Source organism: Equus asinus, chromosome 14 (assembly GCF_041296235.1).
Source record: "Equus asinus isolate D_3611 breed Donkey chromosome 14, EquAss-T2T_v2, whole genome shotgun sequence".
Taxonomy (NCBI): Eukaryota; Metazoa; Chordata; class Mammalia; order Perissodactyla; family Equidae; genus Equus; species Equus asinus.
Genome location: NC_091803.1, coordinates 12,721,679 through 12,789,245, shown reverse-complemented (window position 1 = coordinate 12,789,245; position 67,567 = coordinate 12,721,679). Strand labels below are relative to the sequence as shown.

Below are 67,567 nucleotides of genomic sequence, written 5' to 3'. Positions count from 1 at the left end.
CTAACTGTAATTCAAGCTCTCAATAGCCTAATGCTTCTGGAGGCCATCATACTGGACAAAGAGCACTTGCATCATCACAGGAAGGTCAATTGTACAGCTCTGGCCTAGAGTAACGGATGAAAGCATATCAAACAAGGCACATCATCATGGAATTTCAGAACACCAGGGACAAAAAGAAGATCCTAAATACTTCCAGAAAAGGGGAGGGAGGGAAGATATCGGAAGGGAATTAAACTTCTCAACAGCCATATTAGAAGTAAGACTCTGTGTCTGCAAATTCAGAGGGAAAAATTGAGACTGCCTAGAATCCTGTGCCTAAACCATCAAAGTATGAGGGAAGAAAACAGAATTATTACAACATGTAACTTCTTAACAAACAAATTACTCCTTTACACCATTCCTCCGAAAGCTACAAGAAGATGCCTCCACAAAAACAAGGGAGAAAACCAAGGAAAAGAAAGCCATGGTCTCCAGGAACAGGCAATTCAGCACTAAAAGAAAAGCGAGGGGAATGTCCAGCACAAATACCCTGCAAAAGCCACCGGACCCATCAGCCTGGAAGAAACAAAGGAGAGAGCCTCAGGATGGCTTGAATTTGCAGACAGCAGAGTCGTGCTTCTGGTGAAAAACAGATGATGGGGCATAAAAAACTCATCAAATTGCGAGAAAGAATTTTTGATTCCAAAGAAAATGAAAAGATTTCATGAATAAAAATGGAATCAAAGATCTATGTGTGACTCACTGTGAATAATAATTACTTAAGTTATATTGATGCAGATACTGAATAGGAATCAAATTCCTATCCTTGTTTTGGGAAGGTGGGAAGTGGGTATGAGGCAAGGAGGATATCAGAAACCTAAACTCTCCTCTTCCACAGTAATCAAGAAACAGTAATATGAGCTGGTAATTTAATGACACAACAATAAACATCAGAAGAAACTACTAAACAGGTTGAAAGTGGATTCTGGAGGGAAAAATCAGAGTGGGGATCAGGTAGGGCAAGGTGCGTCTAGTTGGCTATACCCCTGTAGGACTGTTACATTATAAAGCACTTCCATCTATAAATACTATTTCTTTACAGATATTTTTAAAAGACTCAAGGAGGCATCACCTCCTCCCCACTCTCTTTGGAAGCAAGTACTCCTTCTCTGTCCTCCCAAAGGACCTAGGCTGACCTCCCGCCATCTCTGGGCCTTTCAGGTAACACCTTCTCCCTGCCCTGGTTCTACAGGGGGTCCTCGAGTATTCGGTGCTGTATTTGTGGTTCTATCATCCCTGAGAGTCACCTCTGCTGGCCTGGGCCCTTCTCACTGGCACCCAGATCCCAGCCCCACCCTCTGCCCAGCGTTAATGAGAGTGCACTTTCACTACTTCTGGTCCTCTTAGTGATATTGAACCTGAAGTGAGTTCGCTCACCCATTGTGCAGCAAACCAATCTCTGAAACTAGGTGTAGTGGAAGAAAGTAGGAATTTTATTATTGCACAGCACTGAGCAAGGAGAAAGTGCAGCTAATGCTGAAATTCCAAATTCCCCAAAAACCTAAGAGGAAGGTTTTTGCTGGGGTTTTAGGTAGGGGAGGGGAAGGATATGGACTTGCTGGTTGGAGCTTTTCCACCAGCCTGTATTTGGCCTTGAGACCACTTGCAGAGAGGAGGGAGCCCGTGACCTTGCTGTTCAGTGCTTTCCTGCAAGCCTGTAGCTTCTTTGCAGGGAGGAGGTGGAGGAGATAACGAATCCAGGTGGTTGTCCTTGGCTGTGTCTGTCTCCATAAAGGATAGTGGATTTTGGAGCCAGGAAGCCATGAAGTAAGCAGAGAATGAGTGTTTTGGTTTTAACCCCATACATGCTGGGTTTAATGTAGGGTAACTGATATCAGGGCCAGTATCATTAGCCCTCCTGTGACAGCTACCTGGAGGCCCATGGGCTCTCTCTTCAAATCCTATTATAGGCTAAATTGTGTCCCCTCCAAATTTATATGTTGAGGTCCTAACCTCCAGCACATCAGAATGTGACTGTAGCTGGAAATAGGATCTCTAAAGAGATAATTAAGATTAAATGAGGTCATATGGGTGGGCCCTAATCCAATTTGACTAGTGTTCTTATAAGGAGAGGAGACTGGGCACAGACATGCACAGAGGGAAGACCATGTGAAGATCAGGGAGAAAATGGCTATATGCAAGCCAAGTAGAGAGGTTTCAGGAGGAATCAACCATGCTGACACCCTGATCTTGAAATCCCAGCCTCCAGAACTGTAAGAGGATAAATTTCTGTTGTTTAATCCACCCAATCTGTCACACTTTACTGTGGCAGCCCTAGTAAATTAACACAGATCCTTTCTCTTTCCCTCATGTGTGAGAGCAAAGGGTGTCTGGAAGCACACTAAATTACAATAATTATGTTTCTGTCTCTCCAGGTAAATTATGAGATCCTCCTTGGTAGGAAATTCAATTTATTCATTTGTATATTCCTGGAGCCTAACAGTGCTATAGCTGATGGTTCATTTTGAATGAATGCATGAATGAAGGAATTATCTCATTTTGCACAACTACCCCCAAATTTTAGTAAGATGGAGATTGCAGAGGTCACATCAATCTGTAAATAGACTAATTAATCAGTAGTACCAGCTCTCATGGCACAACACGAGAGTCATGGTGTGCAATGATGTAAGACACTTGAAAGTTGCTGGTATAGGGAGGGTCAAGCTTTGGGCAAATGTGGCTAGGACCATGGGACCACTGACATCTAAAGAAGCTGGTTTTAAGGCCAATGCCTGCTTCTGGCACTTCACCTGAAGTCCTATCAAGGTAAGTCAATTCACCATATTTGTAAGACTTTAAGAGCTAGGATATTCCATCAGTGCCACTTCTCTGCCAGAGACAGAGACGTAAGTCCACAAAAATATAGAATATTTGATTAAGCACATTTGTGTAGTGATGTATTGCAATTAGTCCTTGGGTGGTAAACATCATGTAATCTACACAGAAATCGAAATATATAGATGTAACCCTTAAATTTATATAATGTTATAAACCAATATTACCACAAAAAAATAAATAAATAAAGTCAGTACCCTTTTTTTCTTTTTCACCTGAGTCATATGACTGTCAACCAAAATGAGCAGCTCTATGAGGCAAAGATGAAGTTTTATTTAAAGAAAGGTAGGCTTCATTAAAAAGGTTTACCAACCATGGATGTACACCTCAACTCACAAGTTGATAGGTGAGCACATCTCAGTATAGGATGACTGGGTTTTTAAGGGAAAATTTGCAGGGTGTGCAAGGCTAAGTCTGATTCATCGCCCTTTCCAGTTACACTTTATCTTGTGCCCAGGGCTTTCCAAATGTTCTAACTGCAGGGAAAAATCACTGCATTGTTATCTGGCCACCTGGAAACAGGCAAGGTTAAAAGGCAATTCTCTATGTCTGCCCAATGTTCAGCCTTGAAGTGGTCATGGTAGACATTACGTCTACTCTGGCTTCATTCTTATCTATTTTATCATGATTCTTAGTGTCATCGTGCTTATACCCCAGCACTCCTTCCTCTGAGCTGACCCACTACCCCTCTATTGCTTCCTGTGATTCACAGTAACTTAAAGGTTTATTCCTTTCTCCAGTTTCCCTCAGCTCTCATCTCCCTTCTGGGTCTTGTATATCTTATTCTAACTGAAATGAAGAAGGGTTGTTCCATTTATTTAATGTGATGTAATAGACCACCCTAAAAGAGTAAACAGCAAAGATATTTTATTATCCATGTAAATGTGAGGTTGAGTGGGTGCAGCTGGGCAGTTTTTGCTTGGAGGTTCCCACGAGATCATAGACAGGCTAGAGTAAGGGTATCTTGAATGCTTTCTTCTCGTGTCTGAGTTGGAAAGACTCAAACAACAGGAGTTGGAATACCTGGGTGTCTTAGGACATTTCTATCTTTCTTGATAGATACACAGATGATAAAATATAGATAAATAGACAGAAATAGATAGATATAAATGATAGAGAAATGGGTAAATATAGATAGATGACTGATATAGACAGATATATACATAGATGATGTGTAGAATGATATACACATTCATATAGATTTACACTGTTACTCTCACAAGAACTTTTGGTATCCTCAAATTAGATTTCATTTTGAGAGGAAAATTCTTGGCCTAAAGAAGTGAATATGGAATTTCAGATAACCAACTGTTGGTCTTCCAATCCAATGGATAGCAGACATCACCTCCTCCCAACTCTCTTTGGAGACAAGTGCTCCTTCTCTGTGCTCGCAAAGGACCTAGGCTGACCTCCCGCCATCTCGAATTGGTCTATTCACGAGTGTGACTTTTCCCCAACAAACTAAGGTGTCATGTGTCTGACGCAGAGTGGTGGTCAGAAAATGTCTGTAGATCTAAAAGATGCCTGGAGAGCAATGTTCCTGGTGACCCCAACAGATGATTAAGGTGCAGATGAACCTCCTGTTAGCAGATCCTGTGAAATCCTCAAATGACATAAAGATGAATGATGCTGGGGTGAGTCCTCCAGTGTTTCCAATACATGTTTCACAAACAGCCATTAGATGTTTTTACTGAAGGCCTACAATGTGTGCAGCAGCATGCTCTTTTGGACATCAACTACCTGGCATTTCTTCCCTGGCCCTCAGTGAGCCAAGCACATGCCCATGGGCACAGAGCATCCTCAGTCCCTGAAGCATAGGAAGCACTCAGCATGGAAAAGTTCTGCAGGGATATATGAGGGCACCAAAGCTTCTACTCCAATAGATGCTTTAAATGAATGTTAATTTTCTTTCTCTTTTCCCTTTTGGCCTAGAGAAGATACCCCAAAATTCTCAGGAGAATGAAATTCATAGATAATGGGTTGAAACTCTTCAGAGAAGTAAAATTTCTTTATTTCTCCACCACCAGTCACCTTGCCTGACAAGAGAGCTTAGCAAGACTTGCTTATCTAAGTGGATGACAGTAAGGGTCTTTCTATGATCAGCTTCCCTCCTTGCCTGCCAACTGCTAATTCTTCCTTCACCTCATATTCCAGACCCATCTCCAAGCCACTCCCAAGGCCCCCAATTCTCACAATGGAGTCCAACACAGTCCTGGAAGTCAAAGTCCATGAGGGAGACAACACACAAAATTGCTAGGTTGGAACGGAGGACATGTCTAGAGTGATGAAAGATGGAGCAGGAAGGAAGAGGGAAGTAACTTGAGTGAGCACTCCAAGTTCAGCCAGACAGTCAAGTCTGACTTTCTGGATCAGCTCTTTTCAAGCAATAGCCATCAATGGAGGGGAAAAACAGATGTCAGAAGAGGTCAATGCCAATTGGACAAGCCTACGTCTCTTATTGGCCACACCCAGAACAGCTTTGTAAATTAAGGTTAAGCATTTCTTCTCTGAATGTGGTCAATGGCCACAGAGGGTCTCTGACTCACAAAGTGACCTATGGAAAGGGGCACTGGAAAAGGCAGGGACTGGAAAGCATGAAACAGTCAGGTCAGAGCAGATGTGAGATTATGAGGACCTGAAGAGACAATTGGAACAGTCCTGTTGGGATACGTCACTGAGGGAGTCGAGACCCCAGAGTACCACTCCAACCTGCCATTCTCTCACTTGACTATAGGCAACACCCTTCCACTCTCAACTCCCCATCTGTCACATAAGGAAGTTGTACTCCATTTTCTCCACACCCAGCTATTGGATTCCATGAGTTAAGTTCAAATTTCCAAGGCTGCAAATCTGGAAGACAGAGGCAAAGGTAGGAGTGGTGGCTGAGATCAGTAGCCAGTTGGACTATGTTGCAACACAAATCACTCACCAATGATGACACACATCTGATGTTTTCCTATGGCACTGCCTTGCTGGCATAATCCTCGTTGAATATTAAACAATGGCCTCAACTTTGCACTTGAACCTCAGGAAGTTCAGTTATAATCAGAATAGTTCACACAGGTTCAGAATATGAATTCAGCTCACCTCAGGAACATAATATTATGGGACAACTCTAGTGCCTGCTACTAAAAGACAAGATTTCGTTGATAGTTTCAGCACCGGAAGAATATAGTCATTGAAATAGAAACTAAAAGGCAGTTATCTGCATGCCCAGACATTATAATTACCAAAGAAAAAGCCCTATGGAAGTTGGCTGAAACATGATAGGTTCTTACCCATTAAATTATCTGGGCAACTTTCATCAATAAAACCCAACAAAGAAGAAGTTGCTGTAGCAATGACAGAAGCCAGGATTTTTCCAATACCTCTCAGAAAGAAGGCAGGGACTGTGTACCATCCCCATAAGACTGGTAGGCTGAGAGAAATGGTTTATCTTTTTATTTTGTTTTTTTTTCCACACAGTAATTCAAAAATATTAAAAAATGCACAGTTCTCCAGTAAAGATGAATATATTGACAAATATAAAAATCTATATTATAGTAATTTTGGTTTCTAACTCAGTTTTTATGATGTTATAGCATTTAAAATACAAAAGGATAAAGAATAACTATAAAATATATTAATAGGTACAAACTATATCAAGACAATTTATGAAATCAATAACAATATGGGGGTGCAAAGCTGTAAAAGAGTACTTTTATGGGATTGAAGCTGGTTTAAAGTAGATTGTTATCAATTTACGATGTCTTATATAATCCTCATGTAACCACAAAGAGATTCTATAAAATATAAACAATAAGAAATGAGAAGGGAATCAAAAAATGCCACTGCAAAACATCCAACAAACTCAAAGGAAGGCAGTAAGGGGGGAAACGAGAGGCAAACAACTGTGAGACATATAGAAGACATAAAAATGGTAAGAACAAGTTCTTCCCTATCAGTAATTACTTTATTAAATATAAATTTAAATGGATTAAACTACCCATTCAAAACATATAGATTTTGAGATTGGATAAAACAAATAAAATCTAACTATGTTGTGTCTGCAAGAGATTCCCTTTAGATCTAACAACATGTGTAGGTTGAAACTGAAAGGATGGTAAAATATATGCCATACAAATGAAAATAAAAAGGAGCAAGAGTGGCTATGCTAATCCCAGACAAAATAGACTTTAGTTCACTACCCGCTCCCCCTGCCCTAGTCAGACTCTCATCATCTCTGACCTAGACATTAACTACAGCCTCCTGGCTTATCTCCTTTCAGAGAGGACCTTTGCACTTCTACTCAGCTTGCTCACACGTTAGACCCCTCCCACAGTCAGGCATTGCCTGTGCTTTGTCCAGGGAGAGATGACCACCCAGCTGGTTCCCAGCCCCCTTCCTCAACCTCAAGCTGCCTCAGACTGGAGTGTGTGCAGCTTCCGGCACACCCTGTGCTGCCTCACACCTCTACACCTTTGCTCAGGGTGCACTGTCTGCCTTATTCTCTCCCAAATGAATGCCTCCTTAACTTTAAGATTCCTCTCAGAAAATTAAACATGGTTAGTTGAACAGATACGTTTACTTCTAAAGCATGCTGAAGCCCCAGTAAAGTGCACTAAAGAGCTTTCTTAAAAGTATAAATTCAACAGGACAAAGATAACCAGAGAGGAGACAAGAGCAACCAAAAGTTTCACCCAGTAAGTAGACATAGCCAAAAGTCATCACAAGTTCTTCATGACAGACACCTTTCTAAGCACTCTCCTTAGTCCTCACAAGAAGCATGTGTAGTAAGTAGGTACTCTTATTATCACTTCCTTTTCACAGGCATAGAGAGGTTAAGCACTTAGGCAAGGTCACACAGCCGCAGAGCCAGGATATAAACCCAGGTGGTTTGGGCCCGACATCTATACCTGTGACTACCATGTGTCTTCCATGAAAGACCACTCACTTGGCAGAGCAGAGAAAGCTGAAGGCTGCACACTGCAGAGACCAGAATCAATCACAACCACACTGCTGAAGCTCTGAAAGACTCAGAAACTGAATACACGAGGGATCTGTAAAATCAGAAAGTGTAAGTGAGGCTGAAAACAGAACTTTGTTTAAAGTCTATACACTAAAGAGGTAAACTTCCAGATTCCTCCCTATACTGGGTTGAATAGGGCTCCCCTCCAAACTTCATGTGCACCAGCAACCTCAGAATATGACCCTGTTTGGAAATAGGGTCTTTGCAGATGATGTAAGTTGTTATTATGTGGTCATACAGATGTGTGTGAGTTCTAAGTCAATTACTGGTGTTCTCAGAAGAAAAGACACAAAGATACACACAGAGGGAAGGCAGCTGTGTGAAGATAGAGGCAGAGATTGGAGAGACTCTACCACAAACCAAGGAACACCATGGTTTGCTGGTAACCACCAGAAGCTTAGAAGAGGCATGGAGCAGATTCTCCTTCACAGCCTAAAGTAGGAACCCACCCTGTGGACATCTTCATCTCAAACTTTTGGCCAGATAAATGTCTGTTGTTTCGGCCACCCAGTGTGTGTGGTACTTTGTTATGGACAATTCTTTAAACCTGCAGAAGACTGAGGTATTATTCTATACACAAGTTAAACTGAACAGACTTGGCCTTGGGCACCCTTGGCAGACAGGGAGATGAGACACTTGACTGAAAGTGGAGAAACCCTGAGACTTCCATCACTTTTTTCCTCCTGGCCATCAGGTCAAACTTCCATCTCCTGGGCAGAAAACCAGAGAATTCTTCCTTGGGAAGCTGAGAAGCCTAAATGATCTATGACCCTGAATTTAGGGAGTCTCTGGCCAAGATGTCTCTACACTGAAGCTCACCATCGACAAATCATGCACAGCCTCAAATATGAGTAGACAGGCAAGGACCAGCCACCATTCAAGGGAAATGTCAAAAAAGCAGAAGAAGGAGCTCAAAGGAGGAAAAGAAATGTCAGAGGAGTAAAGGAGCTTCAAAAACAGTCACAGTAGCCTGAGAGTTGTGCTTACATGACTTCAGAAGAGAGATCAAAAAGGAACTCTTGGAAGTAAAAAATACAATAGAAGATGTAACATTCCTTGGGATGGTAGGATGTTGAAGATTAATTCACTGCAAAAGAAAAATAATGAGATGACAATGGGAGAGAAAAAATAACAAAATTAGAGAACCATTTAGCAGTTCCCTCATCTGACAAGTAGGGGTTGCAGAACAGAGAACAAAAAAAATGAAATAAATAATTCAAGAAAGTTTCCCCAAACTGAACACCAATACACCGCATTGTCCCATACAGTAGCACCTAGACACATGTGGCTAGTTCAATTTAAGTGCAAGTTTATTAAAATCACATAAAATACGAAATTCAATTTCTTGGTCACACTAGCAACTATTCAAGTGCTCAACAGCCTCATGTGGTGGAGGCCACCATACTGCACAACACAGACATAGAGCATTTGCATCATCAAAGAAAGTTTGATTGGACAAGCCTGGCATAAAATGATGGAGGAACACAGATCCACCAAGGCACACGGTCATGAAATTTCAGAGCACCAGGGATAAAAAGAAGATCCCAAATTCTTCCAAAGTGTGGAGAGCAAGAAACAGCTTACATACAAAGGACCTGAAATCAGAAGGATGTTAAACTTCTCCAAAACAATACTAAAAACTACACTCTAGTCTTAAAATTCTGAGAGAAAATTCTATCCCAACTAGAATTCTATGCACTATTATTTGAGTCTGAGGGTGTAAAAGAGAATTATTCAGACATGCAAGTTCTTAAAAAAAAATTTAATCCTGCACATCATTCCTTAGAAAGCTACAAGAAAATGTCCTTTATCAAAACAGTAGAGAAAACCAAGAAAGAGACAGCTACAGAATCCAGGAACAGTCAGTTCTTTGCAGCAGAGATATGAGGGGAATACCCAAAACCTTGGCTGTTCAGAAGTCACCAGGAGCAAGCAGCCTGCACTGAAGCAAGGAGAGAGCCTCTCAAGCATTTGAACTTGCAGATCAGACTTACACTTTTTGCATAAAAGCCATGGCAGGAACCGAGAAAACTCATCAAATTACAAAAAGGAACTGTTGATTCCAAGGAAAATGAAAAGTTGTCAAGAACGGAAATGGAAACATAGAAGTGTGCCTGGCTCTCCTGTGAATAATAAGTACTTAAGTCATATTGATGCAGATACCAAATAGGAATCCAATGCCTCTCCTGTTTGGGGAAGGCAGGAAGTGAGTGTGAGGCAAGAAGGATATCAGGAAACTAAAGTCTCCTTTTCTGGAACAATCAAGAAGCAGTAGTATAAGCATGTTATTTACTGACATAGCAATAAAAACCAGAAGAAACTACTAAACAGGTTGAAAGTGATTCTTGAGGGAAAAAATCAGAGTGGAGGTCAGGTAGAGCAAGGCATGGCTGTTTTCTCTATAAACCTTGCAGGACTGTGTGATGTTATACAACATGTACATCTATAAATTTCTGTTTTAAAAATAAATTTTTAAAAGCCCCAGATCAGGTTTAACCTCCTCCCAACCCCCTCTCGGGCCAAGTGCTCCTTCTCTGTGCTCCCAAATCGCCAGGGCTGACCTCCTACCATACTGAATCAGTCTGTTCTTGGGTCTAATATTTCCCTAACAAGCTGGGAAGATATAATACTTGACCCAGAGTGGGGCTGAGAAAATGTCTGTGGATCTAAGAAGAAGATAGGAAAAGGACCTTCCTGCTGTCCTCCCAGGAGTGTCTTACATGGAGATAAACTACATGACAGCAGGTGTCGAGAAATCCCCAAGTGCCATAAGGATGAGTGGTTCCACTGGGGTCCACCTGGGGTTCCAATACGTTTCACAAACAGCCATGAGATATTTTTACTAAAGGCCTACTATGTGCTCGGCAGCATTTTAGGCCCTAAGAGGACACCAATGTGGCAGAGATTCTCAAAGAATATTTAGCCTTTTCACATTTTGTAATTGAGACCATCATCCAAATGAGATCCTACCTCAGGTGGGCTTGGGGAGGGAGAATTTCTTGTTACCAGGAAACAACTTCTTGGTCTCATTTGGGTAACAAGTTGTTGGAGTTTGGTCGTTTTCTGGTTTTCCTGCATTTCCTTTGTTTCTCATCGTGGGTGCTTTGGTCTACCCATTGATTTCTGCAATTTCTTATACTGTGTTTCTTGGTTTTTTCCTTATTTATTTCTGTGTCTCTGTTCTGCTCTTTAGTTTAGTGGCTACCCTAAAGTTTGTATTCAGAATATCGTGCATAACACAGTCCATTTTTTGATGGCGTCTTATTTCCTTACTCTAAACTTGTTCAGCCTCTTTCCCCTTCCCCTCCTGTTATTTTTCTCATATCTTATTCCAACTTGTGTTGTGAGTTTGTGGTTAAAGTGACAAGATTGTCTTTGTTTTTGGTATTCTCCTTCTGTTTATCCTAATGCTATAGTTGAATATTTGCTATCCTATTCTGATTCTATCTCTCTCCTTACTCTGTGTTTTGTGACTCCTTTCTCTCTTTTTTCTTTTTTCAGGTATGAGGACCTTCTTGGGGATTTCTTGGAGGGAGGGGTCTCATGGCTACAAAGCCCCTTAGCTTTTGTCTGGGGGAGATCTAATTTCTCCCTCATATCTGAAGGGTATTTTTGCTGGAAAAAGTAATCTTGCCTGAATATTTTTATCTTTAAAAGTTTTGAATATCTCATTTCATTCTCTCCTAGTCTGTAAGGTTTCTGCAGAGAAATCTGCTGAAAGTCTGATAGGGGTTCCTTTGTAGGTAATTTTCTTCTGCCTTGCTTCCCTGAGTATTATTTCTTTGTCATTCATTTTTGCCAGTTTTATTACTATGTGCCTTGCAGTACGTCTTTTTACATTGACAAACATAGATCTGAAAGCTTCCTCCACATGCATTTCTCTCTCATTCCCTAGATTTTGGAAGTTCCCTGCTATTATTTCTTTGAGCAGGCTTTCTGCTCCATTCTCCTTCTCTTCACCTTCTTGGATACCTATAATTCTTATATTGCATTTCCTCATTGAGTCAGATATTTCTCAGAGAATTTCTTTAATACTTTTTAGTCTCAGTTCTCGCTCCTCCTCTGTCTGGAGCAATTCACCATGTGTGTCTTCGATTATGCGGATTCAGTCCTCTGTATTGTCCACATGAGCATTCAGGGAATCTGTATTTTGTTTTGTCTCTTCCATTGTGTCTTTCATCTCTCCTTTTGTGAACTAGCTCCTGAACTTATTGAATTGTTTCTCTATGTTCTTTTTTACCTCATTGAGTTTTTTGATGATAGCTATTCTGAATTCATTTGTCATTTAGTTTACTTATTTCCGCATCCCCAGGACTGAATTCTGGGTGCTTGTCATTTTCTCCCTGGTCTGGAGATTTGATGAATTGTCTGATGCTGGAATTATGGGTTTTTCCCATTGTGATATTATTTGGTTGCAGTTACAGCCTATTGCCACTGGATGAGGGTCTACAGCCACGTATTCTGAGCCCTCTGCCTTCAGCTGAGATGGTGTGACACAGTGCAGGTGGTGGTGGGGGGGCATTTTCTCTTGCACACAGTCCCCAGTTTCCTGATCAGCTCTCCTTATCTGGTCTTCTGGGTTCTTGGCTTGATGAGGTCACCCCACGTGAAAGCTTTTTCCCCATTAGAGGGCTTCCCTCTAGGCTACAATGGCTCTAGGGAGACCTGTGTGATCCCACAGACACGCATCCCCTCCCCCACTCCTTCCCTCATGAGGCCTCCCATGGCAGTGATCCCAGTCTTTAGGGGAGGGAGCAAAGTTCTCTTTTACCCTATTCCAGCTCTTCCGTGGGAATCTCCAGCCTCTCCATCCTCCGTCCTTTGGCTGCCATGACTCACTGAGTATTAATGTGCTATTAGGATATTTTCTGTTGGAATATTGTTGCTCCTTTTTGTTGTATGCTGGAGGGGAGAGAGTCCTAGGCAAGCTCACTCAGCCAGGACACTCTATTAAGTCTGCTTTGCTGGAACTTTTATATGGAATCTTAGATTGAATGTTAAAACTCTCTTGAGGCCAGGAAAGCCAAGCCAAGGACTTTTCATCAGATCCCACCTGCAATACCTACAGATTTAGGTGAATTCCTCTGTTTTTGAGGACCCCAACATATCCTGAGGTTCTTGTCCCTGCCAGGTGATTGACCTTCTTTACTAACCTGGTAAGGTTGCAGAGAATCCTGTAGCAGTGTACCAGGCCAATATTTTTAAATGGCATTGTTTGCTTTACAAAGTCAATCCTTGATCCTCAAAGCTGTTTGGTCATATCTGACTTTATGCATGTCCTTCTCACATAAGACATACCAGTCAAAGCCTTGGTAATATAACCAGTGTTTCCAATTGTCTCATCTTATGTGGAGAACAGATTCTTATTGATCTTGTGCCAACAACTGTATTTCCATGAAAAAAAAAGAGTACTCAGTTATGAATAATTTCCAAATTTTGGAGGGATGAGGTAGGGAGGAAAAGATAAATGCTTCAATTCTGCTTACAAATTGCTGTAAATCATAGTTAGCTTGAAAGAAATGATTTCTTTAAATCTGGAGAAACTAAACAGCAGAGTATCTTCAGCAGCTCGTGTAGTCCCATGTAATTTAATATTTCTTCTACTTGGATCTTGTTTTTCCATTGGTTTTCTTTAGCATTGCCTGATGATTGAAGATTACAGGCCACAGAAGTTTAAAAGTCCAGAAGTTTAAAAGGATTTTTTTAAGGTTTGAATGATTTGCCCAGTGATGTAAGTGCCTCAGTCACTGGAGACTGTGGAAGGTATAATTCCAGCAGGAAATACATTGTCTAACAGTTTCTTTGCCATTGTGAGGTTATCAATGTGTGGTAAGAGAGGTTTCAACCCACCAGGAAAACATGTATACAATAACAGGAACATAATGATAACCCATACAAAGTAGCATTTGAATGAGATGAAGCTGCAGGTGCTCCAAGGACCCAGAGGGAGCAGTCCCAAGTGCTCTGGGTACAGAAATAGTTTTTATTAAAGCTCTATGTTAGGTGAAAGAATGAAAAAATGAGATTTACCTGGGAGCCTGGAAAAACCAAGAAGCCATCTTGAGTTTCCCAAAGTCCTGACTATTTAACTTCCCATAGCCCCAATTATTTGTTTAATTTGCAGACTTTGTTCACACACCTTAATTTATCTGATTCAGGAGCAGAATGTTGCTGTGTTACAAGGACATCAGGGTGGCAAAGTCTGGCAATGAGGGGTCAAGTTTTTTTTTTTTTTTTTTTTGCAAGAGAAACAAAATAGGCTTTCTCCACATGTGTCATAATCTCTATAGATTCTGTTCTTGCTGCCTTTGCATGAAAGTCCAATAAGGGTGCTTGGATGATAGTGTGAGCCTCAATTTTGATGACAGAAACATTTTATGCCAGGACATATTAGATTTCTATGACTTTCGCATAATTTATGGAACTTTTATAGCATATACATACAAAGATATAACATAAAGAAGGCTTACTGTTATTTTTTTATTTGAAAATGCTTTCCACGTAATTTAACATACCAAATAAGTCTAATTGATTTAATAACTCCTTATTTATAGACAGAAAGAACGAGTTCTTTGAGAAGTCCCAGGGCCCACTGGAAATTCTCAAATTTATTTTTAAGTCAAAAGAAAGTCTTTACTAGGATTCAAACCCTGGGAGAAGTTTGTCAAAAATATCAAAAGGCTTTAAAACACTTTGTCAAAAAGTAAACCATGCTTAATTATCCATTCAGTCAAGGTGACAACAAATGCTGTCCAAAGGCAAACGGAGAGTTAAACAGTTAATAAAAACTAATAGAGAGACCTTAATCTTTTTGATTATAGGAAATTCTTTTAACACAATAATAGATTTTCTTTCTTTTAGGTAGACTCACTCAAAAATAAAGAAAAATATTTTATAATCTCTTAATCAAGAGCAGACTAAAAGTTTTAAAAAACTAACCATTTGAGAGAGAGGAAGCTAAATTCTAATTTTGCACCAGCATACACTTTTCATTAAAACATTTAATTTATTGATTTCTTTTTAATCTTAACCAACTTTACCATGCATAGAACTATTTCCTCAGGGTTTTACTTCCACAAACATTTGTCACTTGCTTTTTACATTCATAATTAGTCCTATGCCTATTTTCCTTTTTTCTTTCCTAGTGCTTAAGGAAAATTTTATCTTTCTTAATAAAACAAACAAAAATATTTCCACTCTTTATACCTTCTTACTGAAAACATATATCTTGTCTACTTTTCACATACAATCATTTTCCCAGTTTCAAAACTTACAAAGTTTATCTAGAAAAGAAATAATGCAAGGCAGTTGTTACAGAATAATTACAGATTTTACTCTTAGAGGATAGCATAATCGCCTGTGCATTACAGTAAAAGAATATAAACTCCTTCTATATAATACAGTTAAAGTAAATCTTACACTTTTTGGAAATTACACCCTGATATTCACTTGTGTCTGTGGGTTCATCTTGACATGCTCTGCTAAACTGAAAATGATAGAAGAGGCAGAGGCAAGAAGATCCTCATATTACTGCTGAAGAGTGTTTCTCTAAGTGGAGTATGCAGAATACAGATTTGAAAGATGGAACACCAACTTCTAAACTGATGGCAGAGCTGTAAATATCTTGGAAGCCACCACCAGAATTACAAGTCTTGCAAGTAGTTATAAGTAATGGGAGGAAGATCTTTTAAATAAATGCTGTTGCTTGGCTGTAGATCTGAAAAGACAGTACAACAAAATGTAAGCCTATCAGAGAATGATTGCAGTCTGACAGTGAGAATATATCACTGCATGTGTAGATGACAGAAAGGGTAATTGTCTTTGTATTGGCTTCTCCACCTCATAACATAGACCCTTCTGTTGCTTAATATACTGTGGTATAAGAGCAGTGGCTTTCAGATTATCCCACAGCATTAAATATAATGTATATTATGATCTAGCATACACTCACATATATAAAACCATATATGTAACTGAAAAAAATTAATATAATGACATGTATTTCTTATTTTGAGTATGTTCCATGCATGCATCATGTTTTGCATTTTAAGAAATCATTTTATTTTATTTGTACCTAATAAATTTACCTATATATTACAGTTAAAATGGAAGATATATATTGTCCATTTATCTATTTTGATAAATGTAAATACCATGCATATTTTCTATTTAAGTAAATGTTACTCATAATTTTTAATAGCTTTCAGATGTACATCATAATATATTTTGAATTCTGTGTAGATTACATCATATTCACCATGCGAAAGCTAATTATAGTCCATCCCCTCACATGTGAGCCTAATCACCCCTTTTGCCCTCCCCTGTTCCCCTATGGTAACCACCAATCCAATCTCCAATGTTATGTGTTTGTTTGTTGTTGTTTTATCTTCTACTTATGAATGAGATTATGTGATATTTGACTTTCTCCCTCTGACTTATTTCACTCCATAATACCCTCAAGGTCCATCCATGTTGTCTCAAATGGCCAAATTTCATCATTTCTTATTGCTGAGTAGTATTCCATCATGTATAAATATCACATCTTCTTTATCCATTCGTTCCTTGATTGGCATCTAGGTTGCTTGCAAGTCTTGGTTATTGTGTATAATGCTGCAGTGAACATAGGGGTGCAAGTCTCTTTATGCCTTTGCGTTTTCAAGTTTTTTGGATAAATACCCAGCAGTGGGATAGCTGGATCATATGGTAGATCTATTCTTAATTTTCTCGGAGTACTGCATACTGCTTTCCATAGTGGCTGCACCAATTTGCACTCTGAACAGTGGACAACGGTTCCTTTCTCTCCACATCCTCTCCAACATTTGTTGTTTCCTGTCTTGTTAACTATATCCATTCTGACCTGAGTGAGGTGATAACTCATTGTAGTTTTGATTTGCATTTCCCTGATAGCTAACGACGTTGAGCATCTTTTCATATGCCTGTTGGCCATCCGTGTATCTTCTTTGCAGAAATCTCTGTTAAGATCTTTTGCCCATTTTTTAATTGGATTGTTGGGTTTTTTGTTGTTGAGCTGTATCAATTCTTTGTATATTATGGATATTAACCCCTTATCTACTATATGGTTTGCAAATATCTTCTCTCAATTGTTAGATTGTCTTTTCGTTTTATTGATGGTTTCCTTTGCTGTGCAGAAATTTTTAGTTTGCTGTAGTCCCATTTGTTCATTTTTTCTTTGGTTTCCCTTGCCCGGTCAGACATACGACTTGAAAATATGCTGCTAAGTCTGATGTCAAAGAACTTACTGCTGATGTTTTCTTCTGGAAGTTTCATAGTTTCGAGTCTTACATTCAAGTCTTTAATCCATTTTTAGTTGATTTTTGTGCATGGTGTAAGGTAGTGGTCTACTTTCATTCATTTGCATGTGGCTGTCCAGTTTTCCCAACATCGTTTATTACAGAGACTCTTCTTTCTCCATCATATACTCTTGGCTCCTCTATCAAATATTAGCTGTCCATAAATGTGTGGGTTTACTTCTGGACTCTTGATTCTGTTCCATTGATCTGTGTGCCTGTTTTTGTGCCAGTACCATGCTGTTTTGGTTACTATGGCTTTGTAGTATATTTTGAAATAAGGGAGTGTGATACCTCGAGTTTTGTTCTTTTTTCTCAGGAATCCTTTGGCTATTCAGGGTCTTTTGTTGTTCCATATAAATTTTGAGATTCTTTGTTCTATTTCTGTGAAAAATAGTGTGAGAACTTTGATAGGGATTGCGTTGAATATATAGATTGCTTTAGGAAGTATGGACATTTTAACGATGTGAATTCTTCCGATCCAAGAGCACGGAATATGTTTCCATTTCTTTGTGTCTTCTTCAATTTCTTTCAACAATGTTTATAGGTTTTCATGTACAGATCTTTCACCTCTTTGGTTAAGTTTTTTCCTATGTATTTTATTCTTTTGTTGCAATTTTCATTGGCATTATATTCTTAATTTCTCTTTCTGCTACTACGTTGCTAGTGTATAGAAATGCAACTAATTTTTGTACATTGATTCTGTATCCTACAACTTGACTGCATTCCTTTATTGTTTCTAAAAGTGTTTTAGTGGATTCTTTAGGGTTTTCTATATATAAAATTATATCATCTACAAAGAGTGACAGTTTCACTTCTTCTTTTCCAATGTGGATCCCTTTTATTTATTTTTCTGGCCTGATTGCTCTGACTAGGACTTCCAATACAATGTTAAGTAAGAGTGGTGACAGTGGAGATCCTTGTCTGGTTCCTGTTCTTAGAGAGAAAGCTTTCAGTTTTTCTCCATTGAGAATGATATTTGCTGTGGGTTTGTCATATATGGCCTTTATTATGTTGAGATATTTTCCTTCTATGCCCATTGTATTTAGAGTTTTTATCATAAATGGATGCTGTATCTGTTAAATGCTTCCTCTGTATCTATTGAGATGATCAAGTGATTTTTAGTCTTCATTTTGTTAACGTGGTGTATCACGTTGATAGATTTGCTGATGTTGAACCATCCCTGCATCCTTGGAATGAAACCCACTTGATCATGATGTGTGATATTTTTAATGTATTGTTGTATTCGATTTGCTAGAATTTTGTTGAGGATTTTTGCAACAATGTTCATGAGTGATATTGGCCTGTAATTTTCTTTTTTTGTGTTGTCCTTGTGTGGTTTTGGTATCAAGATAATGTTGGCTTCATATAATGAGTTAAGAAGCCTTCCCTCCTCTTCAATTTTTTGGAAGAGTTTGAGAAGGATAGGCATTAAGTCTTCTTTGAATATTTGGTAGAATTCACCAGGGAAGCCATCTGGCCCTGGACTTTTGCTTTTTGGGAGGTTTTTGACTGCTGTTTCAATCTCCTTACAGGTGATCAGTCCATTCAAATTTTCTACTTCTTCTTGGTCCAGTTTCGGAAGGTTGTATGTTTCTAAGAATTCATCGATTTCTTCTAGATTATCCAATTTGTTGACGTATAGATTGTCATAGTAGTCTCATTATCTTTTGTATTTCTGAGGTGTCTGTTGTAATCTCTCCTCGTTCATTTCTGATTTTATTTATTTGAGCCTTCTCTATTTTTTTCTTGGTGAGCCTAGCTAAGGGTTTGTCAATTTTGTTTAACTTTTCACAGAACCAGCTCTTGGTTTCATTAATTTTTTCTGTTTTTTTTTTTAGTCTCTATTTAGTTTATTTCTGCTCTGATTTTTATTATTTCCTTCCTTCTGCTGATTTTGGGCTTTGTTTTTTGTTCTCTTTTGAGTACATTTAGATGTGCTTTTAGGTTGTCTATTTGGGATGTTTCTTGTTTGTTGAGGTAGTCCTGAATTGCTATAAACTTCCCTCGTAGAATCACTTTTACTGTATCTCACAAATTTTGGCATATCGTATTTTTATTTCACTTGTCTCCAGGAATTTTTTGACCTCTCCTTTGATTTCTTCACTGACCCAATCCTTGTTCAGTAGCATTTTGCTTAATCTCCACATTTTTGTGGCTTTTCTGGTTTTCTTCCCATAGTTGATTTCTAGTTTCAGACCTTGGTGGTCAGGATATATGCATGGTATTATTTTGATCTTCTTAAATTTATTGAGACTTGTTTTGTGGCCTAATATGTGATAAATCCTAGACAATGTTCCATGTGCATTTGAAAAGAATCTGTATTCTGTGGTTTTGGGGTGGAATGTTCTATGTATATCTACTAAGTCCATCTGGTCTAATGTGTCCTTTAAAGCCAGTGTTTCCTTATTGATCTTCTGTTTGGAGGATCTACCCATTGGTGTAAGTGGAGTGTTAAAGTCTCCTACTATTATTGTGTTACTATTTCTCCTCTTATGTCTGTTAATAATTGCTTTATATATTTAGGTGCTCCTATACTGGGTGCATGATATTTACAAGTGTTACATTTTCTTGTGTGATTGTTCCCTTTATCATTATGTAGTGCCCGTCTTTGTCTCTTGTTACAGTTTTTGTTTTAAAGTCTATTTTATCTAAGTATTGCTACCCCCACTTTCTTTTCTTTGCTATTTGCATGGAATATGTTTTTCCATCCTTTCACTTTCAGTTTGTGAGTGTCTTTAGGTTTGAAGCGTGTCTCTTGTATGCAGCATATACATAGGTCTCGTTTAATTTATGCAATTGGCCACCCTATGACATTTGATTGGAGCATTTAGTCCATTGACGTTTAAAGTAGCTATTGGTAAATATATATTTTTTGGCATTTTGTTACTTTTTTTTCTGGGTGTTTTAGTAGTTCTTCTCTGTTCCTTTCTTTTTCTCTTGCTCTCTTCCCTTGTGGTTTGATGGAGATCTTTAGTAATATGTTTGATTTGTTTTGTCTTACTTTTTTTTCTTGCTTATTATAGGTTCCTGATTTGTGATTACCATGAGGATCCTATTTAATCTGCAATGCATATAACAGTCTATATTGAGTAGATAGACTTTTTAGCTTGACCTCTTTCTAAAAGCTCTACATTTTCACTCCCCTCCTCACACATTTTATGTTTTTGAAATCATATCTAATCTCTTGTTTAGTGTATGTCTGTCAGTTACTCTATTATCATTGAAGTAGGTGATTTTAGTACATTTGTCTTTTAACCTTCATATTATCTTCACAGGTAGTTGATCTGCTACCTTTACTATAGATTTACCTTTACAAGTGATTTTATTGCCTGGTTTTTTGTTGTTGCTGTTTTTATTTTTTGATATTTTTTTTTTCATCTCTATTTGTGGTCATTGCTTTCCTACTTAAATAAGTCCCTTCAACATTTCTAGTAGCGCTTGTTTCTTGGTGATAAACTCCTTTAATTTTTGCTCGTCTGGGAAACTCTTTATCTCTCCTTCCATTCTGAATGACAACCTTGATGGATAGAGTATTCTTGGCTATAGGTTTTTTTCCTTTTAGCACTTTAAATACGTCGTGCCATTCTCTTCTTGCCTGTAGAGTCTCGGCTAAGTAATCCGCTGATAGCCTGATGGGCTTCCCTTTGTAAGTCACTTGTGGCCTTTCTCTTGCTGCTTTTAGGATTCTCTCTTTACCTTTAATTTTGGACATTTTAATTATAACATGTCTTGGTGTGGGCCTCTTTGGGCTTATCTTGTTTGGAGCTCTCTGTGCTTCCTGAACTTGGATGCCTGTTTCCTTCTTCAGGTTAGGAAAATTTTCAGCTATTATTTCTTCAAATAGATTTTCTGCCCCTTTGTCTCTCTCTTCTTCTTGGACACCTATAATATGAATGTTAGTGTGCTTGATATTGTCCCAGAGTTCCCTTAGACTGTTCTCATTCTGTCTAATTCTTTTTCTTTTTTCTGTTCTGCATGAGTGATTTCTTCTAGTCTTTCATCTAGCTCACTGATCTGTTCTTCTGCATCCTCTACTCTGCTATTGAGTCCCTCTAGTGAATTTTTCATTTCCAGTATTGTATTCCTCATTTCTGATTGGTTTAAAAAAAAAAAAAAGATTGGCACCTGGGCTAACAACTGTTGCCAATCTTTTTTTTTTTTTTCTGCTTTACCTCCCCAACCCTCCCCCCACCCCCGTACACAGTTGTATATCTTAGTTGCAGGTCCTTCTAGTTGTGGGATGTCTAATTGTTTTTTTTTTAATATCTTCCAGTTCTTTGCTCATGAGCTCACTGTGTTCATCCAGTCTTCTCCTAATATCTGTGAACATCCTTATGATACTTTGCTTGAGCTCTTTGTCAAGTAGGTCACTTGTTTCTGTCTCTTTTAGTTCTTTTTCTGGGGTGTTGTCCTGATCCCTTGCTTGGAAAGTATTCCTTTGTCTCCTCATTATGCTTCTTTCTCTGTGCTTATTTCTATGGATTGAGTCAGCCATGTCTCCTGATCTTGGAGAAGTGGCCTTATGTACGAGACTCCTTATGAGGCCCAGCAGAGTGCTTCCCTCTCATCACCAGTCCAGAAGAACCGTGAGTGACCCCTTTGTGGGCTACCTGCGTCCTTCTGCTGTGGGAGGGTTGCTCCCACTTCAGGTACCCAGAGAGTCTAGTCTTTCCTTCCCTGGCCAGCTGTTTGTAAATCCGGTTTGGGGAGCCTCAGCACCGTTGGCTACAGAGTCTCTCAGCACACTCCTATTGCAGTTTTCCTCTTAATTGGGTTGGTACCCAGTGTAGCTGGTTGCTAGGCTCAGGGGCTTACAGTTGCTATAGGTCTCAGGCCTACAAGGCTGTTGTCAGTTCTCTTAGGAGTGCAGCTGAGTGGAGCTGGCTCTAGGCAGGGGAGCACCCAATTGTTTCAGGCTTTGGAAGGTGGGGCTGATCCTTTTTATGGCTAGTTCTTTATATATTTTGGATATTGACCCTTTATCAGATATATGATTTGCAGATATCTTCTCTCAATTGTTAGGTTATATTTTCATTTTGTTGATGAATTCCCTTGTTGTGCATAAGCATTTTAGGTTGATATAGTCCCATTTGTTTACTTTTTCTGTTGTTTCCCTTGCCTGGTCAGATATGGTATTTGTAAATATGCTGCTAAGATTGATGTCAAAGAGCTTCCTACCTATATTTTCTTCTAGATGTTTTATGGTTTCAGGGCTTACATTCAAGTAGTTAATCCATTTTGATTTGATTTCTGTGCATTGCATAAGGTAATAGTCTACTTTCATTCTTTGGCATGTGAGTGGCAGGTTTTCCCAACACCATTTATTGAAGAGATTTTTTTTCTCCGTCGTATGTTCTTGGCTTCCTTGTAGAAAAATTAGCTGTCCATAGATGTGTGGGTTTATTTCTGGGCTCTCAATTCTTTTCCATTGATCTCTGAGTCTGTTTTCATACCAGTATCATGCTGTTTGGTTACTATAGATGTGTGGTATATTTTGAAATCAGGGAATGTGACACCTCCACATTTTATCTTTTTCCTCAGGATTGCTTTGACTATTTGGGGTCTTTTGTAGTTCAATAAAATTTTAGGATTCTTGGTTCTATTTCTGTGAAAAATGTCATTGAAACATTGAAATGGATTGTATTGAATCTGTAGACAGCTTTAGGAAGTATGGACATTTTAAGTGTCCAATTCTTCCAATCCAAGAGCATGGAATATCTTTCCATTTATTTGCGTCTTCTTCCATGATTTCAATAATGCATGATAGTTTTTAGTGTATAGGTCTTTCACCTCTTTATGTAAAGTTATTCCTGGATATTTTACTCTTTTGTTGGAATGGTAGATGGGATTGTATTCTTAATTTTTCTTTCTGCTACTTCACTGTTAGTGTATAGAAGTGGAACTGATTTTTGTATATTGGCTTATACACAACAACTTGACTGTATTCATCTATTATTTGTAACAGTTTTGGGGTGGATTCTTTAGGGTTTTCTATATATAAAATCATGTCAAATGCAAATAGTGATCCTTTCACTTCTTTTCCAGTTTGGATTCCTTTTATTTCTTTTTCTTGCCTGGTTTCTCTGGCAAGGACTTCCAATACTATGTTAAATAAGAGTGGTGAAAGTGGACAATCTTCTCTGGTTCCTGTTCTTAAAGGGATAGCTTTCAGTTTTTCTCTGTTGAGTGTGATGATATTAGCTGTGGATTTGTCATACATGGCCCTTATTATGTTGAGGCACTTTCATTGTATTCATTTTATTCAGAGTTTCTATCATAAGTGTATGCTGTTTCTTGTCAAATGCCTTCTCTGCATCTATTGAGATGATCATGTGATTTTTATTGTCCATTTCGTTAATGTGGTATATCACATGATTGATCTTCAGATATTGGACCATCCCTGCACCCCTGGAATAAATCGCACTTGATCATGGTGTATTATCTTTTTAATGTATTATTGTGCTCAATTTGTTAGTGTTTTGTTGAGGATTTTTGCATTGATGTTCTTCAATGATATTGGCCTGTAATTTTCTCTTTTGTTGTTGTTGTCCTTGTCTGGTTTTGGTATCAGGGTAATGTCGGCCTCAGAGAATGAGTTAGGAAGCTTCCTTTCCTCTTCAATTTTTTTGGAAGAATTTGGGAAGCATGGGTATTAAGTCTTCTTTAAATGTTTGGTAGAATTCTTTAGGAAAGCCATCTGGTCATGGACCTTTATTTTGGTGGGGGGAGGTTGATAAATGTTTTGATCTCCTTCCTGGTGATTTGACTATCCAACTTCTCTATTTCTTCTTGATTCAGTTTTTGAAGGTTGTATGATTCTAAGAATTTATCCATTTCTTCTAGATTATCCAATTTGTTAGCATATAGCTTTTTGTTGTATTCTCTTACACTCTTTTATATTTCTGAAGTGTCCATTATAATTTATCCTCTTTCGTTTCTGATTCTATTTATTTGAGCCTTATCTCTTTTTTTCTTGGTGAGTTTGGCCAAAGCTTTGTCAATTTAGTGTGTCTTTTCAAAGAACCACCTCTTAGAATGATTGATTTTTACTATTTTTTTTAGTCTCTATTTCACTTATTTCTGCTCTGATTTTTATTATTTCCTTTGTTCTACCAATTTTGAGCCCATTTTTTTCTTCTTTTTCTCGTTCTCTTAGATGCACTGTTAGATTGTTTATTTGAGATTTTTCTTGTTTGTTGAGATAGGTCTGTGTTGCTATACAATTCCCACTTAGAACTGCTTTTGCTGTGTCCCATAAAGTTTGGTGTGTTGAATATCAATTTTCATTTGTCTTCAAGTATTTTTAATTTCTCCTTTGATTTCCTCATTGACCCAATCGTTGTCCAGTAGCATTTTGTTTAATGTCTACATATTTGTGGATTTTCCACTTTGATTCTTGTACTTGATTTCTAGTTTCGTACCTTTGCCATCACAAAAGATGCTTGGTATTATTTCAATCTGCTTAGATTTACTGAGACTTGTTTTGTGACCTAAAATGCCACAAAATTCTCCTGGAGAATGTTCCATGTGAATTCATAAAGAATGTGTACTCTGTGGATTGAGGATGGAATGTTCTGTATCTATCTGCCAAGGCCATCTTGTCAAGTGTGTCATTTGAGGCCAATGTTTCCCTATTGATCTTTTGTTTGGATGATCTATCCATTGGTGTAAGTGGAGTGTTAAAATCCCTACCAGTATTGTGTAAGTGTCTAATTTCTCCTTTTATGTCTGTTAATAATTGCTTTGTATATTTAGGTGTTCCTATGTTGGGTGCATAGATGTTTACAAGTGTTATATCCTCTTGTTGGATTTTTCCCTTCATTATTATGTAGTGCCCTTCTTTGTCTCTTGTTATTGTTTTTATTTTAAAGTCTATTTTGTCTGATATATGTATTGCTATCTCAGTTTTCTTTTCATTGTCATTTGCGTGGAGTATCTTTTTCCATCCTTTCGCTTTCAGTTTGTGAGTAACTGTAGGTCTGAAGTGTGTCTCTTGCATGCAGCATATATACGGGTCTTTTTTTTTTATCCAGGCAGCCACCCTATGCCTTTTGATTGGAACATTTAGCCCATGGACATTTAAAGTAGCTATTGATAAGTATGTGCTTCTTGCCATTTATTCTTATTTTTCTTCTGGGTGTTTTAGTAGTTCTTCTCTGTTCCTTTCTTCTTCTCTTGCTCTCATCCCTTGTGGTTTGATGTCTTTCTTTAGTGTTCTGTTTGGGTTCCTTTCTCTTAATTTTTGTATATTTATTATAGATTTCTGGTTTGTGATTAGCATGATGCTCATCTGTAATAACCTACATATAGAGCAATCTATATTAAGTTGATGGTCTCTTTAGTTTGACCTCTTGTTAAAAGCCCTACTTTTTTTACTCTCCTCCATCTACATTTTGTGTATTTGATATCATATTCAATCTCTTTTTTTGAGTATCTGTTACCCTCTTATCATGGAAATAGACACTTTTAGTACTTTTGTTTTTTGACCTTCATAGGAGGTTGATCTGCTACCTTTACTGTATATTTGTCTTTACCATTTATTTTATTTTATTTTATTTATTTTTGGTAATTTTCTTATTCATATTTGTGGCCTTTTCCTTTCTCCTTAAATAAGTCCGTTTAACATTCCTTGTCAGCCTGGTTTATTAGTGATAAACTCTTTAGTTTTTGCTTGTCTGGAAAACTCTTTATCTCTCCTTGCATGCTGAATGATAACCTTGCCAGGTAGAGTATTCCTGACTGTAGATTTTCCATTTCAGCACTTTAAATATATCATGCCACTCCCTTCTAGCCTATAACGTTTCTGCTCAGAAGTCACCTGATAGCCTTTGGGGTTTCCTCTGCATGTAACTTGTTGCCTTTCTCTTGCAGCTTTTAGGTTTCTATCTTTATCTTTAATTCTTGACATCTTAATTATAATGTGTCTTGGTGTGAGCCTCTTTGGGTTCATCTTGTTTGGTACTTTCTGTGCTTCCTGTACCTGAATGTCTGTTTCCTTCTTTAGGTTGGGAAAATTTTCAGCTACTATTTCTTAAAATAGATTCTCTGACTCTTTGTCTCCCTCTTCTCCTTCAGGGACACCTGTAATAGGGGAAAAACTATGCTTGACATTGTCCCAGAGCCCCTTAGACTGTCCTTGTCCTTCTTAATCATTTTTTATTTCATCTGTTCAGCTTGGGTGATTTCCTCCAGTCTTTCATACAGTTCACTGATCTGTTCCTCTGTGTCATCTACTCTGCTATTGACGATTCCTTCTGGTGAATTTTCCTCTTCAATTATTGTCTTCTTCAGTTCTGATTCATTATTTTTTATATCTTCCAATTCTTTGCTGAAGTTCTCACTGTGTTCCTGTGTTTTTCTCCGAAGATTGGTAAGCATCTTTATGATTATTAGTTTGTGGTCCTTATTAAGTGGGTTGTTTATTGTTTTATTCAGTTCTTTTTCTGAGGATTTTTCCTAGTCCTTTATTCACAACATATTCCTTTGTCTCCTCATTTTGCCTACTTCTCTGTGCTCATATATATGTATTAGGTAAATCAGCTACATCTCCTGATCTTGGAGAAGTGGCCTTATATAAGAGATGCCTTGTGAGGTCCAGTAGTGTGCTTCCATTTCATCACCAGTTTCAAATATTCCAGGAGTGTCTTCTGAGTTGGCTGTGTGTGTCCTTCTGTTGTGCCAGGTTTGCTCTTACTGCAGGTGCACAGGAAGGCTAAGCTTTCCCTCTGCCTGGCTAGTGGTAAGGCTCAAGTGCATGTTGCTATTACAGTCTCTTTACTTACTTTATTCAGTGGGGAGAGCCCCAGAACAGTTGGTTGCAATGGCTATAGCACCTATCTGCTGCTCTTTTGCTCTTAAGTGAGTAGGCCCCCACGGAAACTGGTTGCTAGGCTCAGGGACTCACAACTGCTGTAGGACTCTAGCCTGGGAGTCTACTGTCAGCTCTTTCAGGAGTTTTTGGTGGACTCAGCCCCAGATGTGGCAGCACACAATTGTTTCAGGCTTTGGACATGGGACAGATCCTCTATGTGGCTGCTTGAGAAGCACAAGTCTGATGCAGCTGACAAGCCCCACTGCCCACAGATCCACACACCCCACCGACACAGTCCTGTCCTGTGTGCATGCCCTGCCCTGCTGCAGCAGACCTGCTAGCCCTGCTGCAGAGGTCCCACACACCCCACGTATGTGGGCCAACAAATTGCCTGAGGGCTTGCTGGTGGGTAGGGCCAGTCCCCAGGGCTACTGCCTGTCTTAGCTAAACTGGGTTAAATCCATACTCTAGTGGTTGAGGCAAGCCCCTGTGCTAACAGTCCAAGGGAAAAACTTCAATGGCATTTGCCAGCATCTATGTAACCATGCCTGTAGAGGTCACAATGGCTGCTGCCAAGGTCTCAGATCCCTGGAGGGTGGTCAGAGCAGACTCCTGCCTCTCTGAGATGCACCCAGAGCTTATCAGGTGATTCTCTTTCACCAAAGGACTGTGCACCTCTCTTGTGATTTTGTTTTGCCTTCTGGAATGGGTGAATTTGCGTGTAGGCCCTTTAAGAGCAGGCTTTTCTTTCTCTTATGTTCAATACCCCTTTTGAAGGATATTCCCCATTGTTGTTAATAGCCAGCAAAGCCAGGTAATATGACACTCATCTCAGTTATGCTGAGTTCAAAAGCTGCTTATTATAGCAAAGTTCTCCTGCTCAGATTCCCAATTACTTCAGGAAAAACTTTGTACCCTAAGATTGCCCTCAGCCATGACTAGAATGTGTTTGTTTCCTCTCCGTAAAGATATTTCTACCTCTTCCACCTCACTCAGAGTTCTCCCTTGTTGTGAGGGTCCTTTAAAACCAGTTTCCAGTACTCTTTCAGGCGTCATTATTCCAAGGGTAGTTGTAAATTTGTTGTGTCCATGGGAGGAGGTGAGTTCAGAGTCCTCCTACACTGCAGTCTTCCCAAAAAACCATGTAGAGCTCCTTTAGAAATGATATCATCTGGAGGGATAAAGTAAGACTTACATACATAGGCATACATAGACACAACAGACACGTTTAAAAAATTTAGCCATGTCTCAGGCACAAAATTCAAAAGAATAATTGAATCTAAATTGCTTCTTGGAAGATGGACTTACCCAGATGGCTAAAGATTTTTACTAAAGATTCTTTTCTTTTTGCCATAAGGATCCTCTTTAGAGCCATTTTTGAAGTCCTTTTTCCGTTTTAGAAGCTTGTGCATGTTAATCAAAGAATACATTCCATTGTCTCTGAGAGGTTTTGAATCCTCCCTCTTGAGGGTGAGCCTTAAGGTGGAGATATCTGAAACAAAATCTCCCCAGAATAGCCATTATAATTTCAAATTATCTCAAAAGTTTATCCATTTACACCTGCTTAGTTTTAGATAAGGAATTTGGGGTACTTGAAATATGGGAGCTCAGTGAGAGAGGAGAGATGAGCAGCAGATTTGGTTTCATTTTGCTCCAGTGGTTGCTGGTGCAGCTGATATCATCCAATCTGGCTTGTTTCTTACTTAATTATTTCCTTTTAAAGAGGTAATGATGGTTTCCGATTATGTTTAGAAGCCTTAAAAAATTAAGACAGGCTTCCCAGTGCCTTTGAGATGTGCAATATCCTCTCTTTTCCAACTGAGTGCACAAATAAACCAACGTGGGGATATCAAGTGAGCCCCATTGTGACCAAAGCAATTTTAGATCATCTCTAGTAATCTGGAGGCATGTGACAAGGAACTTGCAAGTGTTCAGTCCATAATTTTTGTACAGAAAGGTCATAGGAGTGGTGACAGGCAGTTGGCCACCTGCTGCCTCTTTAGAACAAGCTTTAGAACAAAAGGCACCCTCCCTGAATGGAGAAACATCCCTGAATGGAGAAACCTCCTTTTAAGCCAGCTGAACCTTAAAGAAACCCAAAATTGAAAAATTCTCCTCCTTAAAGAAACCAGAAATTGAAGGATTCCCCTCCTGAGGGATTCCTCTCCTTAAAGACACCTCTAGGCCTCTATCAAAGCATGAGAGGTTGAGGATGTGACAGGGCCTTGCCTTGATCACACCTGAGTCCATCTGAGATGTACAGGAGCAGACAAGTGGCTGTAGACAGGAAGATATGCAGTGTCTAGCCATCCCCAGAAAGCAATCAGGTGGAAGCTTCACATTCCATCCTCATCACCAGCAATGTCAACTCAAATGAGCAGTTTTATGAGACAAAGATAAAGTTTTAAAGAAAAGAGACACTTTATTGAAGAGGTTTGCAAACTAGGAAGTACACGTCAACCAGCAAGCTGATGGGTGAACCCCCTCAGTCTAGGGTGGCTGGATTTTTACAGAAAAAAGAAATTGCAGGGTATGCAGGGCTAAGTCTGAGTCCAATTCTCATTGTTCACCCTGTCGGGACAGTTTTCTTGTGCCCAGGGCTTTCCAAATGTTTTAACTGCAGGAGAAAACTACCACATTGTTCTCTGGCCATCTGGAGACAGTCAAGGTTAAAATGAAATGTTCTATTTCTGCACATAGTTCAGCCTTGAGGTGGTCATGGTAATGATCACATTGACTCTGGCTTTGTACATATCTATTTCTTATATCATGACTCCAAGTGTCACTCCAGCTTGTACCCTGGCACTCAGTTGTCCCATTAACCCACTGCTGCTTCCAGTGGTTCACAGTAACTTAAAGGTTTATTACTTTCTTCAGTTTCCCTCAGTTATTTTCTTTCTTCTGGTTCCTGTACATTTATCCTATCTGAAATAAAGGAGGGATGTTCCATTTATCTATTATGGCATAATAGACCGCCCCAAAAGAGGAAACAACAATGATCTTTTATTTTCCTCATGAATATGGAGTTGACTAGGCTCAGCTGGGCAGTTCTTGCTTGGGGTCTCCGATGTGATGATAGGCTGGAGCTGGGGTCATCCTGAAAGCCTTCTTAACATGTCTGGGTTGGAAAGAGTCAAACAGCTGAGTGCTGGATTCCTGGGTCTTTTAAGACATTTCTCTCTTTCTTGATAGATACACAGATGATAATAGACAGATAGACAGATAGATATAGAGGATAGATATAGATGGATAAATGTAGATATATGGTAGGTAAATAATTAGATATAGATGCATACAGATGTAGATAAATGGATGATAGAGAGATGGATAGAGGTATAGATAGATAAATGGGTAAATATAGATAGATGATTGACTGATATAGACAGATGGATAGATAGGTGATATATAGAATGATATATACATTCATAGAGACTTACATTGTTACACTCATAAGGACTTTTGTCATCTCAACCTAGATCCCATAGCAAGGACAATTCTTGGCCTAAAGAAGTGAATATGGAAGTTCAGATAACCAGCTGATGGCCTTCCAACCCAATATCGATAATCAAACACTCTGCAGAAGTTCTCATCCAGTCTGTGCAGGAGAGGAAGTGAATTGCTAAATTAACCAACATTGACTTGACAATTCCCCAGTCTTGCCTATCCTTGACCCCAAAGGGATAAACATGCTTCACCCTAGATTTTCGTGAATCCTGGACACTGCACAACCTGGATATGATCAGAGAGACTTGTCAGAACTCTGGGACAAGAAAAACAATTCTAAGGGAAGGCAGGAGAGGGCTCACATGAACACAGTGGGAGAGTTTCCCTAGAGTCACTGCAGCAGATCTTCCTCAACGTTGCCCACACTTAGCTGTGATGACAAAGGCACTCCTAGAATGTGGATATTTATATTGTTCTTTGGAAATTATTGAACAGCATCAGCTGTGACACCAAAGATCTCATACTTAAACCCCCATGGGAGATGTATGCAATTATTTTCTAAAGAGGTAGATGAAGCTTGAGTTGATAATGCTGGATTGCAAATTTCAAAAGAAAATTTGGCCTCCTGATGACTGAGGATAATATGTTGATGGAAATAATAGCTGACGTTTATTAAGTGCTCACCGTGTCCTCAGGGAACTGTGTCCTAAATACTTCATACACATCATCTGATTCCAGTGTAACTTGAGAAAGCTGCTGGCATTATCCCCCTATTTTGCAGATGGGGACTCTGAGGCACCAAGAATTAAGGTATGAAGGTGTTAAGTAACTTGCTCAAGGTCTCACTTATACGTGTCTATAGTGGAGGAAGGCACCAGATCCCTTTCACTGGGCTGCGCACCTATCCCCAAGTGCTGGGAGTGTTGGCTCTTTCTAGCTCACAGCTGCCCCATTCTCCAGAGTCTCTGGAGAATCACCCAGGGCCAAACTAAAGCCAATTCACTTGGGAGTTTAAGCATTTTCCCAAAAGCACTGATTGATCCAGACTCAGCCCTGGAAAGAGCCAGGATTCAACCCAGGAGCTCCTGCTTCAGATCCCCCATCTCTCAATCACTTTGTGGTACTGCCTTCTTATGTTAAAACAAAACAAGTAAAATGAAGGTGAGAGAAGAGGACAGCTGTATAAGCCAAATGTGTTTCTCTGGCTCTTGCCCCTGCAAACAATCACAACTTGCTAAGGTCTTTTCACAGGACTATTTTCCTGAATCATCTCAGAGTAAATTGCAGACCTGGTATTTCATAAACCCCTGTATTTCCTGAAAACAAGGTTACTCTCCTACATTACCGCAATATGACTACTAAAGTTAGGAAGTTAACGCTGCCGCATTACTGTCATCAAACCCTCAGACTCCATTGAAACCCCACAGTTGTCCCAACAATGTGCTTTATAGCAGAAGGGCCCTGCCCATCTCTTCTGCTTAGATGTCACCTCTCTTTGGTTTCCTCTGGTCTGGAACATTCCTTAGTCTTTGGCTTTCATGACCTTTAGTCTTTGAAGATTACACCCCAGTTACAAACTAGAAGTAGAATATTCCTCAGTTTGGGTTTGTCTGATTTCTTTCAGGATTTCTTTCTGGTTTAGCTACTTGGCAAGACTATCACAGAGGTGATGCTGAGTTCTTCTCACTACGTTCCATCAGGTGACAATCAATTCACCCTGTTCCTGCTGATTCTTTCTCTCATCACTTGATTAAGGGGGTATCTGCCATGTTTCTCCACTGTGAATGTACACTTTCTCCCTGTAATTAATGAGAATTTTGAACAGCAGCACTTCGAAACTGTGTAAATATCCTCATCACATTGCAATGTATCCATTTATTTATATATATGTGTGTGTGTATAAGTTGTGTTTTCCTATTTTATTCAATGGGTAATAATCTCTTACTTTCCTTCTTTATTATGATGGTCAACTTGTCCCTGATTTCGCCAGTGGAAGCCCCTCAGGCTGGCTTCCATGTCCTGTTGACATGTCCTCACCACTGCTCAGCATTCTCTTGTATTCTAGCAGAAAAAGGTGTTCCAGGCTCATCTTGTACTTTCCCAAGTCCCGGCCCTGGAATAAGCCAATTTTCTAAGGAGCCCTGGTTCCTTTTAGCAGAAAATGGTATTTATAACCCAGGATAATGGCACCAGGTGTGCTCATTGCACTTAGGGCATCAGTCTAAGCCCAAACAGCAGAGAGAAGTAGGGAAGATATGTTTTTGTATCTACACACACACACACACACACACACCTATCTGTCATGTATCTATCATCTATCTATATATAAAAGCATAAATTTACTTCCAGTTGCTGACACCACAGGGTTCATTCTGATTTTTCTGCCTTTCAGAATCAGAGACTCCCTTGTCCAACAGTGAAAAATATGGCTCCTATCATCCTTAATATGTTTAATTATTTGATCAACCCCCCTTTATGTGACAAATTCCTGCTCCATCACTTTCCACACATGGATGCATGCCTCCTTACCCTACTTTGGTTCTCCACATCCTATTGAGGCTCTGACTTCTCTCTCCAGGCCCCCCTCTGTGTGGATCCCCTTCTCACTTTGCTTGGGCTCCCACACACATGTCAGACTACTCCTCCATGTGAGCACTCTCCCCATCCAACTCTATCTCTGAGTTGGAGCCACTGTGACCCCCCCCACTCGGCTCCCACCACCCAATGTGTGGCTGCCAACCATGCTGGGCCCCACCTACTGGCTTTAAGACTGAATTATCCAGGAAAGGAAAAGGAAGGAAGGGGAGAGGAGGAGATAGAAGCAAAGGGAAGGGGCAGAAAAGGAAAAGGAAAACCTTTGCACCTGCTGATACCAACTGAAACTGATGAGTATTTTTAGTCTTTCTGCTCAGTCAATTGACCTATCAACCATTTCTCATTTGATCTTCATTGTGTTAAGACAGTTGGGAGCTGAGGACAGAATACAAAGAGGTACAAGAAAACATGTTTCCCACCTTCAGAAAAGTCAGCGCAGGTAAGATAAGAACAGTAAGTCAAAACTAATAATATAATAATCAGTGCCTCAGTTGAATGTTACAAAAGATATGTGCTCCAAAAATGAGAGAATTGGACTATTAATACACTTTCTAAGCAACAGGAAAAATCACAGTGGATTAACTCTCACCTGTCTTAAATATTAAACGGGAGTTCTGAAAAGGGCCCCAGCCGAACAGTGATTGTGATGGTCAAAACCACTTAGTTGTTGTCTCACTGACTCAGTTCTATAGATCCCCCCTAATGTGCACTAAGGCATCAGATAACACTTTTGTAAAGAGATATTTATTGACTTTCCCAGTGTATAATACTTCATGGAATATTCAAAATGAACATGTGATATAAATGTCACTACTACAATCAGCACAATAATTCTTGTTTTCTTTAAAGTTTGCGATACAATTGTTGAGAAACTTTTATTCTTGATCAGTGCTCAGGAAAAGTAGATGCAAGTAACTGGGGGTGGATGGAGCTCACCCTATGAGAAACAGATAAGCTGAGTCCACATATCTGACACTTACTTTGTCCTCTCCTTTACACCACACAACATATAATATTCTACTTAGACAATGAGAAAGCTCATTGAATGTAAGAACCCCTAGGCATCCATCAAGTGCAGTAGGTTAAGACAATCTTTATTCTGGGTTTCATTCACAAAGTAATTTGAAGTCTTTCGTGTTCTGGGATACAGCTTCCTTGAAGAACAAAGCGGAAGTCTTTAGCGAAAATCAGGCTCCACTCATGGTCCCATCTCTCGACTCAACTTTCAGAACAATGGGTTTTTCCGGTCGAATATGTCCTTGACTGACTAATTTCAGGGGAATCTGCAATAGTTAAACAGCCAAAGAGAACTGGCTAACGAAGCTCCAACAACAACAGCAGCGAATTAGACAAGATACCTTAAGGACAGTAATGCTTTACAAACATATAAAAACTACTTTGAGCATCATATATCCTTGATTCTTTATATTTATTCTATAAACTGTGTCAGATTGCATAGTCAAAATTTTAGCCATCCATTCATTCAACAAAATATCTATTGAAGATGTATTCCACACCAGGCTGGACCCAAAATCAAGTTGGCTTATGTTCCATTTTGATTTAAATTTTAACTAAAATGGATGAACTTAGGCATTATGGCAAATTATTTTGAAAAGCCAACAGAATTAACTTTGTGTATGTTCAAACTTGCTAGGTATCCTGAGTGCATATTACACTTCTTATTTATGAACCATCCTCAAATTCTAAAGAGGCTAGTCACCTCTCCCAGTGAAACCCATCCAGTTTCATGATGGGAAGAGGTCTTTATGAAGCATTATGCCTGTCTTCTAACATCTCTTGGTTCCCATATAGTGCTGACGGTAAACTTCTGAAAATCTACAGCGTTTTGACTGATACATTTATTTCCATTCTCAGCCAGTCGCTTCATCAGGGTTGAGGGATGAGCAGGAAAGTAACTTTCTGAATTCAGTTAATCAAGGGCAAGCAAATTGTCGTGGAGGGTGAGAAGCGCCACCCTGTGGATGACTGGGAGCTTTCAGGGAGTGCCTGCTCTATCCTAACTGTACCAGACATCTGCTTTCTCTCGTGAGTGATTCCCCTGTTCACACACTTACACCATTACTACAGAGCTGGCCTAAAGCCACAAATAAGATCAAAACCATCTGTATCCTCCTCTACTTGCATGGAGCCTACCTAAGAGGAAGAGCTGCATATTAAGTGCACAAGTCCTAGAAATAACCTTATTATAGGGCCTTGCTTGATATGAATCAATGACTACTCTTCTTTATATACTTCAGAAGACAGATTTGATTCCACGTCTTTCTATAAATGTAAAACCTTGTTATTTTATAATTTCAAATGGCATGCATATATATCCCCTGCAAACAGACACATACACAACATTCACATACACAAACGTCACTTGTTAAAATTTTCAAATTAAAACCGTCTAAAAATTTTTATCCAAGAGCTCTAAATCAACTTCAAATCACTCCATATGCATTCACTGGATGACTACAAGTCACCACTGGGAGTTTATGAAAGCAATGAAATGAGGTGGTAGAGTTAACGACAATCTTGAGTACAAAGAAAACACAGAGAACCAAACTGGATGATTTAATGACAAATTATTAAGTGATCTGACCAATGAGACCAGCCTGAAGAAACCAATAACAGAGCAGAGGAGAGAATGGGCTCTTTACTAGATGGGGAAGATGGTGGGGGTGGGGATAGAACCAGGATTTGAAGAATGAGAACAGAATGAGGAGGAAGGTGGGAAGAACATTCATGGAGTTATTATTAAGGTGGGAAAGGAGCCCAGCTTGACTGGAGCAGAGCTATTGGAAGGTGAGGTCAAAGAAGCAGGATGGCTCTGGACTGTCAGAGTTCTTCACATCTGGCAAAATGCTTTCAATGGGAGATTCTCAACCTAGGCTGCACAGGAGATACAATGGGGGTGCTTCTAAGACACACTCTGGGCAAATTATTTAACAGTTTCTGAGATGTCCTAAGTATCAGCGTTTTTTTTAAAGCTCCATGGTTATTTCATTTTCAAGACAATGGTTGAAAACCACTGTCATGAAGCTTCAGTAAGTTCTGTTAGAGAAGAGCCTCCTTCGAAAGTCACAGCATGGTAATTATTGCACTTTCTGGCTGTGCACAACACTTCCTCTTCCTTCTAGTGGACTTGAAAGCAAAGTCAAAACTTTGCTCAACTTCAAAGAATTGGGCATAATCACAACACACTATCAGCATCGACTCTAGATTGCCTTTATAGTTGAGTCTTTAAAAAGCCACAGTCTCAGCATTCGAGAACAAAAGACCCCTAAATGTCACAGATGGCTCCAAATAGATTCTCTGGCCAATAGAATAAATTATTCTTTTAATAGAATACATTCTTTTATTTACATATGTGTATATATAGACCCTCTCAGTTGAAAAAAACCACCCATAAATCATTATTCACGCAGAAAGTTCACTGTCTCACCTGCGTTTCTTTACAAGGTTTGAAGGAGAAGTTCTGCAGCACTCTGACAACCGCAAGTTTTATGTTTACGATAGCGAACCTCATGCCAATGCAGTTTCGGGGTCCAGTTCCAAAGGGCAGGTATGTATAAGGATTTATGCTGTCCTTGTTCTTCTTACTGAACCTGGTTCCACAATAGTAGAGAAAAACAAGTTAATGAAATATAAAATCCACAGGAGTTACAGGATTGGGGTTTTCACTTAGCCCCTTCATCCTGTAGTACACAGAACACTTTTGTGCACTAGTCATTGACATCCTGCTATGGGTATTTTGCTGTGAGAATTGTAAACTATAGACCCTTTCCATTCTCTTTACCCTATAGGATCTTTCAGTCTTGTTGATAAGATGAATGCTATTTAAGAGAAAATTTATCTTTAAACACAAAAACTACATTCAGGGTGGTGGGATGTTCACACTCTGAAAAGCAAGTAAGAAATGAGAGTGATTGAAGGAAAAGTAGATTCTTGCTTCCACTCACACTTATGTTGGTCATGTGCTCATGGAGAAAGGAAGCACAGGAAATGCCTCCCATTCTTTAAATTGTTATTTTCCCTTCATTTCCTTTCCCTCTCCTCTCCTCCTCCCTTTCCCTCTCTTTCTCTCTCCCTCTCTTTCCCATAGAATAGCTTATGTCAGGTGATTTATATGGGCATATGAGGATACTCTACCATAGTACAATCACTAATTTCCTTGTCTAGCTGTTTCACTAAGCTATAAATTCCTTAAATTTAGATCTGTTTTATTCAAATTTGATTCTGCAATATTTGGTTATATGAAGAAAAAGGTGGATTTGGCGAAAGTGATAATGATATCGTGGTTATGCACTTTTTAAAGAGTCTTTGTATTTTGGAGAATATTCTGGACTATTTCAGATGACACATCTTAAAATAATATTGGATTCAGAAGAAGGGTAGCAGTGGTGTGTGGATGGGGCAGCTGACATAGGTTGACAATTTTTGGGCAAGCGTTGTTGGGCACGTATAGGTGCATGAAAACTATCCCATAGACTTGTGTCTAGGGACTATGCTTGTCTATATGTTGAATACACATATACTTGTGTATGTCGAAAATTCCCCTTAAAAAATTCCATAGAGGAATGGCACTAACGTTTTAAAAAATGGAATGTGGGAACATTGGTGGTAATAGCAGAGAGTTGAAGAGAGCAGCACAGAAAAAGATAAAGGAAACAAAAGTCCATATTCCTAAAATCAGATAACCATCCAGTAAATAATGGTATACACATACAATCACACTCACAAGTATATATAGTGTAACATTAGATGTTGTTTATAGTTTACTGTTACATAAAGTAAGCAGTTCAGAGTCTGATAAAACATAATTCCAATATAACTTTTAAAACTCTATATACGCATAAAACCATGTCCATAAAGACATATATCACATTATTAATGAGGCCTATCTTAAGGTATGGGGACTCCAGACAGCTATAATTTCTTTTTTCTAGTCTACAGTTTGTAAAATTTTGACAACAAATAATAATCACTCTTGTAATAAGAGAAAAAACTTTCAAAAATAAAATGATGTACAAACAAGTGATTGTAGAATCACACACGTGTCATCTATACTAAAAGATGTCAGTATATGCTTGAACCAGCCTGAATCAGGGTGAGTCCTCTTCCCCAGGTGCTCTGTACCTTTCAGGACGGAACTCCTCAGGTTCCGGCCAGAACTCTGGGTGTTGGTGAAGAACAAAGATTGGCATCATCACTGTTGTCCCTTTGGGAATGAACACCCCATTGATTTCCACATCTTTCTTACAGACCCTCTCAAGTCTATCAGCAATTGGGAATAATCTGAGAGTTTCATTCAACACCATATCAAGATATTCCATCTGTACCAGGGCATCATAGGTAGGAGGTGCCTGGAAGAAAGAAACAGATTTTGATAAACAGAGACTTGGGATCAATTTTCCACTCAGCCTATGCAGGACTATTAAAATGTTGAGTACAAAAGAAATAATTTATTTTGGTAAAGGACCTTAGAAGTTACAGATATTTTAACATGTGTCATGTTCTTTGACTTCCTCAATGGCTCACTGTGATGCATAGAGTATCTATGACTATGGGACACTGTTGGGACAATCTTCTAAACAGGGCCTTAAATCTCTCACATTACCATGTAGTGGTTTTTCTTTCTCACCTGAACAAATGTGACTAATAGCATATGACTCTTACTCTTAAGTGAAATATCCCAAAGTCACTGTTTCCTTTAAAAGAAGAGGCCACAAATCTCTACTAAGGAAAGAGAAAGTGTGAAAGAGCAAATATCCCTATTCAACACAAAGGTTATTTAGTTGACAAATCCTACTTGCTAACTTCTTAGGTTATATATGTAAAAGACTTGGAGAAAAACACTGTTATATAAAAGCTCTATAAATAACATGGGGAGAAGCTAATACCTTTCTAAACCAAATTTGACAAAAGAAGGATAAGATTGGATGCTAGCAGGACACACAATTTCATTTATATGGAAAGATTTAAGAGGATCTCTTCTCACTCTCAGCCCCACCCTCTGTTGCTGAAACAGTCTCCTAGTTGTAGCTTCAGGATCTGACTGTAAGCTCTGAGGGTCTAAAAACGCCACTCCAGCCACAGAGGCCAGGTCTCTTCACACCACAAAGAATTCCAGTTTTCACAGAGATGTGAAAACTCTGTGGACAATATGTGGCTATCACCTGGTGTTATATTTCAGAGGCAATATTGTAGAGGTTAAGAGTTTGGCTCAGGAGCCAGATATCCTGGCTCATAGCTTGGCTTCTTCAGAGCTTGTTGTATGACTAGCATATGAAAGTTATGTCATCTTGCTGTTGCTCAGTTTCTGATATGTTACTTGGAGGTAAATAGATTAGACATTCAATAGGGTTGTGTGTCAGAGATATTCAGTGCTCACCCAACATCCATGTAGTCCCTCACATTTCTCAGCCCACTTGAACTTAGGGGAAACCAGCAATGCCAATGGGCTGTGAGCCGAGGTGAAGCATGTCAGTTCGGGGACAAAACATTTGAAAAGCTATGAGCAACACTACAGTCTTGATCTCCAGCCAACACAAAGACCTTATGTTCCAGATAATCAACTATAGGAAGGTGGATCCTTATAGCCCATATCCCCAAGCAATTATGTGGAGCAGAGACTCCCACTCCCATCCTCCACTAAAATCCTTTCGGCATCTAAATATGAGTTAGAAGTAAATCTTTGTTATGTAAAACCACTGAGATTGATGACTAATCTGTTACTGAGGCATAACCTAGCCTATCCTAATACAGAATTTTATGAAGATTAAACTCATGGATAAACAGAAAAAATTTAGAACAGACATATATAGTAAGAAGCAAACGTTAGCTATTAGTATTGTTGATGCCTTGTAATTATTATTATAAAAAAAGGGAGACACAATGCTTAGCTAGCCTCTGCCCCTAAGTGACCTTTTCCTCAGATTGCAATCAAAAGAATCACAATATGGGCTTTACCAGGGAATATAGATAGTCTCTAATTTAGATAGGTCTCCTTACCTTATACATGAAGGACCTATGACTCAGAAAGTTCCTAAGACTTGTCCAAAGCCAAAGTTAGGACTCAAAGTCATGTCTTCCATTTCCTACCCTATGCTCTTTCCTGTACACCAGGGTTTTCCTGTCTGAAAAGTTTACCTAGGTTGGTAAATTACACTAATGGTCCCAACTCTCCACCCTTCCTGTGTTCATGCCTTTTGCTATCTAACTTTGTGGTGCCCTCTCTGATTCTTGGGTTGGCCATGTGGCTTGCTTTAAACCAATGGAATGTTGGCTAAGTGTCTTGCAAGCACAGTTTTGAAAGGCATCCATAGGACTGGGTTTCATGCTCTTGTCCTTTACCATTGTCCTGAGAAGAACACACCCAGGCTCACTTTCTGGACTATGATGGACTATGGATTCAGATGATTAGAAATACAAATGAAATATGTAATATGTACTACAGATAAACTCTTGCTACTCAAAATGTGGTCCATGGACCAGCAACATCAGCAGTATCTGGGAGTTTTTTTAGAAATGCAGAATCTTAACTCCTACCCTAGAACTATCTAATCAAAGCTGAACTTTCATGAGATGTAGTGGTTTCTGTGCACAACATAGGTGGAACAGCATGGATTGCTATATGAGAAGCGTCAGGTAATGGAAGACCTGGAGCACAAGTCTTCAAGTGGAAGATCTCAGATATATACAGAAACTATGGGGACAGACAAAATGCTGGAAGTGTGGTGGTTGACCCTTGTCTGATCAATGGCATTAAAATAGCAGATGAAAGATTGGGTCAATAGAAAGACATTGGCCAGAATGAAATAAAAAACATAGGGGGCCAGCCCCGTGGCTGAGTAGTTAAATTCACACACTCGGCTTCAGCAGCCCAGAGTTTTGCATGTTTGGATCCTGGACACGGACATGGCACCACTCATCAAGCCATGCTGAGGCGGCATCCCACATAACACAACCAGACGGACCTACAACTAGAATATACTACTTTGTATGGGGGCACTTTAGGGAGAAGAACAAAAAATAGGGTCCATTGAGAGTAACATCAATTCTCAATCAATAATGACCTGAATGTAATCTTCCTCACCACTTGCTGTCCCTCATTGTTTACTTCATACTCAGGAAGCTATCCCATGATTCTAAGTTGGCATCCCCTTAGATTTTCTCCTGAAAGACATTGAGCACACTCAGATTTTAATCTATTTGGTAAACACTAGATTAGGACATTTAGATATTCTGAGATTTGAAATAAACATGGTACCCATCCAAATCATGTAATTCACAGTTTAAAAGAATACAAAATGAGGGAAAGAAAGGTCTACAGAGTTCTGATTTCCCAATGATGATTTCTGTGATGCTATTGTGGGTAAATTCAACTGTCAAATTCTTTCCTCCAGTTAGCATGAACTTCATGATACTCAAGGTTTAGAGCTCTCCTGTCCAATATGTTAGCTACATGTAGCTCTTTGAATTTTAACTAATTAAATTTAAATATAACTTAAGCTTCAGTTCTTCAGTGACACTTGCCACATGTCAAGTGTTCAACAGCCACATGTGCCTAGTGGTTACTACATTGAACAGTGCAGATAAAGAGTATTTCCTTCATCACAGAAAGTGGTATTGGACTAGATAGATAGATAGTAGATAGATAGATGTAAATGTAGGCATAGATATAGATATATTTATAGTGGCGTGCTGGACTCAGATCATCCCTGTACTCCAGAACCAATTGTTAAATATTCAGGAATTCTGTGAGATGGCTGTAAAACCATTGGTAGCTTGAAATTAAACATATGGGAGTATTTATGTCATGGAAATAAACTATAAATCAGAAACTAATTTTTTGAGAAATAGAGACATTTTCTTTACATCACTGGTTATGGGTAGTGATAGAAATATTTATGTTTATCAGTTCTGAGTGACTGTATTTGATGTGCTTAGCTTTGCCCACTGAGAGTTTCTAGAATCAAAGACACCTATAGTAACAGTGAGCTACTACAAATGACCAGCAATGAGAAAACACATTTTGGTTTCTAAATACTATTTCTCAATAAAAGGAACCAGAGCTCCTGAAGAAATGGTTGATTCCAGGGCTGGTCAGGGGAAATAGAAGAGAAACCTGGAATGTCTTGCAAGAGAAAGCAAGGAAGTGTTCAGAAAATGATAGCTGAAAAGGATACAGGATACTCAGTAGACTATAATCATGGATATATGTCGTTATACATTTGTCAAAACCCGTAGAATGTGTTATACCAAGAGTGAACACTAGTGTAGAATATGGACTTTGGGTGGCGGTAATGTGTCAGTGTTGGTTCATCGATAGTTACAAATGTACCACTCTAGTGAGGGACTTCGAGAGTGGAAGAAGCTGTGTGTGGCTGGGGCAGGAGATAAATGGGAAATCTCTGCACCTTCTGCTCAACTTTGCTGTGAATCTAAAGTTTCACTAAAATATAAAGTCTATTGAAAAAATAAAATTAAAAAAAGGAAGAAGAAAAAGAAGGATACAAGAGCCCACTTGAAAGGGCTTCCAGTGGACAAACCTGAGAGAATTTGAGCATAAAAATAAAGGATGATGTAAGTAAGAGATTAAATTAGTAACATATGAGATCATAAGGATATAAGTAAACAAATAAATAAATAAATTGGGAAGAATGGAAAGTTCTCCCTTACAAGGGAACATCAACTCATAAATGTAGAAGAAATAATGGAATGAGAAAGTCATTATTTTGCAACCATTGAAGTAGTAATGGTCTCAGTCAAAAACCATTCACATTGATAAAACTAGTTGGTGAAATTGAAGAGGAACTGAATGTTTACATGGTCTCAAAGTCTTCCCCCATAAGTTACTTATTAATTACATGGATAAAAATAAAACTTTTTCAGTAGATTAAGCTAGTGAATACAACTTTAATCCAGTGTCCAAGATAAGATCCCAACACTGTGGCAATGTGCTTCCTAAGGTGATGAAGCCTTGATGCAAATTTCCAGGAAGAGGTTCTGATTCACTGAGTCTGAATGAGGCCTGAAAACTGACAAGGAATCAAGCTCTCCAGAGGTTCTCATGTAGGTCATCCACAGACACTGACTAACTTCTAGGCAGGAGACACTTGTTTCTGTTTGCTCTTCAAGTTTTGAAAAGAGTTGTGAATGCATGCTCTAGAAAGTGCCGCTGGCTACATTTATATCTGAACATGTGTCTTTCTTAATTGGGCAGAAATTCTCATCTGTCTGGAAAACTTCCCTCATGTTTTTGGAACCACCACCACCCTCTGAGCCACCACACAGTGGCCCTCTGAAGCACTCCTTGGTTACCTTTAAGGTTGTCTATTTCTTTGGAATTTTGGGAGTTAATCATTAGCTGAAGAAAATCCACTCGTTGCTGGAAGCAGAAAGAGAAATTTCAATAAAATTCACTTTTGAAGTAAGAAATAAATTAGGAGTTCAGTATTTACCCTCTTCTCTGAGAATATAGCCCCTTTAACTCCAGAAAAGTGACTAGTATTGTCTCAACAAAATAACCCAGCTAAAAATGTGAGAGAGCAGATTATGTCCTCGAGAGGAATCCAGCCATCATGTCCAAGTACTTTTTGATCCTTGTTCTCTCTGATTTTTGGCTTCTCTGGCTTTTGACCACAGCTTCCTGGCCAAAGAGTTACCTGCTCCTCTTCCTGTCATGCCTGCCTGCTCAGGAGGAAGTCCCTGACTTCAATCATTTTTCTTTCCAGCTTTAATTCTTAATGAATGGCTACATAGATTAATCCTCTGATACATGTTGAGTTCATCAGGAGTTTTTCTGTAAATATCTTCAAGTGCTCCACCCTCCCAGAACTCTACACAATCTTCAGTGACATCCTGCTGTACTCAGCCCTGTCTCCCTGACCTGAAGACATCCTTGTGCTGGTCTCCAGACCTCATGAAGGCAAACTAGGGTCAGTCACCCTGCAGCCTCAATGCCCAGAGAAGACTCCTGCTCACTCCAGACTATTAGAGGGCTCAAAGTTAACATAGGCTATACTCCACAAGGTAGCCTCATGGGAACTTCCACTGAGTAATGTATAAAATGAAAGGCTTGATAGAAGTGATTTTTTGCTAATGTAAGATCTGGGGAAATTATTATACCAGTAAAATAATTTTTAAAGAGTTACTTTTTTCCTTTCATAATTTATTGAATGGAAGTGGAAAAGTTTTTATCTCAACAATATTCATGCAGTAACATACATTTCTCAAGCTTATTATTAAATTTTAAACATTGTTCTCCAACTTATTTTCTTCCTCCCCAGCCTCCACCTTCCTCATTTTCCCCCAAATGTTAGAACTCTTCTGCTCTAAACCCTAAAGTTCTCTGCCTACCATTAAAAATTTATAGAGAAGTGTGCAAATCATATGTATACAGCTCAATAAACTATCAAAAATTGAACACTATCATGTAACCACCACCAGATTTACCTTTGCTTTATCTTTGAGACGACTTTCTTTCATCTTTTTTACAGATTTTATGAAGAAATCAGTAACACATTTTGGAAAAACAAAGATATTTAATGCTTCATAAACTGGGATAAGAAATGGAAAGAATACTGTAGGGAAAAGAAAAAAAAGCACAAGTGAAATTGCAAAATTTACATGAAGCAATTGTAGTTTACTACACAGAATAGTAAAAGACACCAGGCTTCTCAACCAAGAATCATTCCCTCATTGACCTTTGCTTGGACTGCCAAGCCAAGGGCTGAGCAAGGGCAAGTCCACACATAGGCTCATCTTTAGAGGAATGAGGTCAGTGACCCCTCCTGTATCTTTGGAGTGACAAAAGAAACAAGATTGCATTCCTTGACCTTTTAGCCTTTTATCTATTTGGATTGAAGTCTCTTTGGATAAACCAGACCATAGTCTGCTACTTTAATTAATCATACAGTTCAAGAAATTAGAGTCACGATAGAAATAACACATGATGTCTTTCAACCAGTATAAAATGAAACTAGAAATCAAAAACAGAAGGAAAACTGGGAAACTCATGACAAGTATGTCAAAATTAACTAATACACTCATAAATAACTAATAGGCCAGAAAAGAAATCAAAAGGGCAAATTTGAGATAATAAAAATGAAAACACAATATACCAAAACTTACAGGATGTAGCAAAAGCAGTGTTCAGAGAGAAATTTATGGTTATAAATATCTACATTTAGAAAAAACAAAAGTCTCAAATCAGCAATCTAACTTTCCACATTAACACACTGAAAAAAGAAGAGCAAATGAAACCTAAAGCAAGCAGAATAAAGGAAACAATAAAGTTAACAGCAGAAACTAATGAAACAGAATAAAGAGTAATAGAGAAAATCAATGAAAGTAACAGCTGATTCTTTGAAAAGAACTTTAGCTAGATTGACCAAGGAAAAAGGAGAGAAGATTCAACTTACCAGCATCACAAATGAAAGAGAGAACACTACTACTGATGTTAAAAAAAATACAAAGAACTATAAAAGAATACTATGAACAATTGTACGCCAATAAATTAGATAACTTAGATGAAATAGGCAATTTCCTAGAAAGAAACAAACTATAGGAACTGACTCAAAAGGAAAGAGACAATCTGTGGTGGTTAGTAGAGGGGAATGGGGCTGCGGGAAGGCAAAAGGGGTAAAGAGGCATATGTGCATGGTGATGGATGGCAACAACACTTTTGTGGTGAACACAATGCAGTCTATATAGAGGTCAAAATATAACGACGTACACTTGAAATTTATATGATGTTATAACCCTATGTGACCTCAATAAGTAAAAAGAAATAGATAATCTGAATAGAACTATAACAAGCAAAAAGATTGAGTGAGTACTCAGGAAGCTACTTGCAAAGAAAAGCTCAGGTCCAGATGGTTTCAATGAGGAATTCTACCAATTATTTATAAAGGAATTAAAACCAATATTTCACAAGCTCTTCTAAAAAGTAGAAGAGAAGGGAATACTTCCAAACTCATTCTACAAGGCCAGTATTACCCTAATACTACAACCAGACAAAGACATCATAAGAAAAGAAAACTATGCACCAATGTATCTTATGAACAACATTTCATAAGCACAAATCCTCAACAAAATACTAGAAAACTGAATCCAGCAACATAGAAAAAGAGGTACACAGCAAAACCAAGTGGAGTTTATCCCAGGAATGCAAGGTTGTGTAATACACCATATCAACAGAATAAAAAATAAAAAGCACATGATCATCTCAATAGATGTAGAAAAAGCATTTCACAATTTTGTGTTAAAAACACTCAACCATCTAGGAATAGAAGAGAATTTCTTCAACCTAATAAAGGACATCTATATAGGAATTAAAGAAGTAAAACTATCTCTATTATAAGATAGCATGATCTTGTATATAGAAAATCCTAAAGAATCCACTAAAAACCTCTTACATATGATAAACTAAGTCAGCAGCCTTTCAGGAAACAAAATCAATATACAGCTCAATATTTCTATACACTGCAATAAGAAGTTCAAAAGTGAATTTAAGAAAAGAATTCCATTTATGTTAACATCAAAAGGAACAATATATTTAGCAATAAACTTAACAAAATGAGTGCAAAATTTATACTCTGAAAATTACAAAATATTGGTGAAATAAATTAAAGAAGATCTGAGTAAATGGAAAAACATCTCACATTCATGGAGAGAAAACTTAATGTTGTCAAGATGGCAATACTCTCCAAATCAACATAAAGGTGTAATACATTTCCTATCAGAGTCCTAGCTAGTTTCTTTGTATAAATTGAAAAGATGAATTTGAAATTCATACGGAAGCAGGGAACCCAGAATAGCCAAAGCAATCCTCAAAAAGAGAAGAATTAAATTGTAGGACTCACACTCTCAATTTCAAAACTTACCGCAAAGCTATGATAATCAAGACAATGTGGTACTGGCATAAGGATAGACAAATAGATCAACAGAATAGAAGTTAGGGTCCAGAAATAAACCCACATGTCTATAGTCAAGTCAATTTTGAGAAGTGTTCCAAAGCCATTTAATGGGAAAACACAGTCTTTTCAATAAATGGTGCTGGAACAACTGGATGGCCACATGCAAAATAATGAAGTTGATCTCTTACCTAACTCCATAGACAAAAAAAAAAAAAAACCCACTCAAAATGGAGCAAAGACTTAAACATAAGAGCTAAAACTATCTAACTTTTGGAAGAAAACCAAGGAATAAAACTTCATGACTTCAGATATGGCAATGGATTCTTAGATATGACATCAAAAGCACTGGCAATAAAAGAAAAAATACATACATTGTACACCATCAAAATGCAAATTTTTTTCTTCAAAGGACACTAACAAGAAAGTGAAAGATACCTAAAAAATGGGAGAAAATATTTTTAAATCATACATCTGATAAGGGACTTTTATCTAAATCATCTAGAGAACTCTTAGAGCTCAAGAACAAAAAGCCCAACAACATGGCTATAAATGGGCAAGGCTTTGAATAGACATTTATCTAGAGAAGATAGAAAAATGGCCAACAAACATGTAAGATGTTGTTCAACATCACTAGTCATTAGGGAAATGAAAATCAAAACCACAATGAGATACCACTTCACATCTACTCGGATGGCCATAATGAAGAAAAAAGAAAAATATTGACCAAGTGTTGGTGAGGATGTGGAGAAAATGGAACCTTCACGTGTTACTGGTGCAAATGTAAATTGGTATTGCTATTGTGGAAAACAGTTTGGCAGTTATAACTATAACTCAGCAATTCTGCCCCTAAGTAAATACTGAAAAGAATCAAAAACAGGTATTCAGATTTAAAAAAAAAAACTTGTACATGAATGTTCGTTGCAGCACTATTCACAACAGCCAATAGGTGGAAACAACCCAAATGTCCATCAACTGATAAATGGATAAACAAAAGGTGGAATGTCCATACAACGGAATATTATTTAACCATAGAAAGAAATGAAGTACCCATACATGCTATGACATGGATGAACCTTGAAAAGAGTAATGCTAAATGAAGAAAGCCAGTCACAAAAGACCACATATTGTATGATTCCCTCTATATGAAGTTTCCAAGCTAGCTAAATCTATAGAGACAGAAAGCAAATGAGTGGTTACTTAGGACTATGGGAGTGGGAGGTGGTAGTTAAAACGTACAAGGTATCTGTGTTGACAAAAATGTTCTAACAATTGACTATAGTGACTACTGCACATAACTTTGAATGTAATAATTTTTTCAATTTCAATGGATTATAATCGACATACAGTACTTTATAAGTTTAAGACATACATCATAATGACTTGACATATATATTGTGAAAAGTTAGTTAACCATCACCTCATATAATTACAAAAAAAATTTCCCTGGTAATGAGAACTTTTAGGATACACTCTCTTAGTAACTTAAAAATATACCACACAGGAGTGTTAGCTTTAGACATTATGTTGTACATTACATCCCCAGGAACTATTTATCTTACAACCGAAAGTTTATAAGTTTGGACCACCTTCTCCTAATCCACCACCATCAATCTCCCCTTTGGTAGCCACAAGTCTGATCTCATTTTCTCTGAGTTTAGTGTTTTCAGGGGCTTTTTAGGTTCCATAGATAAATGACATCACACAGTACTTGTCCTTCTCTGTCCGACTTATTTCATTTATCATAATGCCCTCAAGGTCCAGCCATATTATCACAAATGGCAGGATTTCCATTTCTTTATGGCTGAATAGTATTTAAATTTAAATATAAACTACATTGTCTTCATTCATATATGCATGGATGCTTAGATTGTGAAAAAATTGAATTGTATATTTTAAATTGTTTAATTATATGATATAATAATTATATCTTAATAAAGCTCTTACAAAAAGGAAGAAAGGAAGGAAGGAAGGAAAACAAAAATAGTAGTCCACATACGTATTGAGAGGAAGAATGGATCAAGGAAATCAAATCTTAAGAGCTTCTAAGTATTTTCCACAAAAGGATCTTGTGGGTTATTGAGGGAATCTATGTTCACTCCAAATGATGTGCTAGTAATCACATCCATGCTGTAGGCCCCAAAGATGCTGAGGAGACAAAGAAAGACATGGAAAATTAAAATCAGTGTGTCTTTTCTTTCTTTATACAACACATGCAGCAAGAAGTGCTTTTTAATTCATACGCGCAGGCAAGGGTTAAAGAGACCCACACTTGCAGAAATTTCTGCTGGAACATCTGAAGAGTCTGTGCTACCATCACACTCACTCATGAGGTGTTTACCAGGTGCCAATCATGCAGCTGGCCCTGTGTTAGGTGAGCTGGGGGCAGTAAGGCATCTTAGAGCCTCCTCTGAGCCAAAGAAGCTGAGTCATAGACAGATGGAGAACAATAAACAAACAAACTACAGCAGTGTGTTTTGAGTACAGGCAACAGTAGGTGTATAAGCACCATGTCTGAGCAGAACAAGGGGCTGAATAATTAACTCTTCCTAGGGGAGCCAAGAAAGGTGACACCGATCTGGCTCTTGTCTCACCACAGGACCTATGGTCAGAGCTGATTCTTCTTTAGCACATTACAGAACGGTTACACCTGTTTCAAGTTGCCAGGAGCATCATCCCTCCTTCTCTAGACCCCTTCTAAGGCTCTTGGAAAAAAAACATTCTTCCTCAACTCCAGTAATCTCAGGTTACACTGAGGACAGACTCATTTCTGTAAATGTAAAAACTAAGGATATTCTTAGTTAAAAAATAATGATAATAAATCACTCCAAAATTGATTTGGGGGATGATCATATGTCCCAGTTTTCCCCAGGACAGTCTCAGCTTACCTTTGTTGTTCCTGCATAATTAAAAAAAAATCCCAGCTTAGGCAATAAATGATATGATCTCCCCACCCATAGCCTGTACAGGGCCTTCTCCCTTTGAGACTTTAAGAAGGAGAAGTGGTGAGAAGATTTAATACTTAGTATTTTGCTGGTATACTCAGAAAAAATCATAAAGGGGTTTAAGTTGTTCCAAGTTCCACATCGTAACTTTCCTACTCCACCCACTGCCTGCCAATATGTATCAAGTGCCTTCCTCTCCCACCATTCCATACCCTGTTAACTTAAAACTTTCACAATCATGTTTCCTTCTACTAAACTATGTAATTTTGTCCTCCAGAATATCCAAGCTAACAATTAAGCAGATAAATGAAGCCTAGCTCATGTACACAGGAGAAAACCAGTTCACTCCTGGCTTCCCTGCCTTATTGGGCAATTGACTCCTTGGGTGGCCCATTGGAGTTGTGGCACCACACACCTATATCTGTTTGGTCACTAGAATAACTCAACAGTGTGAATTTTGGCTCTGTGGCTGGCTGCTGAAGGGTCTCGTGATAGAGCTCAGAATCCCAACAGACTCTCTCCTACTTACTCTTTCATGGTGATGGGTTTGCCTTTCTCTGCTTCCTTCCTCAGGTTCCTCAACAACATATCTCCATACTGGCCAATGATAGGGAACATCTAGAAACAAAATACACCACCATCCAAACTTCAATGTGGAGACTCAAGTCCTTGAAGGACCTGGCTTCCGCAAGCATGTAGCAGTAAGTGACATGGTATAATAAATGTTATAATGTCTCTTCTAGGAAATAAAAATAAAATGCCATTTTTAGGAAGGTCAAATTCAGCAAAACACCCCCTTGGAAAAAGACTAAAGTCTTATTATCTATCTGACTCAAGATGAATTATTTAAGCTTCTAATTAAAAGTTCTACTTTCTTACCTCCTTGAGCTTCCCACTGGTGAAGGTTGGAGACAGTAATGTTCGTATTCTCTTCCATTTTTCATCCTCAGCTATAGTGATGGCATTTTTCATAAGTCCCATTGGACCAAAAGACTAGACTCAAAAGTAAAAGACATTTTGCCCTATGTAAATTTTGGAGGTCTCAACAATTATGAAAATTTCTTAAATTAGCATCGAATATTCAACAAATATTTTGACTTTCTACTTAGTAGTCAACCCTATGCTAGATGCTCAGCAAATATTTATCCCAAAAGCCTACGTTCCTGTGAAGGTGAAGGAGACATCCAGCCATCTTATGTGGTTTCCAGCTTTTATGTTCTTTTATACTCATTTTAAATGCAAATGACTCACGACATAGGGAAACTGTTCTTCCATGAGAATAGACAGGAATAAGACCTAGTTCATCCTCCAGGGCTGCACAGAGTGGAAAGGGATTGGTGAAAGATAGATAGTCTTGGAAAACTCTATGATGCCTCAGACTAGTTCTGTCTTTACATATATGTACAGCAAAAGCAACCCAGACAAAGGGATTTCTTGAAACAGTGATTTTTTAAAAAAATATAGTAGTTAAAACTTTAGTAATCTATTTGATATTCTGAAGAAAAGATACAATCACATGGCAATCCCTTTCCATTACTTTTTTTCTCCAGGGACAGAAAGGAAAAGAAACAGATCATTCTATTTCTCAGCTTGGGACTGGCCTAAAAAGCCAGCCTACTTGAGACTTTCTTTCATCTTCCAAAACTATATTTTGTTTTAAAATGGATATCTCCAACACCCATTCATGATAAAAACTAGGCAGAGAGGGAAATTTCATCAACTTCATAAGGAACATCTATAAAAATCACAGCTAACGTCACACTTGTGATGAAAGACAAGAGTGACATCACCAAGATGGCAGAGTAGGAGGCTCAAGCATCTATCGCCCAACAAAGAGCAGCAATTATACAGCTATCCACAAATGAAAATAGATCTAGAAGAGATCAGGAGCCCACTTAAGAAGCTTCAGCAACACAATGGAGCCAAAAAAAGAGAGAGAGAGAGAGAGAGAGAATACTTGCACAAATAGGTAGGGAGAATCATTTCTCTTTGCCTGCATCATTTAATCCCACAGGCCAGCACTGCTCATTGCTAAGAGGGAACTCGCCAGACTGAAAGAGTTCCCCTTGCTGGGAATAGCACGGCAGGGCAAGTGACCCGTTTCTGCAGCATTTCAGGGCACTGGGCAAATGAATTTCTTTGATTTCAATACATCCAGAGACTACAGAGCTGAAACATCTTGACACAGCTAGCAACAGAGAAGAATGTCAAGGACTGCCAGTATCAGCCATGCAGTTGGAGTGATCATGAATATCTGTGGCCTGCTTTGCAGAAGAGACTGGAGCCTTTGCTGCTGAGGAAACCAACAGCCAGCATAGAAATTGAAGATGCTCTGCAAAGCACACCACTATGTAAAACCATCAAAACACAAAGGAAGATAGGAAGAAGTGCAGAAGAAAGAACAAAGGATCTATGAACACCTGCATATACAAAATAGCATTAATAAGTTCTTTCTATCAGTAATTATTTTCAATGTATATGGACAGAGGAATAAATAAAGACAATGTGGTGTATATATATACAACGGCATATTATTTAGCCTTTAAAAAGAAGGAAGTCCTGCCATTTATGCCAACATAGATGAACCTGGAGTACAACACAGTAAGTGAATTAAGCCAGACACAGAAGGACAAGTATCATATGATCTCATTCATATGTGGAATGTTTTTTAAAAAGGTCAAAATTATAGTAACAGAGAGTTGAATGGTGGTTATCAAAGTCTAGGGAGAAGAGGAATGAATGATATTGATCAAAAGTTACAAACTTACAGTTATAAAATGAATAAGCTCTGAAGACCTAATGTACAGCATGGTGACTATAGTTAGTAATGCCGTATTGTTTACTCGAAATTTGCTAAGAGTAGATCTTAAGTGTTCTTAACACACACACAAGAAAAAGTAACTATGGGAGATAACGAATATGTTAATTCATTTGTGGTAATCATTTCACAATGTATACATATATCAAAACATCACATTTTACACCTTAATTACATATATATATATTTTTCATTTGCCCAAAATAATTTAATAAAAATTTAGAGATGGTGAAAAAATGAATGCTTCCCCCTAAGATTAGGAACAAGGCAAAAATGCCCACTCTCACCACCATTCCTCATCATCATATTGGAAATCCTACCTGTTACAGTAAGACAAGAAAAAGAAATAAAAGGCATATAGATTGGGAGAAAAAAGAAGTGTCCCTACTTTCATATGACATAATTGTCAATGTAGAAAATCTAAAAGAATATTTTTTTAAAAAACCTCTAGAATTATAAATAAGCTCAGCAAGGCTGTAGGCTGCAAAATCAACACGAAAATCAACCACATCTCTATGTAATAACAATGAATATGTGAAAATACTTTGAAAATACAATACCATATACAATTACTCCAAAGAAAATGTAGTTCTTCAGGTGTAAATTTAACAAAACATGTACAGGATCTCTATGTTGAGAACTAGCAAATGTTGGTGAAAGGAATCAAAGAAATGTAAATAAATGGAGAGACATACTGTGTTTATGGATTGAAAGACTTGACCTAGTAAACATATAAATTTTTCCCAAATTGATCTATAGACTTTATCAAAATCTCAGCATTTTTTTGTAAACATAGATAAGCTTCTTTTAAATTTGCATGGTAAGGCAAAACACCTATTATAGTTAAAACGATTCTGAAAAAAAATAAAGTGGGTGGAATCACTCTACATGATGTTAAGACTTACTCTATAGCTACAGTAAGAAACATTGTGTGATACTGGTGGAGGGATAGATACAGAGATCAATGAACAGAATAGAGAATGAGAAATAGGCCCAACTGATTTTTGACATTGGTGAAAAAGCTAGTCAATGGATGAAAGAGAGCCTTTCCGAATAAGGTGCTGAAGCAATTAGACATTCACAGGCAAAATTTTATTAAAAAAAGAAGCTTGACCTAAATGTCACACCAGATATAAAAATTAACATAAAATGGATCATAGACTTAAATGTAAAACATAAAACTATATAATGTTTAGAAAAAATAATATGAGAAAATCTTTGGGACCTAGTGCTAGGTGAAGAATTTTCAGACTTGAAATCAAAGGCACAACCCATAAATGAAAAAATTGATAAATCCACCTCATCGAAATAGAAAAAATGTTATGTCTGCTTTTTGTTGTCCTTGATAAGAGGAAAAGACAAGCTACACATCATGACTGTAAAAGAATAGTAAGAGGGAGTTTTATGGTGATGGAAGAGTTGTATATCTTGAGTGTGGTGGTCATTACACAAATCTACATACATGATAAATATCCACAAAGCAACATACAGAAATGCAAAAATGAGTATGCATAAAACTGATGAAATCTGAATAAGGTCTGCAGATAGTACCAACGTCAATTTCCTGCTTTGATACTGTACTACAGTTATGCAAGTTATTATCATTGGGAGAATCGGGATGAAGGGCATGTGACATGGCACCACCCTGTACTTCCTTTTTGGCAACTTCCTGTGACTCCATAATTACTTCTAAATAAAAATTTAATAAATAAATTTTAAAATGAAAAAGATTGGAAGCCTACCCGCCGGTTTGTGAAGAGAGAATAACATTCTTTCACTAGTACTGTTTTGATCATGTCTGGATCTGTGATAGCCAACACGGGCTGTCGACCATCATAAAACCTGTTGGGAAAACAAAGCGGATAAAATTTAATAAACAGATTCTAGAGCTGGAGCCACACCTGGAAGTCCAGACTTTCATCCTGATGTCACATAATCCATAACCCTAGAGGTCATGGTTTCAAATAACATTAGAACATTTGTTAAGTTTAGATAGTGTGTACGTGGTTATTTCCTATACCATTCTCCATAATTTTTAGTATGTTTAAAATATTTCATTATAAAAAAGAAGTTAGCAAATAAAGGAAGGCAAGTAAATTATCTAAGAAAAAAAGGTTTTTTTATTTTTTTATTTTTATTTTTTCAATTGCAGTACCATTGCATTATAACATTATATAGCTTTCAGGTGTTCATGGTAATATATATCGTATTCTGTGTCGATTACATCATGTTCACCACCCAAAAACTAATTATAGTCCATCCCTTCACATGCGAGTCTAATCACCCCTTTTGCCCTCCCCCCATTCCCCTACGATCACCAGCAATCCAATGTCCATTGCTACGTGTTTGTCGTTGTTTTTGTCTTCTATTTATGAGTGAGATCATTCGGTATTTGACTTTCTCCCTCTGACTATTTTCACTCAGCATAATACCCTCAAGGACCATCCATGTTTTCACAAATGGCTGGATTTCATCATTTCTGATGGCATAGTAGTATTCCATTGTGTATAAACACCACGTCTTCTTTATCCATTTGTCCCTTGATGGGCATCTAGGTTGCTTCCAAGTCGTGGCTATTGTGAATAATGCTGCAATGAATGTAGGAGTGCATGTATTATGCCTTTGCATTTTCGAGTTCTTTGGATAAATACCCAGCAGTGAGATAGCTGCATCATATGGTAGACCTATTCTTAATTTTCTGAGGATACTCCATACTGCTTTCCATAGTGGCTGCACCAGTCTGCACTCCCACTAGCAGTGTACCAGGGTGCCCTTCTCTCCACATCCTCTCCAACATTTGTTGTTTCCTGTCTTGTTAATTACAGCCATTCTGACTGGAGTGAGGTGATACCTCATTGTAGTTTTGATTTGCATTTCCCTGATAGCTAATGATGCTGAACATCTTTTCATATGCCTGTTGGCCATCCATATATCTTCTTTGGAGAAATCTCTGTTCAGATCTTTTACCCATTTCTTAGTTGGGTTGTTGGTATTTTTTGTTGTTGAGCTGTATGAGCTCTTTGTGGATTTTGGAAATTAACCCCTTATCTGATATATGGTGTGCAAATACCTTCTCCCAATTGTTAGGTTGTCTTCTCATTTTGTTGATGGTTTCCTTTGCTGTGCAGAAATTTTTAGTTTGCTGTAGTCCCATTTGTTCATTTTTTCTTTGGTTTCCCTTGCCCAGTCAGACATGGGACTTGAAAATATACTGCTAAGACTGATGTCACAGAACATACTGCCTATGTTTTCTTCTAGAAGTTTCATGGGTTCAGGTCTTACATTCAAGCTTTTAATCCATTTTGAGTTGATTTTTGTGCATGGTGTAAGGTCATGGTCTACTTTTATTCTTTTGCATTTGACTGTCTAGTTTTCCCAACAGGATTTATTGAAGAGACTCTCCTTCTCCATTGTATGCTCTTGGCTCCCTTGTCGAATATGAGCTATCCATAAATGTGTGTGTCTACTTCTGGGCTCTTGATTCTGTTCCAGTGATCTGTGTGTCTGTTCCTGTGCCAGTACCATGATGTTTTGGTTACCATGGCTTTCTAGTATATTTTAAAATCAGGGAGTGTGATACCTCCAGCTTTGTTCTTTTTTCTCAGGATTGCTTTGGTTATTTGGTGACTTTTGTTCCATATAAATTTTAGGATTCTTTGTTCTATTTCTGTGAAAAATGTTGTGGGAACTTTGATAGGGATTGCGTTGAATCTACAGATTTCTTTAGGAAATATGGACATTTTAACGATGTTAATTCTTCCAACCCAAGAGCCTGAAATATCTTTCCATCTCTTGGTGTCTTCTTCGATTTCTTTCAACAATGCTTTATAGTTTTTGGTGTACAGATCTTTCACCTCTTTGGTTAAGTGTATTCCTAGGTATTTTATTCTTTTTGTTGCAATTGTAAATGGGATTGTATTCTTAATTTCTCTTTCTGCTACTTCGTTGTTAGTGTATAGAAATGCTACCGATTTGTGTATGTTGATTTTGTATCCCATGACTTGACTGTATTCGTTTATTGTTTCTAAAAGTTTTTCAGTGGCTTCTTTAGGGTTTTCTATATATAAAATCACGTTGCCTGCAAAGAGTGACAGTTTCACTTCTCTTCCAATATGGATCCCTTTCATTTCTTTTTCTTGCCTGATTGCTCTGGCTAGGGCTTCCAATACAATGTTAAATAAGAGTGGTGATAGTGCACATCCTCATCTGGTTCCTGTTCTTAGAGGGATAGCTTTCAGTTTTTCTCCATTGAGAGTGATATTTGCTGTGGGTTTGTCATATATGGCATTTATTATGTTGAGGTACTTTCCTTCTATACCCATTGTATTTAGAGTTTTTATCATAAATGATGTATCTTCTCAATGCTTTCTCTGCATTTATTGAGATGATCATGTGATTTTTATTCTTCATTTTGTTAAGGTGGTGTATCATGTTGTTAGATTTGCAGATGTTGAACCATCCCTGCATCCCTGGAATAAAACCCACTTGATCATGCTGTATGATCTTTCTAATGTATTGTTGTATTTGATTTGCTAGTATTTTGTTGAGGTTTTTTGCATGGATGTTCATCAGTGATATTGGTCTGTGATTTTCTTTTTTTGTGTTGTCCTTGTGTGGTTTTGGTATCAGGACAATGTTGGCTTCGTAGAATGAGTTAGGAAGCCTCCCCTCCTCTTCAATTTTTTGAAAGAGTGTGAGAAGGATAGGCATTAAGTCTTCTTTGAATGTTTGGTACAATTCACCATGGAAGCCATCTGATCCTGGACTTTTATTTTTTGGGAGGTTTTGATTGCTATTTCAATCTCCTTACTGGTGATTGGTCTATTCAAATTCTCTACTTCTTCTTGGTCCAGTTTTGGAAGGTTGTATCTTTCTAAGAATTTATCCATTTCTTCTAGATTATACAATTTGTGGGCATATAGCTTTTCATAGTATTCTCTTATTATCTTTTGTATTTCTGAGGTATTCATTGTAATCTCTCCTCGTTCACTTCTGATTTTATTTACTTGAGCCTTCTCTCTTTTTCTGTTGGTGAGTCTAGCTAAGGGTTTGTCAATTTTGTTTGTCTTTTCAAAGAATCAGCTCTTGATTTCCTTAATGTTTTCTATTGTTTTTTAGTCTCTATTGGGTTTATTTCTGCTCTGATTTTTATTACCTCCTTCCTTCTGATGATTTTTGTCTTTGTTTGTTGTTCTTTTTCCAGTACCTTTAGATGCGTTTTTAGATTGTCTGTTTAGGATTTTTCTTCTTTGTTGAGGTAAACCTGAATTTCTATAAATTTCCCTCGTAGAACCGCTTTTGCTGTATCCCACAGATTTTGGCATGTAGTATTTTCATTTTCATTTTTCTCCAGGAATTTTTTGAGTTCTCCTTTGATTTCTTCATTGACCCAATCGTTGTTCAGTACCATTTTATTTAATGTCCACACGTTTGTGGCTTTTCTGATTTTCTTCCTGTAGTTGATTTCTAGTTTCATATCTTTGTGGTCAGAAAAGATGTATGGTATTATTTCAATCTTCTTAAATTTATTGAGACTAGTTTTGTGGCCTAATATGTGATCAATCCTTGACAATGTTCCATGTGAATTTGAAGAGTGTGTATTCTGTGGTTTTGGATGGAATGTTCTATGTATATCTACTAAGTCCATCTGGTCTAATGTGTCCTTTAAGGCCAGTGTTTCCTTATTGATCTTCCGTTTGGAGGATCTATCCATTGGTGTAAGTGGAGTGTTAAAGTCCCCTACTGTATTCTGTTACTATTTCCCTTTTTATGTCTGTTAATAATTGCTTTATATATTTAGGTGTTCCTATGTTGGGTGCATAGATATTTACAGGGTTATATTTTCTTGTTGGATTGTTCCCTTTATTATTATGTAGTGCCCATAAATGTCTCTTGTTACAGTTTTTGTTTTAAAGTCTATTTTGTCTGATATAAGTATTGCTACCCTCGCTTTCTTGTCTTTTCCATTTGCATGGAATATCTTTTTCCATCCTTTCACTTTCAGTTTGTGAGTGTCTTTAGGTCTGAAATATGTCTCTGGTATGCAGCATATACATGAGTCTTCTGTTTTTATCCAACTGACCACACTAAGGCATTTGATTGGAGCATTTAGTCCATTGACCAATGGTCTATTGTCCAATAGTTCATTGACTAAATAGCTACTTAAAGTAGCTATTAATAAATATGTATTTATTGCCATTTTGTTACTAACAAAAGATTTATTAAGAAGACTCCACCAACTCATTCATGAAAAATTATAATATTGAAGTTATATCAAAAATGTAATAAATACATATGACATAATATTAGATGAAAATTGTAGGCATACTGACACAAATGTGGAAAAATGTGTCTACAAATAGAAAAGGATTTGGAATGCTCAAAAAGTGACAGTAGAATTCTGAATGGTTTCATTCCCCTATTTCTAAAATCTCTAAAAAAGGCTCTCGACTGAGATTGCCTTCCACTCCAGGAAGCTTCATCATAACAAGTCTAGCTAATGGAAGTTTCCAGAATACTCACCCCCACATTTTTCCATATTTCTTAAAACATTTCTTGTCAAAAGCCAAAACACCCTGCAAGGAGAAACAAAATTAGATTATTAATCTAAATGTAATAATCTCTACTTATAACTGGGACAAAAATGACTTGAATCCCATGAAATCAAGCTTACTATCTTTCACTGATAGAGGGAGATTTTATTCAAAGAGGTCTTAGAGGAAAGGACAGAAAATAGAGGAGATATTTGAATGGAGAATCTAAAGTGATTCTAGAATTTTCTCCGAGTATTGTAGATACTAAATGATTTACCCATGCCTATGAATACTAAGTAACTCCTTGTCTTTCTGAAGTGATTTTGCTTGTGCATGTGTTGTCTCTGAAATCAAATAACTCTTTGAATTATTACCTCCATGGGCACAGGAGAAAACTGAAGCAGAGGGAAAGTTAGAATGGCCTGCACACTCTTTGAACTCCTAGTTAAGAATCTTTTTCTTTTATCTCATGAGTTCTCTCTCTAGAATTCTAACAGAATTAAGAAGTTTAAGACACTAGTGACCTCTTTGGTCTAGCAGATTTAATAAGTCTAACGCATGTGTATTGAGTGAAAAAGTACATGCTAGAAATAGTTTTATCAAGTAAAAAATCTGGTATTATGTAGAACAAAATTAAAACACATCAATTAATTTTAAAACGTCATCAGTCAGAAAATACATTGCCAATGTACCGGGAATTCCTAACATTTATTTCAAAGAATTAAAACCAGGATTTAAATTTCCTGTGTTCCTGATTTCCTCCTCTGAAAAGAAAATTGAGACACAGATTAAATGTGATACAGAGGGGGCTTCCTTACCCACATGTCAAAATTATCTCCTCTCCCAACCTGATCCATGATGCCAGGAATCCCACCATTGAAAGGAATTCCTCCACTGGATGGTTTTGATTCATCCTCCTGTACTGTAACTTAAAGTTAAAAATATTTAAAAAAACAAATTGGTTTTTGGGGCTCATGCCTTTACAGGCTACTAGCAGATTTCATATCAGGGGAAAAGAAATCTCTATACTGATGATAACCTTCCCAGAGAATGGAAAGAAAAGGTGAAAGAAAAGAATACAATTCAAGATTTCTTCCAAGTCTCCTCTGCTCCAGACATTCCCCATTTAGGGGTAAATAGTTCTGTATATTGCAGGATGGGGTAAATGAGTCTTAGGAGAAGATTCCTATAGAAGAGTCACAGAAAATACGGAACAGCTGAGTCTGAGGACAGAGTAGAGCAATCTCCAGCCCACCTGAAAAGTCTAGGTGTTCAAGGTGCCTTGTGTAAATGATACCAGGTGGTGGGAAGGGTGGGTAACAGGAGCCACCTGAGTAATACAGGGACAAGTCCTACAAGTTTCTTGGAGCAAAGACAGACATTGGAAGGTGAAGTAAATGACACAAAAAGCCAAGCCACTTCCTCCTGCCTCTGGGAGCCCCAGACCTTGGGATGGAGATGAGGACCCCACTGCAAAGGGGCCAGTTGCTTATAATCTGTCTCTGCTGAATTCTGGTTGACTAGTCTAGGTCCAAACTGGTAGTCAATAGGAAGATCATGCCCAGGAGAAAATAGTATCACTAAGCCTCAAGGCCATAGACATTGACAGTTGGAAGGGAAGTTTACTATTTCAAGGGATCTACATAAGATCAATAATAACCCTTCAAGTGTTTGTAGCATCAAATGCCTAAGGAATTTCCCCTTTATTAACACTTTTAGTCTTCAAAACAGATAATGGAAAGGGGTGCCTGATTAGCACCCCAAGTCCAAGGTTAAGAGGACATGAGCCTGGACAGTTACTCACAGATAGAGGAGCACTAGACTGGTAGCTAGGAGAACCCACGTTTCCATGGAAAGGCTTGGGATCAGGTCCATGGCCACTTTCCTTCTGAGATTCTCTCCTCTGAGTTCTACTTTCAACAGTCTGTGTTACTGTTTGCAGGCCTCAGTGTACAGAGCTTCCCTTCCAGCCCAGAGGAGATTCTGTGAGACTGGAAGATTTGGGTGCTGGGAAAGTGGGTGGGGCTAGGGCTGAATCCAATAGAACGACCACTTGTGCTCCATGTGCAGGTGTTCTCTCTGCCATGATAGTTGACAAAGGATCATGGACATTGCGCAGATGACCTCCCTTGAGTTCATATTCTGTGGTAAATAAACAGCTCAATCAGTGTTATCAGTAAGCCCAAAGGTTACAGAAACTCAAGTAAACCCACCAGCCTTTAATCTCTAACCTGCCCTTGACTCCATGGGTGCATGCATTCCAAAACACTTGAAATCCTACAAAAAAGCTAGGACTACAGATCTTTACCCATGCAGTTTTTTCTGCCTAGAAATTCCCCTGTGCCCCTAGAAGGCTCCTTCTCATCCTTCAAAACCCAGCTCATCAGGACCCCCTCTGTTAGTGTCTTTCCTCACCAACCTGCTTGAACATATTTAACCACTTCCCCCTCTGGGAAGCTTCTATCTTCCATACAAAATTCTATTATTGCCTTCTCTACCCTCTAGCACCATTGATGGTTTCTATACCAAGTTCTCCTATCATATTGAGAGGTGCTCAAGGGCACAGTCTGGGTATTAGTCACCATTGTGTCCCTAGTCCCTAGCAGAGTGCTTTATGCAGAGGGGACATCCAGAAAAGTTGGTGTAGTTGAGTTGGTAGACATGGGAATACTGAGCTACCTGTGTGCCCTTTTCCTGTGGCTTAGACAGCAAGTTAGATAGATTCTTGATTATATAATAGCCCCCTTTCTCTGGACAGATCAATATCCAAGAACAATGAGTGTGAATGAATGGAGCAAAGAGGAGAACAGCAGCCTGGATGGCCAAGTGGACCCAAACCACCCTAGCCACCAATAATATGACAGGCATCACTACAGGCAGTACACATCACCCAGGACTAGAGTAGATGATGAGAGTTTTTTATTAGGGGCAAAGGAGTCAGAGAAGATTGCTTTCTGCTTTTGGACAGGGGGAGGATTTTCTAATGGGTGGTAAGGAGTTCATAAGATGAGTTCTAGAATCTCAATCTCTGTCACCTGTTAGCCCCCCCCCCAACTACATACCTGATGGGAGAGATCTGAGGGCTGAGCATCTGAAAATTACACCACCCATTATCAGCACTCTGACCAATGTTCTGTGTCTATTTGGCCTGAGAAACCATGGATCATGTCAAAGAAAAACTCTCAATGTTTCTTAAAACCACAGAAACAGAAGACATTTAAACTGTATTTGTGCACTTCCTTCTCTCTTTATCCTTCCTCAATTTCAGCCCTTATGCAGAAGGTGATACTCACCCATCACCAACTGTTTCCATCTCTCTAACCTGAAAGTCCCCAGGGCTTCCCAAAACTTGCCTGAGTAGGTAGACATCTCACTGGTAAAATACAATAAGTCCCAACTATCTCACTCACCTCCTTTTACTTATTTAGGAGCTTGTCAGCAGCCTGAAATTTATACTGTCACACCTTGTCACCTTTGGGATAAGGTTTTCTCCAGGAGGCATCTGTTAAGATCCACAGCTGCCACTGGAAAGTGTAAATCATGAATATATCTGTGTATTCATCCGTGTATTGACTCAAGGCCAAATGAATGAATGTTATGTGTATGTATCATGCAGGTTGTGGGCCAGAAGCCAATAGGTCCCCTTCCACAAGAGCAGCCTCCCAATGGAGGGAAAGAGAAAAATAACTATGTTCAGAACATGGGTTACCTCTGGAATCACTGAGATAATGGAGCCCGACAGAATGGTAATTTAGGAGAGGATTGGCTCCAAGCTAGAATACCAACAAAGGACAGACATGGCAAGCTGGAAGATGATCCCCAGGAAAACTAAGAAAGTCTCAGTAATTCCAAGATGTTTCTTCCCTCTTTAGATGCCTTCCCTGGGCACTGGTAAGTAGGGTCATGCTACCTTCGCTAGCTTACAGATGTAGAAATTGAGGTTCACTGATGGCAAATGGCTTCCCAACAGCTATTGATCACAACAACATAGTATAAATAAACTAATAGGTATGGAGACTGAAAAGTCTGCTGCCTCACTGAAACACCTTACTCAACATTTGCCATTCCCTCATAAGTGCTACCATAGGAATGAGTGACACCCAAGGATCAAACAGCAAATTTGGAAAATTTCTGATTTCTATCTCCATGTCTACCCCCAAAGCAGCTCCCCTATGGGTCTACCAGAACAAAGGATCCTACTTCATCTCAGCAAGAACAAAGGCAGACACAAGTCATGGTGACACTAACGTTATTGTCGGGTAGGGTCTCCCCTCTATGCTCCCAACAAGAGAGGGACACAAAACACATTCAAACAAAGAAAGGTTAGAGTGTCATCTGATAAATGTTGACATCTTAATTCTCTCCACTAAACACAAAGCCTTTTTTATTCTTCTTGGAAACAAAACCCCAGTGGAAACTAATGTGATTTCATCTTCCTCCAAAGCACATACTCAGCTATGATGATTTTGTTACTATGCCTAATAAGATCATCTGCCCACGCCAGTCACCTCAAGACCTCTCCAGCTGGTTGTGACCTATTCCAAGGGTGATAGGCTAGTCATTACTTGGGACTGAAATCTAGCCAGCACCATGTCCTAACCCATGAAAATGACCTTGTTTTGCAAGGGGAAACAATAGAAGGCATAATCTTTCTGCCCCTTCATTCCATTGAAGGGAACACCTAACATGAAGTCACTCCCATTCTAACAGTTGTGCTGAATGTGTGAAGGAAGACACTGTGTGTTGGAAGGACACTCCACATTCTCCGTGTCTCTCATCCACTCGTTTGTGTACTAATGGGCTCATCATGTACTTTCAAAGCTCTGTTATAAAAGCTTAGGTTAAAAACATGACTAAGACCCAGAAATTATTCAGGTTGAAGAAAGAGACAAATAAACAGATACTTAAAGTACAGCCAAGTTAAAGTATACAGTTATGAGAAACACAGTATCCTCATCAAGAGTAAATGGCTTATCTGCTGTCTTGCTCTCCTTAGCAACTGGTCAAAGTTGAGTTTCAAATAACGTTCATGGACACATTAGGCTCAGACATCACCACATGTGGACAGGTTGTCAGCACTCAGTGATATAAGGAGCACCATCAGTCTGTATACTCATCCTGTTATATTGTTAGCCCAATTGGCTCCTCTTCTGGGAAGCCTGTCCTGACTTCCACTGGCCAGAAGAATTGCTCATGGTATGGGAGGCAAAGTTGCTCTGGAAGGATTTGCACATTTTCATAGGCCACAATCTGGAGAGTGCAAAAAATAAAAGCAAGATTAGGTGCCTGCAACTCAGTTCTCAAATCCCCATTCTTCTCAGTTGGGTAGACCTAGATCTTGCCAATTCAGGGTAGTCAGGTGGAATCTAAGTTTTGGTGGCTGAGCCTTGTAGTTGGTGGGGGAGTGGTGAGGAAAGTGACAGGTCTGTGGACATTCTCTCTGGCATTGGAAGAGGGGTCACCTCTCCCCAGTGTCATTGTATGTTGATTGGGTTGTATGCCTGCTGTGTTCAGGCTGTAGACCAAGCCCAAATATAAAAAAGTCAGGATCCTTGACCTCACAGAGGCACTGGGGAGAGAGATACTAAACAAAAAAACCACACAAATAAATATTGAGTTATAAATTGGGATACATGCAGTGAATTAACAGTATTGGGCATGGTTGACACTTCTTTCTTAAACTTGCTCCTCTTTTGAAAGATATGAAGACAACAGAATCAACAGGACTTGATACATTGGAAGTATCTGACCAAGGCAATGCCAGGGCTCATTTCCTCCTCTGTCTTCGAGGAAAATTGACCAGAATAGACTGTGGAGGACCTTATAACATTCAGACAGCCTTTTCACTGCCTTGCTACCTCAACCTCTGTGTCCCTCAAGGATTTTCTAAACCCTCCCTCCTCCTCCTTTATTCTCCTTCCTGTCCTTCAGGTTCCCCCAGGACCTCCAATCCCATCAGAAACCAAGTGTCTTGAGGTCAAGATAGCAAAGATGAAATAGGTTAGACCTGGGAGAAGATAACAGCTCATTTAGGCCCTTAGTTCTAAATTCTAGACTGGATTCTCAACTGGGAATGCAGAGAAAGGGGCACACCACACACACACGCACACACATGCACACAAAGGGCAAGTCCTAAGCTCAGACAATAACAGCTAATATTTATTGTTCTGACTGTTTGGCCTGCACGAACTGATTCAGTCTACCCAACAATCCTATGAGATAGATATTGTTATGATCTTTACTTTACAGGTGAGCAAACTGAGGAACAGAAAGTTTAAGTGTCCGTTCAAGGTCTCATCACAAATCCCTAGCAGAGCTAGGATTCAAATTTAGACCATCCAGCTTCAGAGCCCAAGGTCTTAACTTTAACCAGGCTCAGCCTTGCCAAAGGCCACACAGAAGTAGTGGGGGGACTAGCTCTAGAGCCCAGGCCTTCTGAGAAGGTAGTGACCAGTGTTCTGCCCCAACACAGAGACAAGATGAGGCCCCCTAGCAAGCCCATTGAGGAGGGCTGGTGTGACACAAGGGAATATTCTTTCTGACCCACAGACATCACACCATGCAGAAAGCTCCCTGCCCCGATGTAGAAGCACTTTGGTAGACTTTATAACATGAGGAAGTTTTTCTCATGGGTGCTCACATTCTACTCCTCCCCAGAGTGTCTCCTTCCTAATAAACTAACCACTAACATCTCTTCTGCACTACACAGTTTATAAAGTTCTTTCACATCTCTCTTAATTGATCCTCAGGACAACCCAGTGAGATGAGCAGTGTTTGGATTATTTTAATTCCCACTTTATATATGTGGAACAGAAGGTCAGGGTGGGGAAGAGTCTTTCCAAAGCAATTAAACCATGAATCCAAGGCATAGAGTAAATCTTATGATTCTAAATTGTGGCAGTGGCATGCTTGCTTGAATTCCAAGATACCTCCTGAAATAACTTGGTAGGTTGTGTCAACCTCACATGGGATAAGTGCTTCCTTCCACATCTCCCAGCACACTTCCAGTGTGGTTGCAAAAATGCTACAGAGCTAGCTGTGACTACAAAAACTGACATACACATCCTTCTACTCAGTAGTAAATTGTGTATTCACAGATCTCGTCCTGTCAGCAGAGAGGGGATATTGCAATATTTCTGACATATCACAATCAGAACAATTTGGGTTTCCAGGAAAGCTGATAATAATGGTGATGAACCAAGTGATGAGTGAAAGAGAAATCAGAGAATGGAAGGCAAATTTCAGAAGACCACATGGGAAGGAATTAATGAAGCACAAAGTATAAGTGATGGAAAAGATGAGTGTCATGAGGTACATTGCAAAAGGGGACAAAGCCTTGGCAATCTCTTCTAACTGTTGCAGTAATCTCCTAACATGTTTGGCCTGACCCTCGGCTGGTATCCTCCAGGGAATCCTCTATTCAGCCACCAGGTAGAGCCTGGTAAACACAGATCTTATAACAGTCCTCCATTGCTCAAATCCTTCCTACCACTCCCATCACCCCAGGATGAAATCCAAACACTTCACGGTAGGGATGCAGGAGTCTTGTTCATCTGGCCATGACTGACTTTTTCAGTCTTGTCTTGGCCACTTCCCCATGTGTACACCATGTTTTGAGCAAATGGTATGATTTGCAACTCCCCAGGCTCTCCTAATGAGACGTGTGTGTCTCCTTGTGTTTGCACAGGAAAGGGCCCAATGCATTTGCTATCTGGTGGATTCCCAGACATCCTTCAGGAGCCAGGCAGGGTGTCATCTCCTCCAACAACACTCCACCACTGCCTCAGGAAGTAGGTGGTGGGAAACATCCCACTTCTGCACTCCCACAGTTCCTAAATAGGAACGTGTAGTGACTTTCAGTCCCAGATGCTCAACACAATCCATATGCATGGTGAGCTTTAAAAAATACAGATGCCAGGGCCAGCAGAAAATCTGAAGGTAGGGGGAAAGAATCAACCATAAAAAACAAAAGTATAACAAAATTTAAAACTTTTTTTCCAAGCCATGGTAACATGCAGGTGATAATCGCTGATGCAGATGTGCCACACATCATGTGGATTTTCTCCTTGAAAGTAGGAAGTTTGTCTTATTGATTCTGAATCCCTGGCCCAGCACATCGCCAGGTATATCAGAGATGCTCAGTAAATGTTTCTTAAATAAAGGAAAGACTGATTCAATTAATAAAATATATGAAGGTTAATGAGAGAAAGAAGATAGCAAGGAGTAACCTGAAAATCCCAAATATGAAACAATAGCAAGCCAGACAGCAAACATCTCCTAAGGCAGTAACTAGTTAGTAAACT

At 38.6% G+C, this 67,567-nt stretch overlaps 1 pseudogene; it reads right to left on the bottom strand.

Moving 5' to 3' along the window:
• Positions 1-33,886: 33,886 nt before the first annotated feature.
• On the bottom strand, positions 33,887-62,003 carry LOC106825159 (cytochrome P450 3A12-like; annotated as a pseudogene).
• Between the last annotated feature and the right edge of the window lie 5,564 nt (positions 62,004-67,567).